This window comes from Vigna radiata, unplaced genomic scaffold, assembly GCF_000741045.1.
Source record: "Vigna radiata var. radiata cultivar VC1973A unplaced genomic scaffold, Vradiata_ver6 scaffold_234, whole genome shotgun sequence".
Classification (NCBI taxonomy): Eukaryota; Viridiplantae; Streptophyta; class Magnoliopsida; order Fabales; family Fabaceae; genus Vigna; species Vigna radiata.
The window spans coordinates 192,506-264,594 of record NW_014543117.1 but is presented as its reverse complement, the minus strand read 5'-3'; the positions used below and the strand labels follow the sequence as shown (position 1 = coordinate 264,594).

At 30.2% G+C, this 72,089-nt stretch overlaps 5 protein-coding genes across 8 annotated transcripts; 2 read left to right on the top strand and 3 right to left on the bottom strand.

Annotated features, from left to right (window-relative positions):
* Positions 1 to 9,097: 9,097 nt before the first annotated feature.
* On the top strand, positions 9,098 to 14,176 carry LOC106753147 (pentatricopeptide repeat-containing protein At3g18970). 2 transcript variants are annotated; one of them, XM_014634948.2, is made up of 3 exons: positions 9,098 to 9,665; positions 11,405 to 13,168; positions 13,260 to 14,176. In XM_014634948.2, exons 2-3 carry the CDS (start codon positions 11,757 to 11,759, stop codon positions 13,264 to 13,266), a joined length of 1,419 nt encoding a protein of 472 aa, XP_014490434.1. In that variant the 5' UTR covers positions 9,098 to 9,665; positions 11,405 to 11,756; the 3' UTR covers positions 13,267 to 14,176. The 2 variants fall into 2 exon arrangements, with proteins under 2 accessions (XP_014490434.1, XP_014490433.1); XM_014634947.2 differs by having other exon boundaries at positions 9,098 to 13,168.
* A 6,980-nt stretch (positions 14,177 to 21,156) lies between these two features.
* On the top strand, positions 21,157 to 23,481 carry LOC106753128 (E3 ubiquitin-protein ligase PUB23). Its single transcript, XM_014634922.2, has one exon. The coding sequence runs from the start codon at positions 22,047 to 22,049 to the stop codon at positions 23,253 to 23,255; it is 1,209 nt and encodes a 402-aa protein (XP_014490408.1). The 5' UTR covers positions 21,157 to 22,046; the 3' UTR covers positions 23,256 to 23,481.
* Positions 23,482 to 27,727: 4,246 nt separating this feature from the next.
* LOC106753106 (E3 ubiquitin-protein ligase PUB23) lies at positions 27,728 to 29,097 on the bottom strand. The gene has a single exon (XM_014634898.2). The coding sequence runs from the start codon at positions 29,089 to 29,091 to the stop codon at positions 27,850 to 27,852; it is 1,242 nt and encodes a 413-aa protein (XP_014490384.1). The 5' UTR covers positions 29,092 to 29,097; the 3' UTR covers positions 27,728 to 27,849.
* A 4,189-nt stretch (positions 29,098 to 33,286) lies between these two features.
* Positions 33,287 to 39,431, bottom strand: LOC106753141 (pentatricopeptide repeat-containing protein At3g18970). The gene is made up of 3 exons (XM_014634936.2): positions 39,042 to 39,431; positions 34,130 to 35,893; positions 33,287 to 34,038 (listed from the first exon to the last, which is right to left on the bottom strand). Exons 2-3 carry the CDS (start codon positions 35,539 to 35,541, stop codon positions 34,032 to 34,034), a joined length of 1,419 nt encoding a protein of 472 aa, XP_014490422.1. The 5' UTR covers positions 35,542 to 35,893; positions 39,042 to 39,431; the 3' UTR covers positions 33,287 to 34,031.
* Positions 39,432 to 43,739: 4,308 nt separating this feature from the next.
* LOC106753136 (BEL1-like homeodomain protein 1) lies at positions 43,740 to 48,593 on the bottom strand. Of its 3 annotated transcripts, none has more exons than XM_014634931.2 (5): positions 48,122 to 48,593; positions 46,929 to 47,816; positions 45,911 to 46,284; positions 45,744 to 45,804; positions 43,740 to 44,959 (listed from the first exon to the last, which is right to left on the bottom strand). In XM_014634931.2, exons 2-5 carry the CDS (start codon positions 47,766 to 47,768, stop codon positions 44,153 to 44,155), a joined length of 2,082 nt encoding a protein of 693 aa, XP_014490417.1. In that variant the 5' UTR covers positions 47,769 to 47,816; positions 48,122 to 48,593; the 3' UTR covers positions 43,740 to 44,152. The 3 variants fall into 3 exon arrangements, with proteins under 3 accessions (XP_014490417.1, XP_022633119.1, XP_014490416.1); XM_022777398.1 differs by having other exon boundaries at positions 48,171 to 48,593; XM_014634930.2 differs by having other exon boundaries at positions 48,359 to 48,593.
* Positions 48,594 to 72,089: the final 23,496 nt, after the last annotated feature.

Sequence of the window (72,089 nt, the reverse complement as noted above, 5' to 3'; positions counted from 1 at the left end):
TACCTACGATATGAACGTAGTAACCTTATTACTTTATTGGAATATGAACCTAATAACCTTATAAACCCTCATTATGTTTGTATGATATACATTTTCATGTTGACTTTTTATCGACAAAATTCATATCTTTAGTTTGATATATGAGTTTTCTTTATTAAAAAATTAGAAATAAATGTTAGACGAAATAAATGAGTTATTTCGTATTTATGGGATTCGTTTGATAGGAATGTTTTGTATTTATGAAATGAGTGAGTTAGACCAAATAAATGTTATTATTTTTTGTGTTATGAAATGTGTTGAATTATCAGCTTAATTTTTTGGTAGGTGGTCTATGTTGTAATCTTAATGTGATATTAAGTGATAAGTGACTTCGTAATGTATGAGAAAAATATTTCCTGTTATATGTTTAGATTTAACTTTTGGCGATTTATGTAAATTTCTATAAAAGGAGTTAATATGTTTAAAATTTGAAATATGTGTGCTTATGTAGGTAATAGAATTATTTTAGGGTGTTACAACCTTATATTATTTATAAAAAAAAAATCATTTTTTATAGTTGATTTATAGTGTTAATTTTCATAATTTTATTAGTTATTTTATATTAATATAATCAATTTTTCTTTAGCTTTTAACTAATTTAGTCTTTATTTTAATCTTGTTTAGTAAGTAGTTAGATATTAATTTATTATTATCTAATTATACCACTAATTCTCATAATCTTTTATCTAATAATTAAAGGTCAAAGCTAGAAATTCTTCATTAAAGCTGGACACCACTAACACAGGACTACGTATTAATTCAGAAATTGGTAGCTAGCGTTAGGTGTAAATTTAAATGAATGCTAGTTAAATAGAGAGTAACATTCTCTTAGTGTTAATATTTTGTTTTATGTTTAATGCTTATTATGATTTAATAATTCATAGCATATTTGATCCATTAGGTATGAAGAAATGTCTTTTGTGATATAGAAGTGGAATAAAATAGCTAATGAAGTTTATCTAATGAAATTTGATTCTTTAGTTGTTTTATACCCTTATTGTGAAAGCTTATTTGTTTGTTAAGTACTCAAACAAATTAAATCTTAAGCTCATTTTATTAAGAAATTAGGATTAAGTAAATTTATGGGTTGACTTTAAGATGAAAATTTAGAGGAATTAAGTAATTATATGGATAAAAATGACATTCAATAAAGTCTACCTCCAAACAACAACTTTCCATATCATTTTTAATTTTTTTTACATTCTAAGTATTTGATTAAAGACTAATTTAGACACTAGTTCCTTAATAGCTAAAATATAAATAAATATGGTTAGAAATCAATTCAGACGATAATTTATAAATCAATTATAATTTTTTATTTATAATAAAAATTATTTTAAATAAAAATAATTAATAATTATAACGATTAATTAATTTTTTTTTCGAAAATGAGTTAACATTTAATAAAAAAAAATAGTGAATATTTACGTTTTAAATATATGAGATTTAATAAATGGGACTAACCCGTCCATTAGACATACTCTACCTTAAATAGCATAACTTTTAGCATGTAATAAATATTTATGTTTTACGATCTTATATAAGTATTTTGAGCAGCATAAATTTTGTGAGTTTGATAATTTTAAATTTATATATTCTTTTAGAAATTTGGGTGATATAACACTAACATACGAACCTCCCAAAATTAGAACAATACAATTTGCTAGCAATTGGAGTTTCTCTAACTCAATCAATACTAACCATTAGAAGAAAAAAAAATCCCAATATATTCAAAATATATTTAGAAACTAAAAGTTTTAAAAATATAAAATTAAAAATTAAAGAGAATAAAAGAGAACTTACTTTGTACAAAGATAAACAAAGGAAGAGGTGATGGTAGCGACAGAAATCAAAGGATAGACATAAGTAGGAATAATATAAATCAAAGGTAAGTACTATGATGACAACATAATCCATGATAAAAGTGCAGAACAACAACATTAGTTCAACGACGACCCATAATAATTAATAATGATGTGACTTATGGATATAGAATAACATGATAGAAAAAAATAAAGAAAATAAAACACACTGTTTTACAACTATATTTTCATGTATAAGATAAATATTCAAACTATCATCGTAAATTTTATCTTGATTTTTTTTTTCTTCTAAAAAACTGTTGTACAATTATCAATGGTGAATTCTATAATCATTGTGATATGATGTGAATTCTAATATTTTTTTTTAACTAAATGTGAATTGGAATTCTAAAATACCATATTTATAGAGTTATATACTTTGTATGATTAGGAGTGTGAAAAGTGAAGGATTAATTTGATTTATTGGACAGAGGTGGATTGGAGTCAAATGATTGATTTGATTAAATTAGCAAAATTTGGTAAGTTATGATTATTCCAATCTCAAGATTAGTCTTAAATGTATTTTCTAAAATATAAATAGTTCAAAATAGGAAAATAAATTATTTTAAAAAGTATTATTATTAATTTCCAATAATATTTATAAAACTTTTAAAAAGAATCCAATAAATATATATTTATATTGAGAAACCAACTACTAAATACAAGAGATAAATTAATATTCTACCAAACAATCCCACAAACCCACAACTTTTTACTCATTTCATTAATTATATTTTTCAAAACTTTCTATACTACATAAATAAGGACTAATAATTTAAAATCGATACCAAAGAAACCATTTTATCTGTGTAACTTGAAATGGATGGATTTGGACTTGACTTGTCAGTTTGTTCATTTTAACATTCTGGGAATTCGAATTTTTGGTTTTCAAGATATTCCTTGTATATAGTTATGAAAATGATCGATTGATTCGAATAGCAATTATTTAGCAACTTAGCTTTCATATTTTTGCAAAAAGCATAATGTATTATTCAATATTCAGCCTCTATAAGGCTGGTGGCGCTAATCAAACGTCCTGATTAATTAATCAGTAACCAATTAGAGGTTTTAATTTAATTAGTTAATTAATTAACACCATATTATTTTACATTAAGATTCCGTCAACCAAAGTGCTATCTTACTTAAGAATAAAGATATTTAGACAATATTTTTTTTGACAACATTTGAACATCATCATACGTGTCATTGTATGATTGGTCCATGGTGGTGTCATTGTGTCATTTAAACCAATCACACAGTGACACGTATGATGATATTCAAATGTTGTCAAAAAATATTGTCTATATATCATTATCCTTTACTTAAACCTCAAAGGTATTGGATTAAAATGAATCGTTGGACTTATGCTTGAAATACAGCTTAATTCACCCTTGGAGTTTTTCAACCTATAAAAGTTGGAAATAGCATATTGTTTGACCTAGACTTGTTTTGAAATGGCTATTCGTTTTGGAAGTATAAAGCTAAAGTATAGTATGTTGCTCTTATGATTTGTTCTATTTTGTTTCTTAACTTTCTTTTTGTTTTAATACTTTTGGATGTACTAGATGTCAATGAAACACTCAATGCAAATTTGTGGTTGTTTTTGTATTATATAACTTATAAAAATTGTTTTTTTTCTTAAGAATAAAGTGTCCTTACAAGATTGTAATGCTTTTCTTTCTTCCTTCCAATTAAATTGTGGAATTTTAATATGACAATAGTATAAGTTGATCTTAACTCATGTCATTTCTTATTTTAAAATGTAATTATTATATATAACCCATAAGTAAAATATATATTTTATATTATTCAATAATTTATATATATTTTAAGTAAGTCAACATGTTTAATAATTAAAAAAATAATAACTATATGGTTTTATATTATGTATTGAAATAAAATATCTAATTTTTAATTGAAATTAACATGAACAACACAGTTGAAAAAATACACCTAAAATTTTTAGTGAGTCCATTAAAAAATGTTTGTAGAATTAAATTTTCCATACTGTAATTTAATCAAGAACTTTGAATAATTAATTAATTATTACAGACATAATGAAAAAGTCAACCTCCTATATTCTTATTCTCATTTTTACTAAGAATATGCATAAGTCTTTAGTGTATTTTATTGTAATACTAGGACGTATTGCATAAGATGCACTGAGGAGTTGCAACAGTATTGAGGCAACGAACCAAGAAGAAAGAGCCACATAATATAAGAGCATGACAACTTTAGCCACAGAGCATGCATTACCTTATAATAAACAATTCCCATAAAAAGAGAGACCAATCGTTTTGGAAAATTGGTAATTGGAGAGCATCGGGTTCTGTCTACACACACAAAAACAGACATATTTAATCTATCTGTTGTAACATTAGTACCTACTTTCGGTGTCTTTAATTATAATTTTTTTTTCTTAATTTCCTTTTTCCTCTTTATTACTATTTTTGCATGATAAGACAATTCTTGTGTATTATTAGTAAGTATATGTGCACACCTCTATAGTAGGATAAGTACCTTTGCACAAAACAATAATCTTTTGTGTTCATATAAACACGATTTATTGGTAAAATAGGTAGTGAAAGGTATCAGAGCCTAATAGATAGGATTGGTCATAACCAGAAAAAGCTTCGACAATGGCCACTTGTCAACATTTTACCTCTTCATATTCACCAATACTTTAAAAAAGAAAAATTAGTGAAGAGGCATGATATCAATTAAATATGAGTTAAATTCATTGAATAGACACAATTTCTAATAATTTCTTTTTTTTAAGACAACACATTTCAAACACATATATTTTTATTGGTTATTTATATTAAAAGAATATTCTACATGAAGAAAACTTTTAATATATAAAAATTCAATTGAACCAGTTATCAAACTTAACTATCAATTTTGATATCACTAAAAATTAATGAATCAGAGTCTTTATCCTTATATAATAGTTAACTTTATCTAATCTCCAACCTCTTGTGTCTAGCCTTCTTGTTTATAGTTGGTGAGCCCTCCACATCTATCTCCAACAACTTTGCATCTCTAACCACCATACATACAATAACTTTAACATTTTCTTGCACTTGACCACCATTTTAGAGAATTTAAACAACAAAATGACATTTCCTTTGGTGATTTTAGTAAATTTTTTCACTTCGAGATGGTATAATGATGACAAACAATTTTTTTTTCAAATTATTAAATTGATTTTTAGTTAACTGATGTAAAATATGTTGAATTTGTTACATCAACTATTGATTTTAAAATTGATAATATATTATAAGCAATCAATGCTTTATATAATTTTTGAAATAGTAATAAATATTATACATTTATACATTTTATACAAAATGTAAATAAAGGTGTTAGATAACTCGAATTAAGCTAGACTTTTGAATTGCTTAAACACTACATATGACTTGTTAAGCCATTTACCATGTAAGAGTGTTGTAAGTGTAATATTGGTTAGCAAAGAAGAAAGTGATCTTTTTACTAGTGCAAAAAAGTCTTTGACGTTTTTGTTTTTTAGATGTCTTAAAAAAAACTGATGCCATATCGGGAGATGTTAAATTGACGCCAAATTAAAAAAATTTGACATTAATTGACGTCATACATAGAGTATTTTGACATCGAACATAGAGCAAATTGACGACGGATGCTCCCTCATGTCCATCGTCAATTAACGTTAATTAACATCGCATTTTGCCATTATTCGACGTTAATAAACTTTTTTGTTTTTTTTTAATTAATTGTGACCCATTTTTACAATTTTACGAGACCTAAAAAGCAGAAAAACAACAAATGCAATCAAGTTTTAGGTATTTTATACAGTATGAACTATGAACTATGATATGACGTGTAGTGTAGTATGAACAACAAATATAAACAACAAAAAAGTTCAACAAGCAAGTTCTTGAAAACGAAAACGAAAACTAACCTTAAAAAAATGGGTTCGTTGGAATAAAGTGTTGTCACCAGTGAGAGAGAAAGCAGAACGAGCCTATTAAAGAAAAGAACACGAAAAAAATCAATCAAAACAAACAAAATCATACATAAAGTAGTTAATCAACATGCATTTGTATCAAATGAAAGATTATATGTCCTGGTCGCGAAACTTCGCTCGAAAAAGGTTTGAGTAGAGAATAGAGTCTTATGCTAAGATAAAGTGAATAAATTTTCAACCTTCCGCTTAAATTTTTATTGAATTCACTAACATATAACGTCTAACTGTAGAGCATTCGATGTCTTATAACCTTTTGACGTTTAATTTTAGGACATTCAACATCATACGTAAATACATTTTCATCTTCGCACCAAACATTTTCGCGAAATTTAGCTAATAGAATGTCAAATTTCTCAGTATCCACTGTCTTATAACTAATTTACGTCAGACAAGTCTATGTTCGACGACATAATTGAACTTTTATTTATAAAAATGTGACATATTATTTTTAACATTGAATGTTGAACGCATGATGTACATTCGTGCTTGTTTGAAAATAAAGTTATAAAGATTACTGCATGTAAATATTATGTGAAAAGGTTATAGCATCCCAGTGCTGTATTTTATATTAATATATAATTTTGACTGATAAAAGAAAAAAAAACGAGATGCAACGTCGTACATTGTTGGAGAATTGGTTTCACATGTTGTGTGACAGTTGTATCTTTCAATACTCACATGTTGATAACAATGTGTTTGCTTAGTTAGAGAGAGAAAGAGAGAATACATAGAGATGTCATTAAAAAGTTTAACATGCAAGGATGCTATACTTCTGTGTACGCTCTTACGTGAGTCTACATCCACTTTGTGGATATCTAGATTCACTAAGTTCACTCACGTTTGGTTATTTTGTTACATATAAATGTTTTTATTCAGAAATGGTGGCCGACATTAAGAATGAGTGCTTCTACCAAACCTATGCTAATATATGGCCTTGTCTTGTACGTGGAAAATAAATGAGAAAAAGAAAACCAAAAATAAAAAATCAAGAAATTTGTGGCTGAAACAGAGTATTATCCATAAATGCAACGTCGGTTTTCCACCGAATAACAACTATAAGACGTACCATATATTCCAATATACTATGGTTTTACCTTCTTACACTCGCTGAAATGGTGGTGGATATGACCAATTGTCCACGGCAAAATCTAACAAAAATCTTGAATCTATTATATGTGTGTCTCTAAAACATTATTCCAAGAAATAATGTGCATGAAATGAGCAATTGACAAGGAACAATATATTTGGTAGCTGACTATGGCTAAACTTATGTATGGTACGAAGAACAACATGAGGATGTGAGCAGATTTCCTTGGATACTTGTCCTCTTAGTTAGGGTTGACTTAATATTTGTCAAAAAATTTTAGTGTCGAAGTAAAATCCGTTGTTGTTTCCAAATTTAATTCATACTAATGGAGTGTACTTATTACTTTAGAAAAATAAGTCATGCAAGAATTATATATAAGCCACACTTATTTTAAAGATAAAATAAGAATCATGAGAGTAATAAATATATATTTTTATAATATTTATTAAAGAGTTTATTTGTCATTAAGACGATTTAACTACATGTTCAAGTTTTAGATGATATTAATAAAAAGTGAAATTTGTGGCTATGTTTCTTTATCATTTCTAGACTGTAATGTTAATAATATAAATTTATTCTGAAAATTTTTAATTTTTATTATTTGGAAAAACATAGAAATATTTTACACGAATCGTTTTATTATCTGCAACACAGTTTTTTTATTTAATATAATTACATATGCATTACTCGAATCAATTTACTATATGTTCTTGGGGGTATCCTTTTTTTGTTACGTGGTTATATTTTTTTCTTCCATAGAATATGTTTACTATTCATAGATTGGATATAGTTAAAATTTATAATATTTATATAAAAAAAACATAACTTTTACGTGTTGTCACATGAAAATTAAACATGAAAGGATTCATATTCATTCGTATTCTCTTCCGATATAATAATACTGGGTTGCTGAGATTAGACATCACTTTTCTTTGTCTGGTGTCTCTCATAATGTATGTCTGTTGCATGTTGGATACACACCTTAATGTTACAAGATCATTTTCTTGGTTATAGCCCAAGACATGATGAGGATGTTGCAAGAATTTTGCCAAAGCTAAACCTCTAGACCATGCACTCAAGAACCAATTTTCTTATTACTATGGTGGTAAAATACTTTTTCATAAAGATTTTCAAAAGAGGAAAATACAATCTAAAGAAATTATATGATTTTTTTACAAATTAATTTTAATTTATAGAAAAAATAGTTTTACTAAAAATGGTTCTGTGAAGAATCTTTATAAACCCTGTCCTGATATATGAAAAAAAAGACAACAAATATTATCCAAAACAGTGAAATTAATTAGTTACTGACAAAAAGTTAACCAGTCTAAACTGGTTTTGGTGTAAGATTTACTGATAATCTTAATCTGAATTAAGTCACAAAATAAATTACAAGTGTTTTGGGTCTCCTAAAAATATGTCAAATTTCATATATGTTTACAAGTTATTAAATGAGAAATAAAAATCATCCATATGATAATAATAATTAATTTTAATCATTTATTTCATTATATAAAATAGAATACTTATATTAAATTTTAATTATATATCAGCTATAAACTTAAATTTATATAATAAATATATTCTATTTTTTTTAATCTCATGTTTTCTCGGATAAAATAAATACTATAGTATCATGTGTTTATCTGAACAAAACAATTTGTCAGCGACAACGCATCTACTTAAAATTTTAAAAAAAATATTTTAATTTTATATTAAAGTTTGGAAACTTTAAATATATTTAACTTTTATTTTACTTATTAGTTTATCGTAAAACTTTATATGTGGTAAATGGTTCAATTGGTCGATTAATATAAATAAATTTATAACAGGAAGAATATTTTAAATATATAATTTTATTGTTGTATTAAAAATCATACTACACCTGTTTCTGGACCTACACCTCACTCCCCATATTCATAATTACAAGGAAAAAAAATTCTCTCAATTTTCTCAAACTGCTTCTTCATTTTAATATATTTTGTTTATCTTTTTCTTTAATTTAATTTCAATAGTCCTTTTTAAAAAATGAATAGTTAAAAATTAATCTAGTGGACAACGTACATAAATCAGACTATTAGTGTTTTGCTTCCTGTACCCCATAATTGCTACTGCACCTCATGGTAAAGGCGAAAAAGGTCAAGTTTTACTCTACCTTCTCCTTGTTGCCGTGTGGGTTTGCATGAAGGAGCTTCATTGCCGCCGTTGGGCCGCAAATCGCCGCTGCATTGCCACTGCTGGACCGCGAAACACTGCTGCCGCCCACCGCTGACCACTGAATCGCCACTTCCCTGCATTGTTCTTGCCCAAAAACAGGCGAGTTCGTATTTCTTTTAAGTTCTGGAATGTACTTTCCGGGAACTTTCCGGATTGATTATTAAGGAAGGACCATTCGGGAACATTTTAGACGTTACGAGGTTCAGTTAGCAATTATGGAGGTGTAGAAAGCAAAAGCGTATTCGCAATGATCAAGCTCTAAAGTTCAGTAGGTTTTTCAGTTACCATCTCATTTCTGCAACCCAAAACCCTTGTTATGTCCCTCCCCTGCATCTCAATTCTCGAACAGGTTGTAGTTCCTCTGCGAGAACGTTTCTTCCGCTGTCGTCTTCTTCATCCATTGCAATTCCTTGCGGCAACTGGCAATTTCTCACTCGATACTTTGTTCCTGACAGAGGTGCTTTTTCTCTTTTTCTCTAATGCTTCTTTGCAATCCGCTGTTATTATTTACCGCCTACATTAATAGTTCATTGATATGTGTGGTCCTGTTGATTTAATTCATCTGCGTTTCATAGTTAGTTAATATGCTTAATTGGATGTGCCACGATTAGGATTTGAAAGCATCGGTTTCCTTAGGTTTTCTTTAGTTCCGTGATGGTAATGAGTCATAGATGATAACATAGCAAAATCGCAATGAGCATTTTGAGTGAGGTGGAATGCAGAGATATGTCTAAATACTGTCATTTGTTCTCATGTGAGGAACGAGTTATTATGTATTTAGCCGCGTGTGTTTCTTGGATGGAAGAACTAATAGAATAGGAAGTTATTGAGGGTAGTTAAAAGTTCCTGGTAGAGTATACCTAGACAAGAGTATACACAAATTTAATGTATATGGACAGAAGTGCAAGGCCCAAAAAGGCTGGGAAAAAGCACTAGCAATGTTCACGGCTTGAGTGATGGAACTTTGTCTCATATTTTATAAAAACGGTTTAAGATGATCCTTTTTGCTTAAGACATTAACAACACTAACAATGTAATTGTCCCTGCCAAAACTGAATTAGTTGTTTATTTCAAAAACATAACCCAAAAAACCTCAAAATGCAAGATGACAAATTCCAAAAACCCTAAAATTGCAAAATCAGAATATAATTGCATACAATCCCAAATCGTGAAATCAGAAAACAAAACCACAATTTGAAAACCCTAACCCCTAAATTGAATTAACAATCTGCCGAGGAGAAACAAGAGACAAGGAATTCCTAAATCAGAACCCTCAACCTCAAACAAAAACCCTAAAATCCCTAAATCATAAGATCACGAAGAACCCCAACTATTGCGCCACCAACCTGCAGAGAAAACAAAACAGAAACACAATCCAAGAAAGGAAACCCAATGTCGCGAGATCAGAATAGAACCTCAATTCGAAGCCCTAATACAAACAAAACTAGAACAAGAAGAAGGAAAGAAGAAAGGTTCCATGCGATGCCAACCTAGAAATAGCAGAGAGGAAGGAGGAGGGTGTCTCCTTGCGCGATGAGGAACTCACGCTGCTGGGTTTGTTCGAGAAAAAGGATGTCCCGAAAATGGAAGTCAAGAGTTTGTAAAACTGTGATTAAGGTAAAGGGCAATTGAACTCAGCATGTCACACAATCAATAACTAGATAGGTCATTCAGTTTTGGCCAAGGGGCAATTATACCGTTAACTTTTTTAACGCCGTAAAAGATAAAAAAAACCAGAAAATTGTGAACATCTAAAAAGGATAGAACCACTTTGAACAAATCTACCAAACCTAAGGACTAAAGTAGGTATTAAACCAATATCTTTTTAACTCTGGCTTGTCCTTTGGATTCATAATTAACTTGTATAGGGTTGGTGTTAGGAATTCAAGTGAGTTGGAAGTCCTACATTGATTAGAGAGTAAGATTAACAATATATGAGTAGAAAGAATGATAAACTTATTGTCTAAAGGTTTGGATTGAAGGTGGTGTAATGAACTCTTTTATGGGTTTATTCATGACCCATTGGTGTCAAACCTTCTTAGTATCCTCTCTCGAAAAACTTCACAGTTGGGGATATTCCACATTTATTCGTGTTAATGGTAAAAAGGAATTTCAATTTGTGCTTTATTGAGTTGTATATGGTACTAACTACTATGATCTGATTCTGGGGGTTTTTATGTTATTACTTGTGATTAGTTTGTTTACAAATGAAGAAATGACTGAGAAGCCTCTCAGCATTCAACTAAATTGAGTTAAGGATATTCTTGGACGAATGAGGATGACTTCCATGTAGAANCTTTTTAANAGAATTGGATAGANGGCCANAGTGCTTGGGTACGGGGATGGTGCTACCATAGCAGATTTTTAGGGTTCTAAATCGTCATCATCATCTTCCTTATTGTGATCTGCACATTAAACTTCTGAAGTTTAATGTTTGGCGTCAAATGAATGTGAAAGGTGATATATGATAAGGCCGAACTCTCTAACATCAAAATTCATCACTTGAGCTGAGATTTTTAATATTCTTTTATGGGCCATAATTTACCTCATGCTGAACTGCCTTCCAAGACTTAGATGTGTTTCTTTCTTACATTCTTTTCCCAAAGTGTCCAAAAATATAAAGCAAATTCATGCCCAGTTAATTACTAATGGCCTGAAATCGCCTGCCTTCTTGGCCAAGTTAATTGAGCATTATTGTGCCTCACCAGACTCACACATTGCTAATGATGCACATTTAGTGTTCCAGTACTTTGACAAGCCAGACATATTTCTCTTTAACACTTTGATAAGATGTGCTAAACCCAATGATTCTATTATAATTTTCCGAGATGAGTTTTCTCGGGGACTCATGTTTTTTGATGATTACACTTACAATTTTGTTCTTGGAGCCTGTGCTCGCTTTCCGTCAGCTTCAACGTTGTGGGTAGGTAGACAACTACATTCCCTGATAGTAAAGCATGGGGTTGGGTCAAATATTTTGGTTTCGACTACCAAAATATACTTTTATTCTAGCAACAAAGATATTATCTCAGCCCGACAAGTGTTTGATGAAATGTCAATGAGAAGCAGTATTACGTGGAATGCTATGATAACAGGTTATTCTTCCCTTAAAGAAGGGAAAAGACAATATGCTTTCAATGCATTGTCATTGTTTAAGGACATGTTGGTTGATGTACGTGGAATTAAACCAACAGATACAACCGTAGTTGCTGTCATTTCAGCAGTTTCTCAGATGGGTTTGCTAGAAACTGGTGCTTGCGTACATGCATTTGCTGAAAAGACATTGTGTACTGAAGATGATGTGTTTATTGGGACTGGTCTTGTTGATATGTACTCAAAATGTGGATGCCTTGATAGTGCCTTGTCTGTCTTCTGGCACATGAACCAGAAGAATATCTTGACTTGGACGGCAATGACTACTGGCCTAGCTATCCATGGGAAAGGAAAACAAGCCTTGGAGGTTTTATACAAGATGGGGGATTACGGTCTGAAGCCTAATGAAGCAACTTTTACTAGCTTTTTATCTGCTTGTTGTCATGGTGGGCTTGTCGAAGAAGGCCTTCAATTGTTCCATGAAATGAAGAGAACATTTAATGTGACACCTCAGATAAAACATTATGGTTGCATTGTTGACCTTCTTGGTCGTGCTGGAAAGTTAAAAGAAGCATATGAATTTATCATACGGATGCCAATTAATCCTGATGATGTAATATGGAGGACTCTGCTAGGTGCATGCAAGATTCATGAGGATGTTGTGATGGGAGAGAAGGTGGGAAAATTTCTCCTTCAGTTGGAAGAATGTAGTCGTCCAGAGTTGACTTCAAAGAGCGAAGACTATGTATCTCTGTCAAATGTTTATGCTTTAGCAGAAAGGTGGGTCGAAGTTGAATCTGTAAGGAAACAAATGAGAGCTAAGAGAATCTCGAATAACGTTGGTTGTAGCGCTGTTCAAATTTTCAGGTACGATACTAGTATAAGTGCTATTATTGACTAATTTCTCAGTTTTATTGCTTTATTAGTTACTGATTTTGCTTCAAAATTCACATGACAGTCTGTAGAACGAAGACCACAGAAAGAGAATTTTGAGGCTGAGCATTTGAGTAAACCAACAGAGATTAACTGTTGAGCGGGATAATAGTACATTTCCTTCCCGTAAGTCTAATCTTTTTGTCCAAGTATTTTCGAAGATGCCCTTGCAAAATGGAAGTGGTTGATCTGTCCAATTAATCAGTTTCAAAAACAGTGCTGTTTGTGGAAATCTTGCGCGTGCTGCGTGATCAGATTTCACAGCAGGCTTCAAAGGCTGCATTGAAGCCGATTGTGGAGAGCTCTTTCCGTGGGGAAGGAACAGGATAAAGGGGTTGAGGGTGGTGCAGTTTCCGTCCTCATTGAACTACTTGTTTGTGCCTCGAAAAGAAGAACTTGTGAACTCATTTTAATAGCTTTGGATCAACTTTATGGATGTGCGGAAGGGCGTGCAGACTTGTTGAATCATGGTGCAGGAGTGGTCATTGTGTCCAAAAAAATTATAAGGGTCTCTCCCGTGACAAGTGATAGAGGGGTTAGAATTTTGGCCTCCATTTGTAGGTATTCCGCCAATGCTAGAACGCTCCATGAAATGTTGAAGGTTGGGGCTGTGTCGAAGTTCTGTTTGGTGCTTCAAGTGAATTGCGGAGGGCCAATGAGATTAGTCAAATTGCACTCCTCAATTTGGAAGAATTCTTCATATATTCTTTACCTTTGTTATCTTCCTTTCTGAGATCTAATTTGATCATAGTTTGTAAACTTTTCATTTTTATTTTTTATTTTTGTGTGATTGCATCTGATGAAAGTGTCTGGTGCCAGAGGTTTTGGGGTTATACAAATGAATCACGCAGTTATGGAAGGGGAAACAAATCCTTGGATAAATTTTTGTTGAACATTGTACTGATCTAAACAATAGTATTAGTTAACTATAATTTTTATTTATTTATTTTTAACGTGGGAATTGAAATTTGGATATAAATGTCCTTTGCACCAAAGAAGTTGACTTGATCTAGTAGTTATTTTTCTTATGTAAAGAGACTTCAAAGGGAAATTTTTATTTCAATTTTAACAAAATATTATTTGTTACCTCAATGTAATGTTAATATAATAATAAACCATAAGTTGCTGTCAATTATAGATTTCATATTTCGTTGGATAAAGGTTGGGTTGGGTAATATATTATATTTTCGTCAATATACATATTTTTTTATTATTGATGAATTATTTTTGCTGAATGAAGCTCCCAGCTGCTATAATTGTTTCAAAACCCCTCTTGGAATAGTACTGTTAACAAAACAAGTCGAGATGTGGTCACGAGACTAACACAACTTAGTCATTGAGTTTACGTATAATGTAAATGTTTAGTGATATTTTTGTAATTAAGTATTCAAAATTTATGTTTAAAAAAAATCTTTTACCCTGTATTTCCTTCATTTTCTTCTTTACATGAACAACATCCTCAACAATAGTAAGTGTTTTACGCGTGCCAGGGCTTCGTTTGGTGACCCAAAGTTGCTTTTTTGGACATTCCTGTTTTGGTGCATTATGAAACTTCTTTCCCCTAATTATTTGTTTGCATGGAGGTTAGTTTCACAATCCTTTCGTTATAGCATAGGCACAGTACATGATCGTTTTTAAGAAAACTTAATCATTATTTTGTATGAATGTTGTGAGTTTTATGATTTTAAGTTGATAATAAATGTTTGATTAATCTTAGATTTATTAGATGTTTTATGTTTACATAATTTTATATTTATTAAATGCTTGTTTAATTATATTAAAGTGTGTTGTTAGTTTATATTAAAATTTATTATAATTTTAGATATACACATTGAATAAGTTTCTGCTTAGATTTAGTATAAATTATTAAACTTTAACATTTATATTAAATTTTAAATTAGTTCTTCAAACATTTGAAAATATATTTTTCATAATTTATTGATATTTGTATATTTTAAGTTTATGTACTGATAAAATTTCAATTCAAATTATTTTGTGTTATTTTTTAAATACATTCTTGAGTATTGAGTGTAGGAATGAATAAACCATTTAATTTAATTTTACTTTTGAATATATATATATATATAGTTTGTTAACGCGCGTACGCTTGTTTTTCAATTGATACATTTTAACAATGTGTACCGGATTATAGTAGACAAAAATATCCTCATATATTATGGATTTTAAGTTTTAAAGTCAAAGATATTTAAATAATTTTCATTCTCAAAACTAACAAAAAAGAAACTCCCAAACTCTTACTCACCTCTCTCATTCCTCTCAATCCTTTCTCTTTCATCTCTCTCACTCCAACCTTTTCTCTGTTACTGTAGCCCCAATTAAAAAAAATCAATCAAAAACACTGGCTGTTAAGCAATTTCTTACAAAAAAATGATTTTATAACGAGTTTTCATTTTATAATTTTTGTCTTAACTAATTTTATCTAATTTTCACAAGGATAATAACATCAGAAGGAATTGGTAATTGGACTGAAGGTTTTTTAAGAGATGACGATTCAACGATGATGAAATTAGAGAGATTAGTGAAGATGATGAAATTGAAGAGATCTTGAATGAGCGAATATGCCAATAACTCAACTCTTTACAAAGGTAAATTGTTTAACGACGAATATTTCTAATTTTTTTTAGTTGGGTCTACCATAGGATGATAGAGAAAAGGTTAGAGTGAGAAAGATGAAAGAAAAAAGATTGAGAGGAATGAGAGAGGTGAGTAAGGGTTTAGAGGTTTCTTTTTTCTTTTTTAGTATGGAGAATGAAAATTATTTAAATATCCTTTACTTTAAAACTTATAATCCATAATATATGAAGGTATTTTGTCTACTATAATTCAGTACACATTTTTAAAATGTACCAACTAAAAAACAGGCATACGTGCATTAACAAACCCATATATATATATATATATATATATATATATATATATATATATATATATATATATATATATATATATATATATATATATATAATCTATGTAACCTTTTTATTAAATTTTAGTTGACAAAAATATTTTATATATATAAAAAATATACTTTAAACACAAAACTATTTTAATAATTTTTATTTTTAAGTTTCAATTGTGGAATTATTCTTTGTCAAACTTGTCATTTTTAAAGTTAAAAATTTTGAATCATACTACTTATTATATATCTATCTATAGAAAAACTTAAGTGTGGTAAGGAAATGGACGTCATCATTCATTTATTGCAAACTTGACCTTAACTCGTAATTTCTAGGCAAAATAAGAGGTTTAAATTATTTGTTGTTTAGTGAAATCGAATCTTTAATTTAATTAAATTAAATTTAGAGTTTATTCTAAAAGGACCTTTTAGAAGAAAAAGAAATATTTTTTACTGTTAATTAAAATTAGTTTATGTATTAGTTAGTTTGTATATACAATCCTTTTAATTTTTGACTCTTAATTTGTACATAAAACAATTTTACCTTTTAAAATTTAATTTTATTATTTTTTAATATTTTCCCTTTGAATTTATATTTGAAAAATTACTTAATTATATCATAATTGAGTTGGATATCAAAATTAATTTGGATTTAATCAAATTTACTATTTTTTTTATTTAGCAATCAAACACAACATATAACGGGTTGATTAAGTTAAAAAAAATCATTTTTTTAAAAAAGACTAAATGAAAAAAAATATTTATAATATGCTTTAGTAATTACAAAGTAAGGGAAATATGACACGGTACATAATTATATGGTAAACTATAAAATTGTTTTTAAAATAAAAAATATCAAATAAGTATTTTTATTATTCATATATTATTTAATCTGAGTTAAAGTTGGATTAATTGTACTCAATGAACATGTTATTTAATCTAATTCTAATTAAATATATAATGAGTAAAGCAAAACTTACCAAAAAAGTATGTTGGATTGAGCTTTAAAATCAGGCGGTATGTAGCTGTTTACATTTCTAAATGAGGCAAGTTTTTTCATCCGAAAAAAAAAAGTGCTATTGAGAAATTTTATTTACACAATATTTGTAGACTTAAAAAAAAAATCTTTTAGCCTAAAATATATTGCATATAATATATTATGTAATACACATCCTCTTTGGAAGATATATGATGTCAATTTGTGGTATTGAATAAAACAAAACAATTGTTTGGAGTGAATTGGCTATTTAAATTCCGATCGATGACCATAGTTACATAGCAAATGAATAAGAAAATATAGAAAAAAATAAATAATTAACTGAAGACCCTTTTTAAAATTTTATTTTCAGCCATAATGTTTGTGGTAAGGGAATATATATATATATATATATATATAAACTGGATATTTAAATTTGGTATATAAGGAATTAATTAATAAACTCAATAGTGGTTGGGAATATTTGATGCAACTGCTACCTCATAGACGAGAGATGAGACTTTGTAAAGTTGAAAAAGAAAAAACAAAGTTTGAGTGTTTTATGAATCTGTCTGCGAAGTTCCAGCCTTGAAGAAAGCATTTGAAAGGATCAATGTTATATCTTTGGCTGTCAAGAAGTAATAAAATGGAAGGTGGAAGTATCATTCATCAAAGATATGAATTTTCAATGTTATATGCTGGAGGTTATAAAATATAAATATGAATTTTTATTCAAATTTTGTAAAATGAAATTGGTTTGAAAGTGTATAAAATTATTTAATTAAAGTTATATTAAGCGGTTATGTATAACAAACAAATATTTAAAGAGTTGAATTTCATGAAGTAAATTAAATGTAAAACTTTAAATAATATAATTTTAACATAACTCAACGTTCACATCATAACCTCGCAAGTCTTAAGTTAAATATTAATGTGAAAACTAATCTTTTAGTTATATTAACACAAAATTTCTATTAAAAAAATGTAAGAAAATGAAACTCTTGCTTAGATTAATTGCGTAAAGAAAAAAACTCAAAAACTGAATTTTAAATAACATACCTCAGTGTTAATTTTGTTTTAAGTTTCTCAATCAAACTCTTAGTTGTACTTTATTAAAAAGAAGTAATAAAAGAGTTTTTCAGCTGACTCTCACACACACACTGAGGCAACATTCTACCATCCTATCCCTTCCCTCGTCATTGACTAAATCCAAAACAATTAATGTATCCAAATGATAATTTTAGCCTTTCATTTAAATCTACAGTGTTCCGGTTATAGGATCGAATTATCTAACTCTTTCACAATTTCCTCCAAAATCCATTAGGTCACTGTTCCAATCTTTTATTTCCTGTCCACCGTCTGGAGGTATTCCTGCTAAAGGTTATTTAATGTCTAAGTCAATGATTATTCGTACATAATATGAGTGTTACACAATAAATGAGAATACCTACATCTTACCTTTGACCTTTTATTACAGACATTAGATTAGCGAAACCTTAATTTAAGCCCAATCACAACCCAACCCCTCATAATTAATGTTTTAACTTAATCACGATTTCACGACTGAAAATTTGCTTACTAATCATGACCGATCAACCTTGATCCCGATTCCTGCCGTCTGAAGATGACCGTTCGAATCCTCTGGTACATAGAGAAACAAAAACAACATTAGTAAAACACTGTTGTCATACTCTTATTTTATTCTTAATATTTATGTTGGATTTTGTAAACATTATATTAGTTTTGAATGCATGTTTTTTAGGGTTCTATTCTACACATCATAGCACCATAATAAGCCCATCCAAAAAGATGGGAGTAAAGATCACATCATAATCCGCTTTTAACAATTTAACAAAACGGTTGATCAGAGTAGGGCAAATTAAAAAATAAAAAGAATGTGAGTTGGCATCCGAGAACCATGAAACAAACAAATAAGATAGCATTATAATTTTTCAATGTATGCATATATATAGTATTAATTATGAGGGTTATGAAGGAATCAAATATCATTTAGAGTTTATATTAAGTTGAAATTATACGTATTAAAAATTAAGTTGCCACAAACCATAGCATTTAAGTCTATTTTTAGATTTAGGCTGCATTCGCATTCAACTAGTTGAAAAACTTTCAAAAAAGAGAATATTTTGGCCACCCTTTTAGGTGTTGGTCTCTTCTACGATGGTACAAAAAAAAAAAATTAAAACAAAAATTGATAAGAATAAAACGTTGAATTAAGTTTAAAACTTATTGTTTTAAACGAAAGTCATCCAAAATTTATTTAAAAAAAAATGATTGTTTATAAGTTTAGTTAGAGTTAAAATAATAAAATTAAAGAAATTCAACGAGTTCTGATAGTGTTAATGCGTGTATTAATTTGTTAGCTTGATATAAAATAATAAAAGAATGAAATTGTGGTGATTACAATCACGAGGCACACAGCTCACAGCATATTCAGCAGCACTGGAATATATAATTCTTGTTACCTCATACACTTAGCTTAACAATAGCTGCTCTCTTTGACCATTCCCTCTGTCAATTTGCTTCAATTTCTGCACATTCATCGTACCTATCAAATAAAACTGTCTCTATTCATTCATTCTTATTATTTGCTGAATCATTTATGTTATATCTTTAAAATGATTATGATAAATGTTATCATAGTTCAGTTTCTTTAAAATAATGTAGTAAACATTATTTATTTTTCTTATTTTGATCGTAAATGTGTGTGAAACTGGTAATCATCTTTGAAATGGCGCGAAGTTTCCAATGCCATGTGAATGAGGATAATCATAATTTAGCAGCACATGGATTTCTAGATCAGATCTTCAATTTTGACTTGTATAATGTCATCATAAACTTAATGCTTATGTTTCTTTAATCCTCACCTTTTTCGAAAAGATGATGGAAAAAGTTTTTCTTGTCGAAATTAATGCAAGAAAAAGTTCATGCAGTTCTGTCGATGCAAACAACAACTTTATATGTTGAACCCTATTAAGGAGTTTTCGTATCTAGAAAATGATAATGTGTGGTTTCTCATGCTTTTATAACAGTGTTTACGTATTCATTTTTTCCCGAAATACCCGTTGTCTGTTTATATGTTCGGTGCATTATCGTTATCTCCTTGAGTTACGAAAATAATTGTCCAAATTCAAATCTTAGTTGTACAATCTTAAATAAAACACATTTTCATGTAACTATTTTCTGTCTTCTATGCTCGTCTTTGACTGTATTTTGAGCCATTCAGTGCCATCCATTTAATAAGACCTGATGACAGCAGTTGGGGCCTGCAAATACCAAAAGGAACACCATGTTTGAAAACTAGTACAAAAAATATTATTTTTCTTTATACATGCGTGTGATTTCAGCAGATCAGTTAACTGATTATTTAATAAACTTTTACTACATAAGATTTTTATATTTTGATCTTAAGATAATGAATTTATTAATTAATATTGTTTTTTATTTTCTCATTTCTATCATCTTAAGAGTGAGTTTATTTTGCTTTGGTATATTCTCTCGTGAAAGCATATATATAACCTTTATTTATACGGTTTCTGTTATTGTGGTTGTGTTGTTATTCTTATCACAAGCCACTCATAAAGACATATATATCCTGCTACTAATAAGGTTTTTTAAGAATTGTAGAAATATAAGAGAGAAATATATATGTTGTATGGAAGAATTTATTTATTTATTTATGTATATTGAGTAGAATGAAACAAAATATCAAATATTTATTATATATCTCAATTTTTATTTTCTAAATTTAAATAAAATAATTAGTTATATTTTTATCTTTCTATAAAAGATATTTTTCAAAACTGAAAGATTTATTAAAAATTGATTTAAATAAAAATATATCAAGTAAATATTCTCAATAAGAAATTACTGAATAATTTAAAATAATTCAAACTAATATGTTGCACAAAGAAAGTTATTAAAAAAATTAAACAAAAAACCCTATCAGACAAACAATCTTATAAGTTTAAACAAATTCCTATAGCCTCTCTCAGATATTACCTTAATAGAGTATGAACAATAACTGTCTTGCCATTTGCAAACAGCAATTTTTTAGACAAATCCTGTAGTGTTAATATCTTACCCAATTATAAGGATTTCTCTAGCTACAAGATCCTTCAAATAGTGATAGTTGAAAGCAAGATGTGAACTAACTCACACTTATTACTATGCATCAAACTAATTGTACAATGAATTTAAGAAATTTATAGGAGATGGATGAAGCAAGAAAAGTAACAATAATAGCCCTTAGGTAAAGCAATTCCCAGAATCCCAGTTTCCAACAGGTTTATTAGGAAACAATGAAGAAAAGCATTAATGGAGGGAACCGAGAAAAGCGTGAGAAAGCATCCAATCATGGGAAAATGCATGAGGCTCATCAGAAGTTGTCGGCAACAACCATGCAAAGATTAAGGTATCCTCAGAGATGTTAACTAATCTACCTAAATAATAATGCTATTTTATTGCATAAGTGGAAGTCAAAAGCCTCCATATCAGGCTTTATTTCCTTAGCATCGCAATTTGCTACACCGACGTTAACTCCCTCAACACCTTAACAATTACTATCCAATACCACAATTCATCATTTATATATCACCCACATTTCGAAGCTAATAGAAGTCTCTACCAATATTATAACACCTTTTCTCCTTCCCAAACATTGGAAAACACCCTTTATTATTAATTCACTCTCAATTTCCGTGTGTTGACTTTATCGTTTACAACAACACCTATTAAAATTCGCATCTTCCTCTACCACAAATTTCATGACACAACTAAATGTGCCACAACCAGAAGCAGCTACTACTTCTTCTCACCATTTCACAAATTTCTAGCTACATAACCAAAACATAAAAAACCCAACTTTTCTTTTTGTTCTTAGTTTAGCAGATTCCGTTTCCATGGATGAAATTGAAATTCCTGCTCATTTTCTTTGCCCCATTTCCCTCCAACTCATGAGGGACCCTGTAACTGTTTGCACAGGAATCACTTATGACAGAGAGAACATAGAGAAGTGGTTGTTTTCATGCAAGAACAACACATGCCCCGTTACCAAGCAGTGCCTATTGGACCATGATCTCACCCCAAACCACACTCTACGCAGGTTGATCCAATCTTGGTGCACCCTCAATGCCTCATTTGGAGTTGAACGCATTCCAACTCCAAAGTCACCAATCGACAGAACTCAGATTGTGAAACTCCTCCTAGAAGCAAAGAAGTTCCCCGAGAAGCAACTCAAATGCCTCACAAGACTTCGATCCATTGCCTTTGAGGGTCAAAGGAACAAGGCCTGCTTAGAGTCTGCAGGAGTTGTTGAATTCTTGGCCTCAACCATGAAGCACAAGGCAGAAGAAAACTCAACTGTTCTCGGTGAAGCAGCTATCGAAGTCTTATTCCACCTTAGCCCTTCTGAGGCTCAGCTTAAAGATCTCTTATATAACGAGGGGTGCCAGTTTATTGAGTCATTGTTCCACGTGTTGAGGCTTGGAAACTACCAATCGAGAGCTTATGCAACCATGCTGCTTAGATCGGCATTGGAGGTGGCTGATCCTATCCAATTGATCAGTGTCAAAACAGTGCTGTTTGTGGAAATCTTGCGCGTGCTGCGTGATCAGATTTCGCAACAGGCTTCAAAGGCTGCATTGAAGCTGATCGTGGAGCTCTTTCCGTGGGGCAGAAACAGGATCAAAGGGGTTGAGGGTGGTGCAGTTTCGGTCCTGATTGAGCTACTTCTTTGTACCTCGGAAAGAAGAACCTGTGAACTTATTTTAATAGCTTTGGATCAACTTTGTGGGTGTGCAGAAGGGCGTGCAGAGTTGTTGAACCATGGTGCAGGAGTGGCCATTGTGTCCAAGAAAATCCTAAGGGTTTCTCTCGTGGCAAGCGATAGAGGGGTTAGAATTTTGGCCTCCATTTGTAGGTATTCAGCAAATGCTAGGGTGCTCCATGAAATGTTGCAGGTTGGTGCTGTGTCAAAGTTGTGTTTGGTGCTTCAAGTGAATTGCAGTTTCAAGACCAAAGAGAGAGCCAAGGAGATACTCAGATTGCACTCCTCAGTTTGGAAGAATTCTCCATGTATTCCTGTTCCTTTGTTATCTTCTTTTCCTTGATCTAATTTCATCATACTTTTTATTTTTTTTTTACATGCATCTGATGAAAGTGTCTGATGCCAGAGGTTTTGGAGTTATTAGAAAAAGAAAATCCTTAGATAATTTTTTTTTTAAACATTGTACTGATCTAAACAGTAGTATTAGTTAACTTTAACTTTTCGTTTAACATGGGTGTGTATTCCTTGATTGAAAGTTAGAGATTAATGTTCTTTGCACCAAAGAAGTTGACTTGATCTAATATATAATAACATGCTGACACATTTTTACATTTATTAGTATAAGAGTAAAATAATTATAAAGAAATAAATTTTTGTATTTAAAAAAAAAGAATAAAAATAATAATATCAAATAAATATATAAAAAAATTATGAATGAGAAAGTATATTTTTCAATATAACATGATAGACAGAGGAAGATTCTATTAAAGCCCAAAACTTGATTAATAGATTGTTGGGCCTTGACGTTGACCCATTCAAGCTAACCGCCGCCCCGTGATATAAAAAAGAACCGTTAGATAAAAGTATTACAAGGATGACTTTCGAATTCTTGTTCTTCATTTTCATTCTTTTTTTTCTTCTGATCTAACAGTGAATGATGTTTTATTCGATAGAATCATTAAATTAAGGAAAAATACGTATAGAAATGTAAATATCTTCAAATAGTTAGATCTAAAAGTAATTCTGATATAAATACTCTTTATTTTCATATATTTTTTTATTAATCTAGCTATCACAAATTAATTATTTTTCTACTTATTGGAAATTTTGGATTAAAATAATCAAAATGAAGACTGATTATTTCAAAATTTTTATTGGAATAAATTTATTCTTGTATTTCATTTTTTAAAAATTAATAGTCATAGCAAGTGATTTATCTTTAAGATTAGATTAAAATAAAATAAAAAGTCATGATATAAAGTAACTCCTTTTTTTTTTTTTTTTACGTTAAAGGATTGACTGAGTTCATCTTAGTTTATAAATATATTTAAACAACAATAATAATAAAGGATATTTATGAAAAGAATAATTATACATTAAATAAAATTTTGGATTGAGAGATGATTTGGAAGAGAGTGAAATGATGGATTTGTAAAAATGAAGAGAGAATTATTACGTTATTTGTTTTAAGAAAAAATGATGAAATTTGAAGAAAAGTTTATAAATGTTTGTGAATAATTTGATGGATGTCATATATTAAAAAATGAATTAATAGATTAAAATATAATATTATTCTTTTGTTTCTATAGTTAAAATAAATAAAAAATGAAATTTATTTAGTCAAAGTTATTTTAAAATTAATAGAAAATGTAATTTTAAATAAACATTGATTAAATTTTTTTGTAATATTATTAATTAATGAATTTTGTTATTATTAAATATAAAGTGAGATGAATGAACCAACTTTACGCAGAGAATTTCAATTTTGCAAACATGGGCAGTTGAAAAAAAAGAAAAGAAACAAGAGCACGTTAAAATAAAGCGAATATGGCATTCATTTAATGGAATTTTAAGATTCGGGATAATCTTAATAATTAGTGAAGTAATTACTTGTGATTTATGTGATAATCTAGTACGTAGTTATTTTTTATTTTGACAAATTTGAGGGAAAAAATGCTGAACTTTTTAGAAAGGGTTTTCAAAATTACAATATTTTTTTTTATATCAAACTTATCATTTTTAAAGATAAAAAATTTGAATCAAACACTATTTATTATATATCTATAGAAAAATTCAAGGGTGGTAGAAAAGAGTGGGAAAATATAATGGATGACTCTAACAAAAAGAAACTCGAATTTAACGATTTCTTAATATGGTTTTGTAAGAACACCAATTCATTAAAGAAAAATAAGATGAAGAGAATGGTGCAACCAAACATTGACTAAGAAGTTTAAAGGTAGAATTTCTTCCATTTTATAGGGACAAAAGAAAAGAAAGGGAAATAATCATTTATTCCAAACTTGACTTTAAGTAGTACTTTCCAGAGAAAATTAGAAGTCTAAAATGATCTAAAAGAATTATTCAGATAAAGAAAAAAATAAAACTATAAATTAGAACAACGTCAACAATTTTAACTTATACAGAAATCAATTTTGTTATTTTCTTATCCCAAAAATACTTACCTTGAGTTGATTATGAGTCGACCAGTTTATCATTTTTTAATAACAATCAAATTAATAAGGTTGAGTAATTTAAAAAATTCATTTATTGGACAAACTACCTTAAACAAATATTTTGTAATAGTTATAAAGCAAAAAATATTACTATACATACACAGTGTTATCTTATAAAATATAAATTATTTTTATATGATAGAAACCTAATCAATAGAATTATTTCGCGTATAGAAAAAAAAATCACAATTCTTAAAATAAACTAAATAAGACATTCATTTAATTTAATGAAATTTTGAGATTCGAGATCATTTCAATAATTAATGAAGTGACTACTTGCTATTTATGTGATAATATAGTTAATAGTTATTGTTGATTTTGACAAATTTAAGGAAATAAAAAATGCTTAACTTTTTTATAAAAATAATTCCAAAGTACTTTATTTTTTTAATCTAACTTTTCATTTTTAAAGATAAAAAATTTGGATCAAACCTAACTTATCTATCTCTATCTATAGAAAAAACTTAAGTGTGTATGAAGGTGACATAATCATTTATTGCAAATTTGACTTTATAACTCATAATTTCTGGTGAAAATTAGAGGTTTAAATTATCTGGCTCAGGTTTAGTCTAATCGAATCTTTAATTTAATTTAAATAAAGTTAGAGTTTATTCTAAGACGACCTTTTAAAACAAAAAATAAAAATAATTTTACGATAAATTATGAATTAGTTAGTTTGTATATACAGTCTTTAATTTCTTGACTTTTAATTTGTACATAAGCCAATTTTATCTTATGAAAAAAAATTAATTTTATTAGTTTTATAATATTTTTTCTTTGAGAAGTTATTTTTGAAAAAATACTTAATTATATCATAATTGAGTTGGATATCAAAATTAAGTTGGATTGAATGAAGTTTATTTAGAAAAGGGATATTTATATTTGGTATATAAGGAATAAATTAATAAATTAAATAGTGGTTCTTAATATGATGCAACTGCTACCTGCAGATGAAGTATGCAGCATAGACGAGAGATAAGACTATGTAATAAAGTCAGCAAAAGTTTGAGTCTGTCTACGAAACACCAGCCTCAGAATTGCAATCGAATAATAAGAGCCATTAAAATTGATTCAAGTTATTTGATGTTTTACTCAATCTTCTTTCAAATATTCTGCTCATACAATTAATCTATTTACATATATGTAACTTTTTTAATTTTATAAAATGGAACCATCCATTTAAATGATTAGATAGTTAGATAAAAAAAAATTGTGTAATCAACGTAGACCACATTTTTCTTTATTTATCTTAATATATTTATGCTCTAATAATAATAATAATTAAGGAATATCTGGATACTTTTTTTTATCAGTAAATATAATATGTATAATGAATGACATGTTTATTTTTTAGATGAATTACAATATTACAATCAAGGATATATTTAGATTGGTTGTGAATAAAAAAAAAGAAACCTTAAAAGAATCGAAAATATCTAGAATAAATCAATTTTTTATTTATGTTAGTTAATTAGGTTAAATAAGATCAAAGTTAGTTTTTTAGAATCGAAAATTTACATATGCATCATTCCATTTTCCTTATGTTGTGATTTTAAGAAAGTACAAAAGTGAAAAGTGATGTTTAAACATATAAGGTTTTATTTTCTCATTTTTATCGATGTGAAACTTAGGAAGGTCCCATAACCACTCCAAAATAAGAGGTTAAATAATTAAAACACATGTAAAAATGCCACGGCATTATTGGTGAATATTAGAGTGACATTTTGGTTCTATCTTCCAAACAATTTATCCAACCTAGTTAACTTTAGCCACCCTTTCTGTCATAGTTGTCGGCATCCCATAAACCGTCCTTAACATAATCAATGAATAGTCCCCTTTAAACAGAAAAGTCACAACCACATAACATAAATTATTGGATAGTGTGAACCATTATGATTCCGACTAAATTATGTCATGTATCATTGTTTTTAGTATATCTTAGTTGAGAAATGAACTAATGTTTGCTACAAGAGCATCGCAGATCCTAAGACATCAGATTCAGATAGCTTACTCTCAACTTTACATGCATCAAAGGACCAACTAAACCATACTTACATATACAACATTCCGTATGAGATCAATCCAAAAGAAATTACACAAAGAGGTTTCAATTCTAATAATAACACGGTTTCCCAGTATATACTAATCAGATAACAACACTTCCATACTAATCTCCAACAACTGTTAAACATTCTTATGTTGCATTCATTAAGGTCACCAGAATTTGATAACCGTTCAAAATTTGTTCCGAAAATGATGTATCATTCTACAATTAAACTGGGTTACCACAAATGATCCATTCAAAATATGTACACTTGACATGATACAAGCTATGTATATAGATTATAAGGGCAGAATAAAGGGTATGAAAACAGCCAGAAATATTTTTGAGAACAAAAAAGGATTTGGAGCTTCAATTATCAATCACCTTTGGAATCTGGTTAACAAATATACTTGAATACAGGGAGAATTGTTCCATGTTTTGGAGTGTAGCCTAAGTACACCTCTTGCCTTTTCTTTCAAATGGGAAGCACAATCTGCTTGCAGCACCATGCAAAGCTTTGACACAGCACCAACCCTCAGCATCTCTTGCACGACTTCATTAGACGCTGAAAACTTTGAAATCAAGGAAAATATATGAAGAGCTCGATCATCGGTGGTTGGAGAAACCCTAAGGATCCTTTTGGAAACCACAGCAATGCCTGCAGCATGCTGCACAAACTGGTCTCTCCCATCAGCACAAGAACACAGATGCGCCAAAAGGATGAATATCAGTTCTGTTAGATTCTTTTCTGGTTTTTCAAGCGCAAGTTCAACGAGATCCTGCACCGCACCTGCTTCAACTATCTTCGTTCTATTTCTCCCCAAAGGACACGTTTCTATGAGCACATGCAGTGCAGATTTAATAGCTTGCTGAGAGAGTTCTCTATTTTTCATCACGTTCACAACCACTCTGAAGAATTCAAGCCCTAGATTTCCTAAAGGGGTTGAATCTTTAGCTTCAATTGTCAATTTCAATAAAGGTAATGCTTCGTTTATTACCTTGAGGTTGTTCTTAGTTTGAAGCTGCAAAACCCACGTCAACGAGTTCAGAAAGTCAAAGTTATGACGTACCAAGCGCTTCATGTGGTTACTGTCCACCACATTGGCACTGCTCCAAAGCAAACGAAGAATCCTCAGAGCCTCCTCAACGCACGACGTCGTTTTTCCCTGCTTGAAACTCTTTGTGATCACGTCCACCATAGCTTCTGCAACACCCGCTGAAGCCATACATCTTCTGTTCCTCTCGTTCTCTACTGCAAGGTTATGCAACTTCTCCATTGCGTTTTGAAAGCGTGGAGGAACTTCGAGATCCTTCACGAGCATCTCAACGTTGGCATTGCTAAGAGGGGCTTTCGGTGTCGGAATCTGATCGACACCGTTTGCTTCATTCGCTGAACACCACGCTTGGATTAACCTCCGAAGCGTGTGGTTTGGGGTTAAGAACTCTGCGTTTCGCGGCAATGGTTGCTTTGTGATTGGACACGTGCAATGTTTGGATTTCAACAACCAGTATTCTATGCTTTCTCTGTCGTAGGTTATGCCCGTAACGGTTGTCACAGGGTCCTTCATGATCTGAAGCGAAATGGGACAAGCAAAAAACTGAGGAATTTCAATTTCTGTCATGGTATATCAGACACACAGCATAAAAAATGTGATATATGTTTCTTTCTCTCTGATATATTGATACTTGTAGAAAGAAAAGGAAGTAGAAGAAGCGAAGGGTTTGTTTTCTTGGGTGAGACAAATCGGCTCTGTTGAATATAAAGTTCAGAATGAATGATTATCTCTAGCTAGACAAATTGGCCAACGCAGCATTAGACACTTTTTGATGACTGTACTTTTTGTGCGGGTGAAACTTGATGACTGTGTTATGTTATATTATATATATTTATATATATAGTTGTATACATATATTTATATAGGTTTGGTATGTGTTTAATTTTCCCTTGCTTTTACTAGTCTAGATGCCAGAACATTTTCAATGGTGGGTTGAGTGGTCAAACCTGGCAGTAATCGTTTGAAAGCCTACACTATGACGGTGTTCGAATTTTAGACGCATGAACATTTTGCCTTTCTCCCCACAAACTATATATTATATAGATTTCTTGAAATAATATGAAGAAATCATAAAAAGACAAATATATATATATATATATATATATATATATATATATATATATATATATATNTATATATATATGTATATGTATATGTATATGTATATATATATGTATATGTATATATACACACACTGTGTGTAATTTATTATTAGGTTTTACAGGTTTTTACTTCCATTGGTTAAACATTACTATGAATATTTCCATTTGTGCATTCTAATTACTTATAAGAAAAACGGTACTTTCATACACATACAATTTTTTATATTCATTTAATGTTATTTTTTTTTTACTTTTATTTTTTAAAAAATATATAAAAATTTACTTTTTTATAACTAATTTACTTTTATACTATATATCAAATGAATTTAAAAGGATATCAACTTATCGTTACTTTATTTACAAATATCAATTAATATATTTTGTTGAGTGATGTCAAATGATGCTACGAATGAAGTTGGAGGCCACTTGTTAACGTTGGCGGCTTGTATGGTTCAGTTTGATGTGTTGATTTTGATAGTGATGTATTTTCAAAGGAGGAAGAGATCTACAGAAAAAGTTTCAAAGTTGGTGCTGCCCACGTAAATGAATAACATTGAATAAAATAATATGCATGAATGATAATATTTATTTATTTATTTTTATTTTGGACCCAACTTGCAGAGTGAGCTAAAAACGCCGGCTTTCAACTAAAATTAGTGCATGGAACTTTCAAAGATGCGAAAGATTGAGTTTGAATTCAAACTCATGGTAGCACGATTCTTTGTCTTAAAGATTCAATATTTTTTTTATTTATTTAATATAAAAGTTTACTATAATATCAGTGTGCTGATTGTTCTTCTTAACTATTCATTCATTTATGTTTTGTTTATTTAAGTTTAATATCAAGTTCTATTATAATTTATCAGTACGATTATTTTTCTTAAATATTCAATCATTTAATTTTTATTTATTTTCTATTCGATATAACATTTTATTCTTATTTATTATTATTATGATATTTGTTCTGGGGTTAGTGCATGAATCTATTTTTTTTTAATATTTTACATTAAGTTAACATAAAATAATGTAGTTTACCTCATTCATAATTAGAATGAGGATAGGGAGAGAAAGAAAAAAAAGTATCAAATTTCATATATATTTAGCAGTCTCAAATAAAAGAATGACATTATTATTCTAATTTATTAAGTACTTTCAAATTTGAATATCTAAGTATATCTGTTACATATTCAAAAAAGAGAGTAATGTTTCTTCCATTGATCACTTTTAGTTCAAAGAGAACACATGTAAATAAAAAAATATAAATTATTTTTTAAAGATAACTTAATTATAAATTTTATTTACAAATATAGGTGTCTTTAATATATATTTACATTGAAGTGGAGTTTGTATGGCATTGGGAAAGAATGGAGTGAAAATGTTAAATAAATCTTATTTAGTTTGAGAAGAGAAATTATGGAGATGGAGTTAGAAGAACATAAGAAATTCCGTGAATTAAGTGGAGAATTTTTTTTTTTACAACTTTTTTTTATAGTAGATAGGTGATTTGTGATTAATTTGTTTTAAATATTATTTTAAAATAAATTTAAATAAACTAATATAATAATAATATATAATTTATTGTTAAAAAGTTATTAAATTTAAAGAAAAGTTTATATGTTACATGCATATAAAGTCACGTAATATCTCATCTTAAACTTATATGGAGTTCATCACTAACCAGATGATAAAGACAAGGATTTTGTGAAAACGTCTACTATTTGGAAACAAGCTGAATTTGCTTCTGATGAACTCTACCAAGAACAAAATGTAGGTCCATCTTAAAAGGAATTTTTTTTTTAACAATTTTTTGACAATGCATACGTGACAGCTTGTGATTGATTCGTTTTAAATATTTTTTAAACACAAATTCAAATAGACTAATAAAATGATGACACGTGTCCCGTTGTAAAAAAAGTTATCAAAAAACATTGTCAAAATATCATTGTCCATCTTAAAATGTTTAGACCAAACATGCTTAGACGTCCCCTTCTCAATATTGAAGGGTTTTGAATGAAATGTTTATGAAATCCAAATTAAGTAGTACCTATTTTCCCTTTAAGAATAATTTTTATAGCTGTATCCTCATCAGAATTTGATTAACATTATTTTTTGGGTTGCTAATTTTAGTTCTCTTGTATATGTTTTACTTTTCTTATACTAATTTAATTCATCATAAATGTAACATACGTAAAGTAATAATTAATATCAATTGACAACATTCACTTAGTATAAAAATAAATGTAATTCAATATAACAGAAAATTAAAATTTATATTTGACCAAAAAAATACATCAAATAAACTATTAAAAAACTTAAATTAGAGTAATTTGTTTCAAAAATACAACTTAAATTTGAAATACATACTCTTTCACAAATTTAAATTTTAGTATTTTTAATTTTAATTACAATAATTAAAATAAACAAGTCTTAACTAAAATAAATTTGTTTTTATTTCTTTTTGTTTTCTTAAATCATTTAACAAATACTATTTTCATCTTATTATAATCTAGAAGATCAAACAATTTTAAGATAAAAAGAATTGAAATATTTATGGCATGAATGATTCATAAATAATCTTCTTTTTTTTCATGATTTTTCTATGTCCTATCCTAAAATTAATGCAAAATCACTCTATAATAATATATCGACATTATACATTTATAAACCCTCTTTTTTGTTTCATGTTTTTTTGTGCATCTCTTATCATGAATCTGTACGAATCTTTCTTAGACAGTAGTTAAAATTTAGTATATTCATGAATAATTTTAACTATTTTAGTAATGAGTATTATTATTCTAATACTTTTTTAATGGGCATACTTTAAAACGTTTAAAGATGGTGCATATCAAAATATTGAACTCAATAGTTGATGGTAAACAATTTTGTTCATTAATTCTTTAGTTTGCTGTTAATTTTTAGTGTTTATAAAATTTAGCTTTACTTTATTCACTTATATGTTTCTAATGAAAAATTAAAAGTTATGTTTGATATAAAAATTTAACAGCATATTTATTTTTTTTCTACCCTGTTTTATGTTAATTATAATTTGTCTAGCTTTAATCTATTTTTCATATAAACTAATGTGTATACAAATTTTAACTTAATTTTTTCCTCTCAAGTCCATAATTTTTCTTAATAGAAACTACTACTAACTTTTCATACAATTTTATATTTTGTTCTGATTATAAAAAAAAAGTAATATAGTCACATTCAAATGTATAAATTACTGTTTTCTATAACTTTACTTTTTTTCATTAAAAAGTCTATCAATATAGCCATGGATTAATAACTTATTAGAATGAAAATAAGTGTTAAGCTATGTGTGCGAAATGTAATGAGAACACGACGCAAACCCGATACATCAAAATCTCTGTCTGTATCCGTATTTCTGCGACTGCCATCCCCAAGAAGAATGGAAGTAGCAGTGATAGTAGTATCTATTTATCCGTCCACCTCCCAATACTGCTACTTAATCACATATCACTTCTCTACTCTTACGTGCGCTCTTCCCTTCGTAATACCATATAGTTGACTACTTAACCTATGATGTATCCCACATTGACGTAAAATGTTTAATGTTTGAAAATGATTAATGTTTGAGATTTAATATGAATCAGATAAGTATAGCATGTAAAAGCATCGAGAAACTATATGTAATATTGAGTATGGAGCTGTGCCGAACATGAATATACAGTATTCGAAGTACAGAAAGGTGGCAACTATATTCACATATCTTCTGATATATTACAATTTGTAAGAACATGAATAACAGTAAAAAAAGGAGAATTCACATAGTTATATGGCAGAGTTGACAGTAAATATTCAATTTTTTACGAGATGGGAAGACATATAAGCCATCTTTAACCTTTCCTTTGAAGCTACATCAACATGTAATATCTAGCCGTTTCCTTGTCGTTCCTGTTCTTGAAACCGACAACTACCATTTTAGAACATGTAAGAATGATCCAAATTACTCAATATTGGATATTCCATTCTGTTTCCTCTCCTATAAAGAAAAGTATATTATGGATAGATAAGGTAGAGGAAATCTGGAAGGATTTGCGATCAATGTTTCAGGGAGATCTTTTGAGGGTTTTTGAATTATAGATCGTAACAAGTGATCTTATTCTGACAGGTTTTCACAAAGTTAAGGACGATTTAGGATCATGTTGAAAATTTTAGACGAGATCCTGCTTGCAAATGTCCTATTAAATGTTGTGTGATGTTGCTTCAGTGATCTGTTTTTGACAGTGATTCATTAGACAGGATCAGCCACTTCCATTTTGCAAGGGCATCTTCAAAAATACTTGGACAAGGAAATGTACTATTGTCCCGCTCAACAGTTAATCTCTGTTGGTTTACTCAAATGCTCTGCCTCAAAATTCTCTTTCTGTGATCTTCGTTCTACAGACTGTCATGTGAATTTTCAAACAAAATCAGTAACTAATAAAGTAATAAAACTGAGAAATAAGTCAATAATAGCACTTATACTAGTATCATACCTGACAATTTGAACAGCGCTACAACCAGTGTTATTCGAGATTCTCTTAGCTCTCATTTGTTTCCTTACAGATTCAACTTCGACCCACCTTTCTGCTAAAGCATAAACATTTGACAGAGATACATAGTCTTCGCTCTTTGAAGTCAACTCTGGACGACTACATTCTTCCAACTGGAGGAGAAATTTTCCCACCTTCTCTCCCATCGCAACATCCTCATGAATCTTGCATGCACCTAGCAGAGTCCTCCATATTACATCATCAGGATTAATTGGCATCCGCATGATAAATTCATATGCTTCTTTTAACTTTCCAGCACGACCAAGAAGGTCAACAATGCAACCATAATGTTTTATCTGAGGTGTCACATTAAATGTTCTCTTCATTTCATGGAACAATTGAAGGCCTTCTTCGACAAGCCCACCATGACAACAAGCAGATAAAAAGCTAGTAAAAGTTGCTTCATTAGGCTTCAGACCGTAATCCCCCATCTTGTATAAAACCTCCAAGGCTTGTTTTCCTTTCCCATGGATAGCTAGGCCTGTAGTCATTGCCGTCCAAGTCAAGATATTCTTCTGGTTCATGTGCCAGAAGACAGACAAGGCACTATCAAGGCATCCACATTTTGAGTACATATCAACAAGACCAGTCCCAATGAACACATCATCTTCAGTACACAATGTCTTTTCAGCAAATGCATGTACGCAAGCACCAGTTTCTAGCAAACCCATCTGAGAAACTGCTGAAATGACAGCAACTATGGTTGTATCTGTTGGTTTAATTCCACGTACATCAACCAACATGTCCTTAAACAATGACAATGCATTGAAAGCATATTGTCTTTTCCCTTCTTTAAGGGAAGAATAACCTGTTATCATAGCATTCCACGTAATACTGCTTCTCATTGACATTTCATCAAACACTTGTCGGGCTGAGATAATATCTTTGTTGGTAGAATAAAAGTATATTTTGGTAGTCGAAACCAAAATATTTGACCCAACCCCATGCTTTACTATCAGGGAATGTAGTTGTCTACCTACCCACAACGTTGAAGCTGACGGAAAGCGAGCACAGGCTCCAAGAACAAAATTGTAAGTGTAATCATCAAAAAACATGAGTCCCCGAGAAAACTCATCTCGAAAAATTATAATAGAATCATTGGGTTTAACACATCTTATCAAAGTGTTAAAGAGAAACAGGTCTGGCTTGTCAAAGTACCCGAACACTAAATGTGCATTATTAGCAATGTGTGAGTCTAGTGAGCCACAATAATGCTCAATTAACTTGGCCAAGAAGGCAGGCGATTTCAGGCCATTAGTAATTACCTGGGCATGGATTTGCTTTATATTTTTGGACACTTTGGGAAAAGAATGTAAGAAAGAAACACATCTAAGTCTTGAAAGGCAGTTCAGCATGAGGTAAATTATGGCCCATAAAAGAATATTAAAAATCTCAGCTCAAGTGATGAATTTTGATGTTAGAGAATTCTGCCTTATCATATATCACCTTTCACCTTCATTTGACGCCAAACATTAAACTTCAGAAGTTTAATGTGCAGATCACAATAAGGAAGATGATGATGACGATTTAGAACCCTAAAAATCTGCTATGGTAGCACCATCCCCGTACCCAAGCACTNTGGCCNTCTATCCAATTCTNTTAAAAAGNTTCTACATGGAAGTCATCCTCATTCGTCCAAGAATATCCTTAACTCAATTTAGTTGAATGCTGAGAGGCTTCTCAGTCATTTCTTCATTTGTAAACAAACTAATCACAAGTAATAACATAAAAACCCCCAGAATCAGATCATAGTAGTTAGTACCATATTCAACTCAATAAAGCACAAATTGAAATTCCTTTTCACCATTAAGATGAATAAATGTAGAATATCCCCAACTGTGAAGTTTTTCGAGAGAGGATACTAGGAAGGTTTGACACCAATGGGTCATGAACAAACCCATAAAAGAGTTTATTACACCACCTTCAATCCAAACCTTTGGACAATAAGTTTATGATTCTTGCCAAGACTCAATGATCAATATAGCAATATAAGGTCACATGTTCTTTTTTTTTAAACCCATTCCTCTTATTACTAAACTTTTTCATTAGGTTGCACAACAAGAACATCAGATAGGAGGAAGCCCTTTCTTTTCCAACACTCAAGCCATGATTAATGTTGTTGTCACTACTCCATGCACTTATTGTTTTCCAGCAAATTTTGATAAAGAAACAATGTTAAAAGAAAAGTCTGCACGCATTGTGAATGAAATGGACATGCAATTGACATGTGTTACGAGAGACATGGTTTCCCGTGTTACGAGAGACATGGGTTTCCTCCATGTTATAAATTTCATAATAGAAAGACAGGTTCTGTCAACCAAGAGGAGATTCAACATGAGTTAAAGCACAATGATTATGCAGTTTTGATCCACTTACTCTCATCCTTAATGCACATTCTTTGAATAAAGATAAATGCTCAAAATAGATTTTAGCTTAGGACCCACAAATCACATATCATCTTCTCTAACAAATTATGTAAAATTCATTTTATTTCTGTCAATCTTCTTAATGCGACGAAAGTTAAAGCAACAAATTATAAGATTTGATAACAATTTATTTATCAATAATTGTTTTGCATATAATCTTATATCTACTTCTAAGTTAATTTGTCATCATAACTGCAAGATGATTTTCACTCAAATACAATAATGGTACAACTGACTTTTTGGGTGGTACAACTGACTTTTTGGGTGGATTGTATGGGCTTAGCATTGATTTGGGTTAGAAAAAAAAAATAACATTGTCTTGATTTTTTTGGAATGTAAACAAAAAAATATTTGGTTTATGCTAACTTTTTACATGCTTCCTTTTCCCAAAACAGAAAAGACTTCCTTTTCCCGAAAGTTTTTCATATGCTTACAATGTTTTTGATCTTATTCACACTTATAGTTGGGAGCTCTACTGTTTCTTTAAATAGGTAGAGGTGTTTTCTTACTAGATGATAAGACTATATTTACTTGAATCTTTCTTTTGAAATCTAAGACTGAGACTCACACAGTAAAAATCCAATTCAGTAAAAGTTGTGAAGTCTGATAATCACATTATGTTTGATATCAAAAGCATTTTTCAAACTGAAGGCATTGTGCATCGAACTATTAGGTAGAAACCCAGAAAAATGGTATTATCCAGAGGACGCATCAACACATTTTAAATGTCAATTGTGCAATACTTTTTCAATCCAAACTTATGCTGCAACTTATGTTGTTTGTCTTGTAAATTGTGTTCCCACTTCTTTTCTTAAAAGTATTACCCTTTTTGAAAAGAAAAATATATCTTTAACAACTTTTTTGATAATTTTTTCACAACTATTTACGTAGCTTGTGATTGGTCCATTTTAAATATACGAACCAATAAAATAGTTACACAATCTATTGTTAAAAAATTATTAAAAAAAATTGTTAAAATATCATAGTCCTTTTGAAAAACTATATAATTATAAACTTTTTTTCGGGTTTTTGGCTCACTATGCTTTTAATCCACTAAAACCACTAACAGTAAAAAGTTAGATGCTCGTGCTGATATTCTTCTTGGTTTCTAATCCAATGTTAAAAAGACTACCTTGTCTCTAGTTTAAAAACTCAAAAGTGTATCTCATAATTATTTTTTTTTATTCAAATATCGGACTCAGCTAATTAAGATTAAAGTGTAAGATTTATTTATTAATTATTTACTATTAAACTAGGTGGGGACAATTAAAATGAATGGAACTAAAAAGAAAAAAAATGAAAATCTAAACTAAAATCTGTTTAAAAGAGTAAAGAAATTGAAATGCAATAAAAGAAAAGAAAATAAAAGTCTAAACTACTTAAAATAGAAATAAAACCTAATTATTATAACTACCTACAACTGATATGGAAACATACATTATACAATATAAACAGAACTCAAATGCTAAATGAATTAATCAAAAAAATATGGAAAGAAAATCTTGAAACAGAAACACAGAATAGAAGCAAAACCTAAGTCTAAAAGAATGCATTAACAGTCAAGAGATATTCCTAAGGTAAGCGTCAAATCTGAATTAGAATGTAAAACATAAAACCTAGAATGAATCATCAAATCCTAATCTAAACAGAAGTGATCAAGAACAATCATGCCAATACTCTCAACTAAAACTAAAATCAAATTAGCAGAGCCTAAACTAATGAGTAGAAACATATTGGTTGATTAGAACCATGAATCAGAATCAAAAGTGCCAAAGTTAGTGTAGAAAAGTAATCATTTACAACTCAGTAAGACATCTTGTGCAGTCATACCCACTGTGTGGTATTTAAGTTCCAAATCAGAACTTAGATTGTGTAAATGTCTACTTACTATACCAAATCACAATAAATTCAACTCCTAATTCATGTTTCTAATCATCACCAGACGCAAAACCTAATCTAAATGCAATTGAAACATCTCGATAAGTAATAATCACTGGAGTCATGTAATTTCCTACAACTGTACGGAGTCACAGAGTCCAAATCAAATTTTTTACAAAACAAAACTAAAAACGACTCTCACAAGAACCCAGAAATAATGAGAAAAATCAAGATAACAGAATTATCAAACGCTGAACACATATGGAAACATCAAGAAAGGAAGTACTACTAACAAGAAACAAAGTTACATGAAAATGTACCGAACAAAACGCAAGAAAGAACACAAGAAACACTAATCTACCGAATGCGCGATAAAACCTTAAGCTCTAGCGTCCTCTCTATCTACCCTAAAGACTAAAAATGTAAAATGAAAAATGTCTAAGTGTCTCGTTTCTGTTCAAGTCTCTTATTTACATGGAAGAAACCTGTTTTATAGGGTTGAAAATGAAAGTAGAAAAAAAAGGGAAAAAGGGAAAAAGGGAAAGGGGAACCTTGCTCGAGAAGCTTCGCGCTTTATAATCGACGACCAACCTTCATCTTCTTTCCATCCGTTTAATCTATCCACGTGGCAGCTCCGGTCATCTTCAACTTTCCCGCCGGTCAGCTCCGGTCAGGTTGGCATCAATGGAGCTTCCCTCTCTTCTCACTTCGCTTTCTCACGCGCAAGCCCTAACTCTCGAAGGAGTGCTTTTCTCTCAAGTGAATTGCTCCCTTTCTCCCAAATGAATGCGTAAGGTGAAGCCCTGACGAAGCGACGTCGTCCTACTAAATCAGCTCAATGTCCTGTCCAATCACTTTTCAATTAATTTCCATGGGAGCGTTACTCCTGTACCTCCCCCTCCCCACTTCTTCCCTACACCTTCTCTTTTCATTTTGATGTGTTTTATTTTTTTTATTTCAATTTTATCCTTTAGTAAAAGTTTATATTTAGGAATAAAATTTAATGAATTTGTTTACTCGCCCTTACATAATTTATTTATTCTTTTTTTATTTTCATGCTTTCATCTCTATTTTTTCTTCCTATAAATTTTTTCTCCTATTTTTCTTTATTGTTGTGGTGATTGAGTTATCGAGATTGTTTGAAAAAATTTGTTGTTCAATTATTATATTTCTGCATGGTGTGATGCTCTATCAAACCTTTAACCAGGGAAGCTGTTAAAAAGTGTTAAAAAGCAGCGAGGCGAGGTACGTAACTCCTTCGTGAAACCGCTTAAACGGATATGGGTATCCGTCGACAGATATCGACATCCGTTTCAGGGCCTGTCAACACACACAACACAGAGAACAAAAACCTCAACAAAGCAACATACACATACTGACATAGACCGACCAAAAATCAACAGCGGGACAGAAATCAACCCAGTCCTAAACATTATATTACATATATTTAAAAAAAAAAATCAAAGGAAGAAACGAAAAGAAACTAACCTCTCGAAACGAACCAAGCAACAACCACTACGCCGCACCATCGCACACACCCGTTGCACCACCACTCGCTGCACCGCCGCACACACCGGCCGCAACGCAGCACACACCGTCACACCGCTTAACACAGCCACAACCAAAAACCAAACGAACCAACAACCACCTCGCCGCACTGCCGCATAGACCCGCCGTACTGCCACTCGCTGCATCGCCACCTGCCGCTTTGCCGCACTCACGAAAAGCCAAAAGCACTACGAGAAAGAGAGGACTGCGAGGACGTATGGGAGAGTTGGAAAGTTTTTGAAAATGAAAGTTAACGTGGGGGAGGGTAAGAATCCAAAGGGAAGGAGGTGGGGTTGCTATGCAATCTGCGAAAATGTCTGACTGAAGTGATGAAGTGTGTAAGTAGGGAGTAAAAAGTTAGGTTAGGATAACTTAGATAAACATGGTTAAAATAGTAAAAACAAAAAATAAAAAAAGTTATTTTCGTATTTAAAGAAAAGTTCAAAAAAATTGGGGAAGTGAAAGATGGAATTGGGGAGATACAAAGAGTAATACCCAGTCAAGAATAACTTGTTTACCCTAGACCCATTTCTTCCTGCACTCCGTGACTATTAAATGCACCCATAAACTACAATTAAAAAGACTAAAATTCTCTTTCACACTACACTAGGTCATTGAAAGCAAGAAGAAAAAAAGAGAAAAATAAAATAGTGAATTTGGTTGGAAGTTTGTTTTAAAAAATATCATATAAAAGTCTGTCCTAGAAATCCTGTTTGAAAAAATTGTTTTAGAAAGTTTATTTTAGAGGGCTTGTTCTATAAATTGTGACATGAAAAGCTAGTTCGGAATGTATTTCATGTTATAGATAAAGTTATACGATACGATAAGTAAATTGACTAACTTAAATATATTTATTCTTTCAATATATTTTACATATTTATTACAATACCATAAAAATAATTAAACTAAACTGACTGATTTTCTTTATAGGACTAATCATTATTATAAAAATGTTAATTGAAAAAATGAAGTATTAACTTACAATTTTATAAACAAACATTCAAATTATTCAAATATCATTATACAATATCAATATCTATTATTTACGAATATCAAATTATTAATATATATATATATATATATAATTATAAATTTAATAAAAAAATATAAAAAAATAGTTAAAAAATAATAAAAGATTATTGACGATAAATTACAGTTTAACTTATTTTTATTTCAATTCAAATTTCTTTGAATAGTGGGTTAAGTAAGATAGATTAAGTTTATTTCATATGTAAAAATATTGAGCTTTTTTCAAACTGTTAACCAAATTGTCTCATCAGTTTGAATCTATTTTAACATCTTTAATTTCTAACTTATGGGAGTGCAGTTCGGAATTATGGATTTACGGAAAGAAAACGCCCAGAAAACAACTATAAACCTCATGAACAAAGGACTAAACTTGTGTTGTGATCGGTCCAGCACCTACGAACCTACACACCCAATTTTTTACAATGATTTTGTGTTTCGTGTTTTTATTCGAGTTCATTTCTTTTTACCCATTTTATGATGTAATCCTTTTTAATTCTTATATATAAATTTTGAGAAATATTATTACCTGCAAAAAAATTATTCAATAATTTGTACATGAGAAAAGAGAAGAGAAAAAAAATTTGAATTGTAACAAATAATGCAATAGAAAAAGAAATAGATATTGAGGTTTTAAAAAAAAAATATGCTTTAGTTATAATAATTATAAGGCCAAAAATAGTTTAATTGAAATTATTATTTTTTTTTCATATTTGAATCTCTTTCATAATTACACATCTCTAATTTTAATCAAACAATAAAGAAAATAAAATATAATCTATAATTTTCGATAGAAAAATATATATGAAGAACATTTTTGTATGTATATTTTGTAGCAATAGAAAATTTTATATTGACCACCAAGACGTAGTTAATAAAACTAGAATAAAATAAATATATTCGTACAGAATAATGTAAACCAAATATATGTTTAATATTTTCAAGTTGAGCCTGTCAATACACATTTGTATTTATCAACTTGCTCTTTAATAAACTTTTTCTGACTTAGTGAAAATTAAAATTGATATGAAAAATAAGTTTTAAAAATTAGACAATTTGTTTAATTTTATATTTATTTTTTGAAAACAAGTTACAAAAAATAATGGAAATATTTATATTATATTACAAATCAGAATATATACATAACTTAATTAGATATTGAGTTTATTCTATCTATTCGTTTCAGTTATAACAGAGAAATGTTGTCATACATTGAAGTTAGGTTTGAGTATCAGATCCACACTTTTTTCTTTTCTCCCCACTATATTACTTTGCCAACAAGGCAGGTGCTTTCTTATGCCCCACACAAAAATTATTACATAGTTGGAGAATGCATACGTAATCTTGAACAATTTTTCTCAAACATAATATTAATTTTTTGTATAAAATAAAATTATAATTTTGTCTTGATTTTATATAAAATGACATGTTTTAGGTATGCCTTAAATATGAGATTCTAGAGTCTTTGCAACAATTCAGATTATTAACACTAAACTTAACAACATAAACGACCTTGGCTTCTATATATCTTAGGATGGAGTTTTAAAGTTTGCACCTAATTTTGTTTGTGTATACAATATATATGTAGAGTAGGTTTCCAAAACACTATAACAAAAGAACTTCTAACTCAACATACAATATCAAATTTCTCTACTAAAATTTTCTGAACAAAAGACTTTCACTTAAACTTCACCCTTACAATCACACGAGAAAGCTTCTCTACCCGAAATTTCGCCTTCTCAAGAAGACCTAATCTAAGCAAGAAGAACAGTGCTCAACATTGATAAGCTCTCAGATAAACTTCTTCAACGACGATTCTTTATTCTTTTACTTACCGAATGTGATCAAATTTTGAAAATTAGGGTTGAAAGGTATAAAAGAGAAAAGGAAAATGTTTTACCACACCCATGGTTATCAAACTCTCAAGTTAACTCGTACAAGTTTACGTTTCCAAACATAATTTCCGAGTTAACTCAGAAGTAAAACTTGTTTTCTGCGTAAACTCAGCAGAATTGACTGTGAAATGGGTAGGATTGTGTAGAATTGCGAGTTTGAAGCGATTTTACAAGCTTGAAAGTTATATATTTAATGAAATGCATCGAAATTAATAACAATAATCCAAGTATTTATGTTTTACAATATTTATTTTTATAAACAATATAATTATAAATTTTAATTATTAAAAGTTATATAATTTTTTAAACTTATTCGAATTAAGATTTATGAATTTACGAGTTGAGTTTCACGAGTTTATATAAATTTTCGAATTTGATAAGCTTGATAATCACACCGAATAAATCATTTCTTTCTTTCAGTGATCACTGTTATACACATTGTATCACGGGCCAAAAGGTTTCAAAAATATTACCTCACGTTAAGCTCTAACGAAGAGATGTTCAGAAAGGAATAAGAAAGATTATTATAATTACCTTCAGAAGAGAAACCACGCATTAACTTGGTATAACGATAAATGAAAGCGAGAAGAAATATAGAAAAAAAAAATTATCAAATATATATACCAAAGTCGTTTACTCGAATTCTCATACTCTATTGAGTCAAAATATTACGCATATCCTTATACTCCCTCCCATTCATGGCTGCCTCTGTTATTCCATCCTTCAATTATATTTTTGTACACAATGGAATCCAAATAACCACACGCACATACATGCATGTATATTTAATATCGATATCAATCATGAAATCAAAAGAAATCATCAATCCTTCTGCTGCATCAATACCATATACAATATATATATATATATTTATACTCCCTCCCCAACTATATGGATCCTATAATTAAGCTAATTTAAATTTCTGAAAGTATAATCCTATACTACTATCAATCTTTACAGGGAGCAAGCATGCCCTCCCATGCAAGGAATTTAAGTATACCAGAATCAAGGTACATTTCACAGTTAGTGACTGCATGTGTCTGTGAAAACAACATATATATACCTCCATTTCTTTTCTTGAGCAGCAAGCTAAATGTTCTGCCAAGTTAATAAGTGTTTAGAGAAATTAAACCCCTCAGAACTGGGATTTTTCTCATAAAATTTCCAGTATTCTACGAAGCCATCATCAGTTCTTAGGCCACGAAATCAGGTAATAACTGAGCAACAAACCTCTTTCTGTTTTGAATGTCGATGCTCTCATAAGTTGTTCCTGAGTGAGACGAAGGAGGAGTGTTGATGGCACAAAACTCATTCCCACTTGTTCCCATCTCAAGTCTCCTTCCCAAATGAATATTCTGTGAGAGAAATCCATGCGGAGTTCCTGACATTGAAAGGTTTTCGTTGTGGGGAAGGCCTAGTGTGAGAGAAACACCATTTCCATGGAACCTTGAAGCCAGTTGCTCAGTACTCACGTTGAATCTGTTTCCAATGTCTTCCATGGTGAACGCTCCAAAACCCCCACTCATCAAAGGGTATCCATCTTTGTCGTGCCTTTCAATGCCAAACTTTGTGTTGGCTTCTCTGGTATTTGCATGTTCACCATTATGCTTCATTTCCATGTCCACTGAGAGGATACTACTCGGAGAGTTTTGCATTTCCGTACTTCTTGGTTTGTTCGGACTCGTTTGCACCTCAGATGATCCTGCAAGATGGAAACCAGAGTGGGATTGAAGGGACCCTCCGATAGGAGACATTGAAGAATTTGCTGAGAATTCATTTGGAGAAGTGTTTTGGTTGTTGAAGTTATCTTGCTTTGGTTGAAAATTATCTAGTTTAATGCCTCCTGATTCTGCTGCAACATTTACTTCTTTGCTCAATTCTTTTGATCTGGTGTTTTCTGAGCCGTTAGCTTGTTCATGATCTTTCATTTCTTCCATGTACATTTCTTCCACCATCGGCTTCCACAGCCGAACCCGGGCGTTGATAAACCAGTTTGACACCTGCATTAAACTTATCTAGTATCAGAAACCTTTGATTTTGAATTGTTTAAAAACCAAAAAGAGTAAAAAAATCACGTCAAAAATAAAAATAGCAGTATATGATAAAGAATATAGTTTTAGTTTTTATTTTGTAAGTTATAATTTGGGGAGGAAATACGGATGTGTGTTTGGATTGTTGTCATGGGAAAATAATAATTTACACCCTATATAAGAGTGAAAGAAGAAATTGTCAGGAAGAAGAAAAACAAATTAGAGAAAGAAAGTAAAAAGAAGATAAATAAATAAAATAAGGTATTTTACCAAATATAGAATTACTTGACTGCCTATTATTATAAGGTATTTATTATATGGTTACTAAAAAACAAATTTTTGTAATTAAAAGAAATTCATATTTATGTTTGTAATGACCCCATTTATTCTTTAACCTTTGAACTGATTCTAAAACACCACCATTTAGTTCTCAACAAGAATTTCATCATGTATGGCATGACTTACAAATTGCAGTAAAACTGCATTCTTGGTTTATATTATTTATGATCAAAATGATCCACCAACACTTAATTGTTACCCGACACCTAGAAAGAGAAAGAATAATGTTTCCAAAAACAATATAAATATAATAGATATTATTATTTAATAAGAAAGAGTAATGGATAAATGCTAAAAAAGCAGTTGGTATATAAAACAAGTATTTAAAAAGGGTAAGAAAAAAATATGGGCGCTTTGAAGAAAAAGTAACTGTTTTTTAAACTGATGGTGTTTGATAATCTTTGATGTAACATACCTGGCTTCTAGCCAGTCCAGTTTGTTTAGCAAGCATGACTTTATCTGAGTCCTTTGGATAGCTGCAGGTAAAAATTAGAAGCAGTGATAAGTTGATGCAATAGCTAGAATTAAAGTAGATGAAGAAAAGGAAAGGGTAATAAATAGTTGCAGAAAGATGTAACATACGGGTGAAGAAAATGCTCAAAAAGCCAAGCGCGAAGAATGGAAACGGCTCGTTCTGGCAAGCCTCTTTGTGGCCTCCATGCATTGGGCTGAATCATTCCTAGCTGCTGCAGTGCCCTTTGTTGCCTGAGATGGTGGTCAACATACCTAAGCCTCGACCCTTCTACTTTCACTCCCAAGCAATCATCTTCACCCAATGTCTTGCTCGTGGCTTTGATTTGCGCAGAGATTGCATCTTTAAGGCACCGGAATTGCTTTGAGATAGTCTTTAGGGCAAGGGCAGTGTAAGATTTTGCAGCCCCATAACCTGCAGCTCGCTCAAATGATGATACCACAATTTGCATTTGCTGGTGATATTGCCTGTACCTTTGTTCCACCTGCAGTTTTTTAAATAAATAAAAAATTAGTCAGAATCATATGTGATCATGCAGATAATATACGTAATTAAAGTTTGTCTGATGAAACATGAAAGGGGAGAAGGTGAGTAGTAGGATGATTGGACCCTCTATAAAGTTTGTAACTTTGAAGTTTGTATGAGTAGCTGCTCAATCTGAATGAATAAAGGGATCTGGCATGGTGCGGATTGTCATGGATAAATGCTGAAACTGACCCAACTGGGTCCGAACTAAAATTATTCTCTGACGGTACTCATCAGACCAAATTACTTTTCCTGCCAGTTTAGTTTCCTCTCTACGCATAATTTCAGGGCACACGAGAAAGAACTGAAAACGAGAGACAGCATTACTGTCAATTTCACTGACCCTCTGCCAGTGTCACATTCTTGATTATTGCCTCTTCCAAAAGCTGAATATCGTACTACGACATAATTTTCCAATTACTGAATCACCAACACAGACCGAATAACTGACAAAACCAAACCAAACCGCACCACTCTTGACCGATTTCTTAATTATAGTACTTTCACAAGATCAAACACTCGCACAGACATATATAAATATATAAGCGCACTATTGCATGTCAAATAGAAAATCACTATGCGTAATAGTAACCAAATTATTACCTCATCGAGCATGTTCACAAGCTTGGACTTCTTCATCTGAAGTTCTTGCCTTTGAGCGGTGCTGAGTTCGACCACTTGTTTTCCTGCACTGTTTTCTCCTCCACCACTCGAACCATCGCCACCACCAGCACCAGAATTAGTAGATTCTCTATTCGCTTTCACCTTCTCTGAAAACTTTTCCTCTTTGTAGATTCCTTTTCCTACGTTAACAACTTCATCCAGAAGCTCCTGCGCCGCCTTCAGATACTTCGAGCCCAGAATCAGGCCGGAAACTCCTGTCGACGCAGCCGACGTCGGCGAGTTACCAGTTCCGGCGACGTGGCCCTGTCCGCCAATATCAAGCTCCCCAGAAACTGACCTGAAATTCGTTTGCTGTGAAGAAAGGCTGAGAGACAACCCCTGCTGACTGGGCCGCCGGAAACCGCCACCGCCGGAGCTGCTAGAAGGCGTTCCAGGTTGATCAACCCCCGAGCCCCAGAGGTTATAGTGAACGCGAGGGGCGGCGGAGGATGCCCCGCCGGAGAAGCCGTGGAAGGCGGCGATGTTTTCCCCGAACAACGACGGTCGGGTGTGAGCGTGCTCATCGGAATTTCCGGATCCGAGGATGTTTGTCATGCCGTGAATAACGTGCTGCTGGTGGTTGGGGGAAGGCGACACCGGCGGCGCGTGGGTGAGAGTCGCGAGGTTGAGCGCGTTGGTAGCGTTGGGATTGACGAGAAGTGTTGGGTGGTGCGGCGCGTCAGCATAAGGTACGTAAGATGGGTTCATAAGGTAAAGCGTTTGCAAGCCATCTGCAGAAGATTGAATCTCTGAAGTGCTTCCATGAAAGTACGTCGCCATGTTACGCTTTTCGTTCTTGTATTCTACTTTCTCTCTCCCTCAGTCACACTGTCACAACACAGCAACAACAACAACTTTCTATAATTAGCCTTTCATTTCAATTCATCATATCCTGTTCCAGGATCTCTATATATAGACACACATATTCTTTTCACTTCGATCTTGATTAGCCCATTATGCATGTATATTGCAAAGCTATTTTGGATTAACACACAAGCTTCCTCCACCAATGTTGGGGCTTTAATTAAATTAAATTAAATTAAGCTTCTTGCTTGTTTCTTACAGATCCTGAAAAACAAAAGATAAACAGACAGCCTCGGAAGCTGTGCTAGTGAATCCTAGTAACTGAGTACCTTAAATTTCGCAAATCAATCTGGACAAGTAAACAACAATTTAACATACGTGTGATGGAGGAGATGAAAAGGAAGTTTTATCCTTCGATGATTGTTGATGGAAAGTGAAAAGTGATGATGAAATGAATAAAAAAAGATATACAAGTAGAGAAATGGAAACAGATCCCGTGGGAGAGGAATCACATGAATATAGGTGAGAAGAAATTAACGAAGGCGTTGGGTGTGTTGTGTTCGTACCATTTGGTGAATTAATAAATGGATTGAGGAAGAAAAGAGAAGAGAAGAAGGTAGAAAGGTGCTATCTAGATAGAGAAAGTGTCCCTCATGGCGGGGTAGAGGATGCAGATAAAAGGGTTGTTCGATGGATCCGTTTTGGTTTCAGTTCTCAGAGCTTCAGCTTCTTCGTTCATGGCTTCTTGCTTGCTCCTGTCATCAGTGTTCTCTGCAACTCTCTGTCTCTCTTCTCCAAACGGATAATATATATATATATATATATATATATATATATATATATATATATATATATATATATATATATATATATTATATATTATATATACATATCTGTGTGTGTGTAAAAAATTTAATATTTAAAATAAGCAGATGAGTGATTAGTGGTGACTGCTGAGATGGTGGTCCTATTCATTTCAGTAATAATGTTAATTAAATAGGCTTAACATAAATATCCCTCTAATTGCTTTTATTTATCAACAATAATTGACAGTTCAAAAGTATTTTTCTTGTTGTGTTGTACACGCTCAGATCTAGCGTTTCTGCTATATGCGTCTTATCCTCCATACTTTTTTCAGCCTTTGGTAGGTATAACAGGTGATATTTTATGGTTTAATTTTAAATTTACAAAAATTATATTTTTAAAATACTATACACTCTAAATGTTGTTTTCACTAACACATTTCGTTAGCAGTTGGCAAGTTAAGAAAACAAAACTTTATGGTAAAACTAGAAACTTCTTAGAATATAAGAGTGTAGATTTTATGAAAATTATAAATGTTAGAAAAATATCTTAATAATCTTTTAAAACAAACATAAATTAAAAATAAATAAACACTTATATATCACAAACATGTATTTGTCACCTATTTTTTTCTTTTTCTTTTGAAATCGCATCACAATTCTCTTTCTTCTCTCCTTTTCTATGAAGCCTCAACAAAGAACTTTGTGTGTATACATATTTATCCGTTACATAGTGCACTTTGTTTGATTAAAAAAACCAAACACCCCCATCATATCCAAAACTCACACTTAAAGAAAAGAAAAAGTGAATTTAATTAAGATGTCACGATTACGTACGCCTTGTTACAACTTTATAAACAGATCGATAAAGAAATTTAAGTAAATAAAAAGAGTAGGGTAGAGTAGGAGATGAATGGCTTAAAGAAAAGGAAAGATAAAACCATAAGGGTTACTCTTGAATCTTCACGAAAACATAGGCATTGATATGTCCCAATTTCATCATATCTAGAGCTATAATTTGACCTACTTTCATTTAATCACACACTCATTTATTCTTCCTAGATGAAAGTAATCTAACAATAAATTAAATTTATGTCTACATATAGTAAAAAAAAAAACTAGCAAGGTGGTGAAATAGATCACTTCGTTAGATCGGTAGACCAAGTTGTTTGGAATTATTATATGCTTTTACAAATACATACAAATAATAATAACAACTTAAACTAGTTCGAAGTGCTCACTATCAATTATGAAATGATATATTATTATCGAAAGTTTGTGGGTGTAAGTTGTATTACATATTTCAGATTATTTTACAAACGTCACAAAACATGTGTCACATATGTGGAAAATAATAACATAATGAATATAAAATGGTATGAACTACAGAAAATCGTCCCTACAAATGTTGCACCAATGAATTCTTATCTTTGATTGGAAAGGTAAGAGAAAAAGTTGATTTCAATTAATTGCGCTGTCAGTCCCTTAAATATCCTGCTTCTAGTTATTTTTTTCGCATTCATATCCATTCCTTAACAGAGAAAATGATAAAAAGAAGAATGATTTAAGAAATGAAAAAAATAGACTCAAACTAATTTCATATTAATTTTAATTAAGAAAAATAAATAGCCAATCCTGTGATAAAAAAAATAAATATTTTTTTCACACATTTAATTTTTTTTATCACTGAAATGATATATAATTCATGGGACTCTTTGGCTCTTCAGTCTCCACACTTTTCAAAGTTCACATATCTATATGACACAATTTAACCGTAGAGAGAACATGAATTGTATGACACAATATAACAAAGAAAAATTATATTTTGACACCATTTTGACACTGCACACGTGTTAAAATATGGTTGGACGATTTTAAATTAAAAAAAAACTTTGGTTTTTCTCTTCCAAATATGCCCCTACCTCAGCTTTTTTTAATTTGAAACCGTCCAACCACATTTTGACACGCGTGTAGTGTCAAAATGATGTCAAAAATTGGTGTCAAAATATCATTTTCCTATAACAAATGCCTCGCCCATTCCACGATTAATATGTATTTCATCGTTAATTTAGGAAATATAAAAAATATAATTAACAAAAGCAACTTATGGCCAAAAAAATGATAATGAAATTTCATGATTTCGATGAAGGTAATTCAACAACTTTGTTTTAACCAAAAATTAAGGAAAGTTGTTAACCGTGTAATGACACGTCATTTTTTTTCTGACACTAGTCATTCTCCTCCATTCGAAACCCATGGACCACCACCAAGTCGTCATCTGCACATGGTTGTTGTTTCTCCGATTGCAGGTGGCTTTTCACGGTGGCGATTTAGGACATTTGGAGGTCGTGATTTTGGGTGTACTTTTTGCGTTTCAGGTTGCAAAGATGGTGTTGTTGGTCATCGGAGATACTCATTAATGAAGACCGTGAGTGAAGGTGACGCTGCTTCACGATGGTGCTTAATGGCAGAGGCATGGCGGCGCTACTCAATCTCAACGAAGAAGTCGAAATTGGGGTTGAAGCGAACCCGGTTTGAGTTTTGTTGCAGGTGATGGTGGCGCATGGACCTCTTTTATTGAGTTGCGATTTGCGACTACTGTTTTGAAATCTCTGTGCAAAGAAGATGGAGGTTGAGGTTGACGAACCCTTTGTGCTCTGGTGACAGCGGTTCATGATGAGGATACGATTCTAGGTTCCCTTTAATTCTGGGATTTTGTGTTTTCTTTGGCAGATGCGAGATTGATGGTGACGCGAAGGCGACAAGCTTCCTGGTGGCTGCCATAGAGGAAATTGAATCTTGCGATCTGGCAGAGAGAAACACAATATTGGTTGCGCTCTGTGACGACGGCTTGGTGGTGGTCTGGTGAAGAGTTTTTTGTTTGGAGGATTTGGTGAAGATGATAGTGGGAGTGGAAGATGGAAGGAAGGAGGCGGAGGGAGAGAGAGGGAGAAAAGATGGGAAAGATTGACTAGTGTCAGAAAAAAAAATGACGTGCCATTACAATGTTAGCCATCAGCTGTTTTTTAACGGTGTTAATTTTGAAGGACTAAAATTAAGGAGGACTAAAATGTACCTTACTTTAAAAGAGGGACTAAAACCAAAACCGTTTGATAGTATAGGGACTAAAAGCATATTTAACCCTAAAAAGAAATAAGTTACCTAGAAATTATAGATTAAACGCATAAAAAATGAAGATAAAAATTATTACTTTTAAATCACTCGTGAAATAGTTTAATTCCATTTAAAAAAGTGTATTAAGTTAAATTTTTAACAAGATTAACTCTGACATATAGAAATCACAATTGTTCTTGATAAATAAAATTTTATTAAAGAAAATGAATATAAAGAGAATTGTGTTTCATATAAAAAAAATAATCCACAACCATATCATACAGAAAAATTTGCAAATCATGATTAAAGTTTGCCTCTTATGAAATATAAATATAAACATTAATGCTTTAATTACATTTTATAAAAAAAATATTTCAGTGTAACATCCTAAAATATAGCATTATACTATATAATAGTTATCATATATTCGGTATAATAGACCAGTCAACAAACGAAGTTATAAAGTTATTACAGTATCTATTAGCCGAACATACTAAGAAATCGAATGCTAATACAAGACCGAGTACTACCAAGACCGATCACTGAAATAACGGAACATTTTTTACAAACTGAAAATATTTATCATATTGAAAATTTAAACTATATTGAATACCTTATCTAGGATGACTGCTAAGTGGAAATGTAAAATTATTCTTAAGCCGAACGTTATATTCTATTATACATAATACAAGAGCGATCGGTCTTCAACTGAAGTTCTACTAAAAAAACTCAGTTAAGACCAGACACTCATAACAGAAACTGAACGGTCACGAATGACACTCGACAACAAGTAATAATTTTGCAGAATACTGCAGACTTACAATCAAACCCTATTCCTACCCAGTTCACGCCATTTATCAATCATCAACACCTTCGGACGAACATGCAATAACACCAATATTTCATATCCATCAAATAACCAAACAAAACATCATTCAAACATACAACCATTCAAATTAGAGAATCATAATTAAATTATACAAGCTTCCCTTACCTCTTTGACAGTCAGTTGCTAACTCAATCAACATAATACCTTTCCTCAAACACCAACCCTTTTTCTAGAACACCTATAACCCATCGAACAAGAAGAAACACCGGAACATGATCAAAATTTTGAGAAGATGAAGTTAACAAATGCATGCAACCAGAACTTTGACTTGCATGTACTCGTACGGATTTCTCACGAAGAAAAAAAACTTACCAACAAGGAATAAAGATTCGATCGGTGCAAATGAAAGTCTTTGGCACCAGGAGAGCTCAGGAGTGATCTATTTGGTGATCGGGAGTAAAGAGGATGAGAGTTTTTTAGAGAGAAAACTAAGGAATTTAGAGAGAAGCTAGAGAGGAGGAGAAAACGAGAATTTCATAAATTTAGCGAAGAAAGTTGCATGTAGGAAAGTGACACCAGATTTTAAATCCTATATACTGCCGTCAAACTGAACGGTCCACTCCTCTGCAACCACTTGTCTTCCACTTTCTGACATTTTCATTTTCTTCACTACACTTGGCTTCCACTACGAGCTGAATTTAAGGGGCTCGACAATATTACTATTTATTTTGTACACTATTTTAAAAAATAGTTTAAATATTTTTTATTTACTATTTAAATATTTGATTAATACTGCATTGATATAAAATAAGGAAAAAAATAATGAACTGAATGGAAAAAATTATTAAAATATATAAAAGTTTTTGTTTTGTTAGTATACATTTCCAATTTATATTATTTGATAGTCTATCATATTATACTTATCTTGTTTTTAAGCAATTACCTATCTTTGATAGTGTTCTACCTTTTCTTTTATTTTATACTTCTTATGATTTTATAATAATAAGGTACACATAAGCATGATTCCGTTGTATATGAAGTCTCGTTCTTTGATAAAGATAAAACTGCTCTAATTTAATGAATGGTATTAGTTGGAATGTAGACTTATAACTATATCAAATATTCGTTTTTAAAAATATTATTTAAACGTAAATAAAAATAAAAACACAAGTGTTTTGATTGAGCAAGCAGGAAGAGAAATAAATGTAAATGACGAAATGCTACGGTAATGTGTTTGAAATGGTGTATTTGATGATGGGATTAATTAAGAGATTTAGTAATTTAATAAGATAGAAAATAATGGTGAATTTAATGTGGGGATTGAAATAAGAAGTGAGATTTGGTTTTAATTATATTTAAGAACTTGGTTAACATAACTTTTTAGTGATAAATATCTGAGAAGAAGATAATTAAAAGAAGGAATCTATATTAGTTACCCTTGTTGAAAAAGTGCATGAGAAGAGATGACTGAAAACACCATAGACTTCCCATTATTTAATATTAGAACTTTCATTTTGGATACCCATGATGGGCACAACCTACCTTTGTCATTTTTCTTTAATATTATTTACGTATCACTCACTCAGATGCTAATTTTGCACCAACCAACATATTTATTTATTATATCTTTTACTCCTTTTTATCATTAAATCGTGACATCTTCACTAGAAACAACCATGAACAAAGAAAGAAAGAAATTGTTTATGAACATTAACTTTACTAATTAGTTTGAAAAAAGACAGTAAGTATGTATTTGGAATGGTAAGTTGCAATGAAGAAAGATAGAAAGAGAGACAGAGTACTAAATTGTTGGTTTGAGGAAAAGTTTAGTATTTATAGGGATACATAGTTGCCTTGTTAGGCTTTAAGCACTATATATGATTTGATACACTTGATTAGTAATAGCTCCATTTAAATGAGTGCTCCTTCAACCAACCTATAGTGACTTTTGCATGGTGGCCTAAACAATCATTGTGTTATAGGTCCACAAAAAGTCACTAGTCAATTAAAAAGAAAGAAAAACATCTGGAAAAGTTATTTTATCTACCTCATCCTTTGCTTTCCACAAATCTATAATATGTCACTTTTATTATTACTATTTCCCCCACCCATCACACTCACACTATTACTTACATATATACCACACTCTCAATCTTGTTAACAATTCAAATATATACAGTTTGATTTCTAAAAAAAATAATAAATACAACCTTCTTAATTAAATTGAGTTATTGTTTTTTTTTTATGTATTAAACAAAGTTTCAAAATTGTTTATCATTATAGATGCATTAAAAACTTAAATGTATTAATCTAAATTATCGTTTAATACATAAATAAAATTTAATTTTAATGAATTAAAAAATTATATCTACTTATTTTTAAAGTTTAAAAATTAAAATGTAGTAAAGTTTATAATATAGACCAATTTCAATTCTACACTAGATATATAACCCTTTTGTTATTAATTTAAAGTATAAATGGGAAATAGGGTAGGTGATGAGTGATATATATTAGAATATGGATTTTAAGTCTAATTCATTTTTACAAAATCAACTTGCAAAATGTGAGAGTAGAAGTTAACGGATGGTTCGGTAGCGGTCCAACAATAGGTGAAACAAAATATTCACATGAAACTCTGAATTAGATACTATATTAGAAAGTGGATTTTAAGTCTAATTCATGTCCATAAAATCAACTTGTAAGATGAGAAATTGTTAGGTGATGTTACAGCATAGTAAAGATTTTTTTTTATATTTTTTCTTTGAAGCTTACACCAATGAATATAAGATGAGAGCAAGATGAGAATTAAATGGCATTTGCTCCTCCGACAGTACCTCAAAAGGAGCAGTTGTGGGCATGGACCACACAGGGTAGTTCTTGGCATGGCTCATTCAATAGCCACAAATTGTGGGCCTATATATGTGGGTGCGTCAATATCACACGCCATAATCACAATGCCAAGAGCCTCCAAACACGCAACTATGTATATTGTTTCGTCTGCTTCTCCCCCAATACACCCACCAACACTATTAAAGCCTTCGTGCCTGTCATCACCATCCAAATACAACTATTCCAAACCCTTTTCTCAATAAATAATATAAACTGAGGTCTTTTTCCTGTAGCAAAAACTTTGAATTCGATCGATCTGAACAGTGAATTAACCAATGACTGTAGTGATCACCCTTTTAACCCTTTTTTATACGATATCAGTTTCACACCTAGCTTGTCTTGAAATGATTGTATATTATTGAACCACGCCAGCAGAATCAATTCAGTTTTGTCCCTTCCTTCACCAAATGGGGTTTCTCATACCGAGTAACGCGGCTGCGGTCGTAGGTAGCGGGCCATATTTAACCCCTTCATTATTGAGTTCCAAATAATGCACACAAAACTCTTTTTTTTTTTTTTTTTAACTTTAATTCTGAAAGAGGTTACAAAGTAACACAGTAATGTTATTCCGTAATTGAGGAAGCATCTGAAGATAACACAAAGAGAAAGGTCAGAAAAGATACGTGATATAGTAAAGATATGTTAAAACATGATCTGCATATAGAAAGTGGTCTAAAGAATAAGAAATTATGGAGAAAATGACTCTCTTGCATTGCATCTTAGAGTCTTCTTCAATAGTTATCGGATGGAACACGAATAATTCTGAAGAAAAAGTTCGTGATAGAAAGAATAAAAGAATCTATACTTATAACTAGTCCGCGAATTGACCTTGCTAAAACCAAGTGCATGGGACAGGGAAAGGTGTCCCTCTTACTGTCCTTGCTTGTTATGCATTATATATTATATAACTATATTACATATAAATAAGAAAATACTGTTGTAATGGAAGAAATATGTAGAAAAGTAAATTATAATATTGCAAAAGTATTGTTTTTGGTTGTTGAAGTTGTACATGTAGCTTTTGAAGTACCCAATGGAAGAATCGAAGTCAAATTGTAAAAAGAGGGAAAAAGGTACAAGAATATCTGTAAGGTAAAATGGTACCTTTTGAAGGAAGTCACAGAAGTGTACTATATATGGTTCCTGATCAGTAGTGAAATGAGAGGAACGAATCAGAATTCGTTCCACCATGCTTTCTTCCAAGTCAAATTGTCTTTTCAGTAAGTGTTAGTTATAATTAAGTATAAAGTTTGAAAGCCATATATTATATATAATTTATTAATGTTCTGATGTTGAAATATGGCAGATGATGCTAACTGATCGGAGTACCCTTCTTTTGCTTTCAAGTTTCAACAATGGAAACTCGTTTTGTAGCTAGTGTTCATGTCCCACACGAGTTCAATACAATTTTATGGCCACAGTACTTCATCAAGTGGAACTATAAATAAGCCTTGTATCTTCAAATCTTGGCAACTAAACAAACTAATTAAGAAACAGGCTTTATTCTTACACCTTTCATGACATTTTGATGGGGTCGACGGAAAAGTTCAGGTTCGAAGTCTCACGTCGACTAGAGATAAGGTTAATTTATAATATATAAGTGAGGTACAAACCTCACCTTACAAACCGGTTTCGTGGGGTTGAGTTAGACTTAAAACCCACTTCTAATATGGTATCAGAACCATGATTAGAGTTTATAATAGCGAGTTCTAAGTGGACATTTTTGTTTCTATATACTTCGGCGTGAAAGGTGTGTGTTGGAAATTCTCACCTTACAAGTTGATTTTGTGGGGTTGAGTTAGGCCTAAAACTCAATTTTAATAGGATTTTTAAAATCTTACATTTGTATACATCAATATGACACAAACAATTGCAGAGATCTAATGTAAACAAACCATAGGTTTCTCATCCTACGTGTACAAAGAAAATTCAAGCCTTCAATAACCAGGAGAAAGTTTAAAACGTACTTTAACACTTAAATTTCTAAAAGTACTCTTCTATTCCAAACTAATGGGACACACTAATTAAAAAAAAAAAATACTCCAAGTAATACATATTTTAGTCGCATTAATTATATTGATTAGTCGTTATTGTATATAGATATATTATCGAAACATAGCAACATTCGAGAAGGGTTGACTCTCCCACTCTATATAGTTTTTCACAATTAGAGTTTACATAACACCAATTTTTTTTTGTTTACATTCAAGAAACCCTTTTTGACAACTCATCCCAAGATGATTTCCCTAAATCACTCCAATTGTCCTTTATATATCACAACCCTACAAAATAAGAGGAGCCACTCAATTTCAAACGCTAGGAAAAAAAAAATCTCGTAGTGTTAAAGATATTACATCGACTAATAAAAGTAGATTGTAAATTTAAGTTAATTTTATGAAATTGACCCATAAGAAATTGATACATATTTATATACTATAAATTTATTTTATTTAAATGTAAAATTTCAAACAAACAAATTAAAGCTAACAATCAAAGACTAAACATTTAGAGACACATAACCTTAATCAAAGAGAACTCAATACACTAGACGCAACTAAAATCGATTTCATTTATGCTTATTTTAGGGTTTAAAAAAATGACTTTCTTCTCTAACAAAATTATTTGTTGGGACGCTTCAAAATATCATCGAGTCTCCCAATAAGAATAAACTAATGTTAATGATTGAGCTTAATTTTGAATTTGTATTTAGGATTTGGGGTTATACTGTTTTAATTTGGTTAAACAATGAGTAGAAAAATAACATGATTTATCTATGTTCATCTTCCAATTTAAAATGATGTCATTGGTTACTTCTCTTATGGACCAATCCGGGCATCAAGCACGAATGACATTACTAAAACATATATGGTGAGGTCAATCCAAAATCACATCAATAAAGACATAAAAAAATGGAATATCTTGCATCACTTTACACAACAATTCATATAAATTAAGAACCACCAATAACACATAGGAAAAACAAGATTTCTTTCATATCTCTTTTTTCAACTGAAATGAATTAAATCAAGAAGCCTTTTCTGAAGTGGAATTTACTGCGTATTAAGCAAACCTTGTGGCTCACTCCTTTTGGTGAACTGGTGACGCGCGTCATGGCTTTCGAAGATTTTGAGGTCGTTGCTACTTAGGCAGTGTCATGTTTTCTGACAAGATAGCGAGACTTTGTCATCTAATAATTCAAAACCTAAGTAAGGCGAATTTTATCTTATCATTTATGCCCCAAAAAGATGGTGATGTACCAAGAATTTTAAATCACAGCTATAGAAAAACCTACTTCTGTTTCTTCAAAATTGTTAAGATTAAAACTTTTCCAACAATTACTAGGGGGGTACAGTTACTTACCCTAAATAATACAAACAATTCACGTTCCTGTCAATCATTACGACTTCATAAATTCCAATGTCTGCTCTCTATATAGCTTTCTATTACATCTCAACGAGCTTAAAAAAAATATTATAAAATATAACTTATGAATCGAATACGCGAGGCTTTTCGAGATTAAGCTTAATATGCAAACACATATATACTATATGCTTAAGACGTATGAATTATATAAATTTTTTACATTTCTCAAAATAATAGCAAAAAGAATGATTTAGAGATGTATTGAAAAAATAATATTTGAGTAGTAAGGAATTGGGTGAAAAAGGTTAAAAGGTGATGAGAAGAGAGTACAGAGGTGGTACCTTGAAATAATATTCCTTAGCGAAACAGAAAGAGCGGTTTAGATGTAGCCACGCTTTAAAACGCACTAATGAAAGAGGTTAGGCAAGTGAAGCGGGTCCCACGCTATCCCCACGTGCCAGCTACCGTGACTTTTCGAAAGTTGTTGGACTTTAGAGAAAGCGGTGGGTCCCGCAGCTTAAAGACATCGACACGTGTCGTTACAACAACGCCTGCTCTATTCGCGGGCCCCGGAGTCGATAATCACTTCTTAAACACGCGTCCATTTGCGACCCGTTCGCCTGAGTGCGGGCCCACCGTAAGATTCGTGCAACTCGCGCGTGCGGGTCCCAGGGATCATCAATCAGAGACGGAGAAGGGGAAGGGCGTGTTTGGATGCACAGTGTGTGAATCCTCGAAATTGGTTGGGACCACGCCGCTGTCTCATAGGTCAATGTTGCAGCCAATGAAAGAAAAAAAGAAAAAAACAATTGTTTTTTCTGTTCCTTGTTTGTTTTTGGAAGAAAATTATAATTTTTAAAGAATATGTGGGATTATCATCATATCTCATTTAAGATTTTCGTGGTGCTAAATTATGTAATATAAATGTCAGTTAATTTAATTTATATTATTAGGGTGCATATTAGAAATTTATTTCTTTTTCATTGTTATTAATATTAGTAAACTTTAAGTTTTACCAGAAAATATTATTGATATTATATTTAAAACATGTGTGACACACAAATGTTTGCTCACATGCGTGATATTATGTGTATTGAATTGCGTTGTGAAACATATAGTTTAAGAAGGAACATTTTTTTTAATAATGATACTTAGACAATATTTTTTTTGACAATATTTGAAATCATCTATGTGTGATTGGTCCAAAATTACTTCACAATCAATAATAATAATCATAAATACCACCATGAACCAATAACAGAATGACACATATATGATGTTCAAATGTTGTCAAAAAAATGTTATCTAAGTATCATTATTTTTTTTTACTAGAAAAAAAAAGGAAATTGTAAGGTGTTCTTTTTCTTCCTAAAAGGAAGTGTATTTTGACTATTATGTCGATAATATTACTTTATAATTATAATTTTTTGTCCAATTCACTAATAAATTTGTGTAATAGAAGATAACATTTCGAAGATATTAATCAAAATAGATAGATAACATGAATAACGTTATTTTCTCAATGAAATGACTTATAATATATTTACGAAACAACAATAATGATGAGTAATCTATGATATATATGATATAGAAGAATGGAACATTAACGCTAATATATTTAATTTCTGAAATTAGGAATATTGATAGAAGTGATATTGTAAAGAATAAGTTGTGACATTTGTATCAAAGCTAAATAAACTAGATTAGTATTCCTTTCTAGTGATAATAAAATTATGGAAAGTTTTTTGTTAATTCAGAGTGATTTATTTAGAATTTTAAATTTTCATAAATTAATTTCTAAAAATTATTTACTCAAATTTATTATTGCTGTTATTTGTGGTTAATTAATGTATTCAACTTCTAAAGTCTAGCCATGGATGGTGTGCGGTGTGCCACCTTCTTTCATTCCTACGAAATATCATTTTATCATTTGATTCTGAATTCATTTCCAAAATTAAGAAATAAAAAGAGACAAAAACATATTAAGGAAATATTAAGCTAATGAGCTTAAATGATGAGTTCTTAACAAAATTTTATGAAATTGATGAAAATGACTACACTTTTATACATATAGTCAAAGATTAAAGACCAAAACAAAACCCCAAAAATCGTTGGCAGACCAATTCAAAATAAAAGTATAAAGTTAAATTACAACACTAACTTTACCCCCAAAAGACTACAAAGTGTTAATAAATATTTGATTATGATAGATGAAGATGAAAAATGTTTTTTTTTTCGTTGGCATACGTTATTTATGTTGCAAGTTTCACAACTAAATTGACTTGTATTTTTGAATTCCGTAAATAACTTTTTTTTTTCTGTTTTAACAACGTTTTCTTTGGAAAAAGAAGACTTATTTATACGGTTTACACACATACACGTTGATAATCAATTTATATTTACATTAAGTTAGAATATAATAATATTTATAACGAAAATTTCGCATATTTTGATGTAGGCTTCACAAAAATAATAAATTTATTCAAATAAAAATAGTTTTTATATTTTAATTTTAAATAAGTAATTCAATTGCTTGATTTTTAAGAAGAAGCAAATTTGATTCCGCCATATAATTTAATCTCAATTCTTTTCAAAATTGATTAAATAATGTTTAAAATTCACCAGTCAAAATATACATTAAGTTCCATTCAAAATACATAACAAAATCACTATATTTATTTCTTGGAAAATGATATTTTGACACCAATTTTTTGACACCATTTTGACACTGCACACGTGTCAAAATGTGGTTGGACGATTTCAAATTAAAAAAGAACTTTGATTTTTTTCTTCTAAATATGTCCTTGTCTCAGCTTTTTTTAATTTAAAATTGTCCAACCACGTTTTGACATGTGTGCAGTGTTAAAATAGTGTCAAAAATTAGTGTCAAAATATCATTTTCCTTATTTCTTCGGCATCTTTCAGTTCAGTTTTGAATCATTAGTTGACTCATCGTAAAAAAAAAAAAAGTTTTTCTAACAACACTTTTTTAACAACTTTTTGACAATGCATATGTGATAGCTTGTGATTGATTCATTTCAAATATTCTTTTAAACATAAATTCAAATAAACTAATAAAATGATAATACGTGTCTTGTTATCGAGATGTTGTTAAAAAAAGTTGTCAAAATATCATATAAGAAAAAATTGTCAACAGGAAACAACACCTTGTGTTGTTATCGGCTAGGGTTTCCAAGGTTCTCATTAAAGCATTTCTGTAATTAAACGTTTTTTTTTTTTAAAATAAGAAATTAACTTGTCCTATTTAAAATTGACCCAGAACAAGAGTTGGTGAATGTGTTCAACTAAAGGTGCTTTTAATTGAATTTTAGGTTACTTAAGACACGTAGGAGCTTGAAATCTGGTATATAGTTGAAATAAAAAATATATATAAATTCAGAAAGGTAGACCCTGAAGGTTGTGTTGAATTGTATAAACACACAAAATTTATTAATTGACGTTTGAATTTGTTATATTTTTAATACTTTTCTGATAAGATTCTCATGTTGGAAATATCGTATTAATTAGATACAAAACTAATTTACATATAGTTATAAATTTCATATTATAATTTAATTTTATAAAATTAAATTAATTTTAAAATTTACATTTTAATACAGTATCATAATCAGAATAGATGATTAATTTCTAAAGCATGTATTATCTAAGTTTAACTGTGAATTCAAGAACATTGTTTCTTGGATCAGTTTATTTACTTTTTAATCCAATTACAACTATTCTTTAATATAATATGGTTTAATTAAACTTTAAGTTTCTTATCAAGTTTGGTGGACAAGAGAAAGTAGAGAATTATGTATCATTGCCGTCACAAGACCGTGATCTATAATATGCTTTGGACATGTTGGAACCATATCTACTCTCTTCCCTCATTTAAAAACAATATTCTTTTAAGTTTTTCAAGCTCACTTTTTTTTTTTTTTTTAACAATGTTATTATATATATGGTAGATAAAAAGCATGCGTTAGAATATATATTCTATTCACAACCAAAATTACATTCCCATTTATGTTGAGAATAATATATAGAAGGATACTTAATTTGTTATTGGAAATAATGAAGGTGATGAATATAATAATAAGTATGTAATCTTTTAAATATAGAAGATTTTATTTTTCTTTTATTTCTTTTTTGATAAAATGAAAAGAAGAAAGTGGAATAATAAGTTTTGTCTTTACAAACGGGACCATAGTCTTTTTACCTAACTTTTTTAAGTTATTTCATAATTATAATATTTCTATTTTGATTCATCATCAAATTAAAAATTAAAAACATTGTTTATGGTATTTACAAAGCTAGTTTTTCACTATATATATATTTTGTTAGATTTTATGAGTTCAAAATTTGTCATTATATTATATGCATCGAGTGTATTAAAAAAATCTCATCTATTAATTACATTCACACATAGAACTAAAATAGTTTTAATTGCTTCAATGTAACTAAACTTGTCAACGATCATTGATGGTGACACAATCAAATGTCATCGACTCATCATGAAATGTGTAGTATGAAAATTTCATAAAAGTGATTTGTACACATATTTTCAACTGGTGATACTTTATCTCGATGAGATCAATTTAATAACTTTAATATACAAAAGTGTAATATCTAAATAATAAAACATATATGCATATAACCAAATATGTTCAAAAGTCAATGTATGCATACACAAAATCAAACATGAAACATAAATCACATAAAAGTGACTAACTCCCACTAAACGAAAAATTCCTCAAACGGTGAAATATCCATGTGAGCAACTTGCTCATAAAAGGCCTTGGTTGGAAGTCCCTTAATAAAATGATATGCTATCATGGAGTTTGTCTATGAGTTTATGAAAATATGTTCACTTTCTACCTTTCCTTAACAATTAGAAACTTGATGTTAATGTGTTTCGACTTGGTTGAATTCTTATTATTGTTAAAATACAATATAGTTGATTTGTTGTCATGATATAACTTAGTTGTCTTTCAATTCCTTTCACAATTTGCAACCTTGTGAAAATTTTTCTCAACAATATTCCATGATTTGATGTCTCCTAGCATGTTACAAATTCTATAGTCATAGTGAATCAAGTAAGAAGGGTTTGCTTGGCACTATGCTAAGAAATCGCACCACCAGTTATCATGAGAATGTAACCTGAAGTAGATCTCCAACTATCTCTTCAAATAACTCATAACTCTTTTGGCTGCTTTCCAATGACTCTTTCCTGGATTTCTTAAATATTTGCATAATACGTCAACTATGTATGTTATATCTAGATGTGTACATACTTAGACATACATCAAACTCTCTACTATTAATGCATAAGAAATCTTCTGCATTTCCTAAATTTTCAGATTTCCTTTTAAGTACTGTTAGAGATTGAACATGTCTCCCTTAACAACAAAAGAGTATTCCCACATGCCAAACTTTTTAAGTACCTTTTCAATATAGTTCCTTTGTGACAATCTTAGAATACCTCACGATCAATCTTAGTGCATCTGAATTCCTAATACAAAGGATGCGTCACAAATAGGAATGACAATGGGTCTGGTCGCGCACGGATAGTGCCTACCCGCAACCCGACTCGCCGGTACATGCTACCCAACTTGCTACCTGCTCGGATACCCGTTTAGAAAATACCCGCAAATATTTTAAAACCCGCAGATACCCACAACAAATAAAAAAAAACACATTTTATACATTTTATAAATTAAATTAAAAATTAATTTTAATTAAATTTAACCTAATAAAATATAATTTCATTTTATTTTTAATTCAATTTAATTAAAAAAACATAAATTATTTTTATTTTTATTTTTTACGGGTAACGGATACCTGCGGGTCGGGTAGTATGCTACTCGTACCTGACCCATTTAAAAGCGGGTATTAAAATATCTGTTACCCATTACCCGCGGGTAGTAAATATCCGCTGGTAGTAATTACCCGTCGTAAATTTTACTCGCGGATACCCGTGCCCACGAATTTGTTTGTCATCCCTAGTCACCAAAGTCTTTCATTTAAAAGTTTCTTGATATAAATATATTGGTTTTGTGCAATATGTCTATATTATTCGTGGCAAGTAGTATGCCATCAACATATAAGACCAAAATATGTACTTACTCCCACTAAATTTATGATACACACAATCATGAACAACGTTCATTTTGACACCAAATTAGATAATCACTTGACGAAACTTGTGGTACCATTGACAAGATGCTTGTTTTAGCTAGTAAATAATTTTATCAAATTGCAAACCATATTCTTTGGGTCTCCTAACACAAAGTTTTGTAGTTGCACAATATAAAGCATCTTGTCAATGTCGCCACTGAGAAACGTCGTCTTGACATCCATTTGATAAAACTTCAAATCATGATGTGCAACAAGAGTCATGATCGCCTTAAAAGAGTCTTTCGATGAGACTTGAGAGAAAGTATTTTTATAGTCAATCATTTCATTTTGGGTATAGCCCTTGGCCACAAGACGAGCCTCATATCTCTCCAAGTTACCTTTGAAATCTTGTTTGGTCTTACATACCCATTTACAACTAATGAGTTTCACACCTTCTGGTAATGGGAGAAGTTCCAAAGCCTTGTTGTCTTGCATGAACTTATATTCATTATTCATTGGTTCAATCCATTTTTTTTTTAAATTTGGAATCTTGCATCACTTGATGGAAGTTGACTAGGTTATCTTTCATCATACCATTATTTTACTCAATTTTTTTTGAAGAAATATCACATAATCATTTAGTATAGAACTGTTCTTTTCTCTCATGGATCTCCACAAAGGTATTAAGATATATTAAGTTTCTTAATTTTAAAAAAGTCCAAACCTATTTAATATACTTAAGTCATAACTAATTTTAATAATTTGATATTATAATAATAATTATTATTATTTTATTATTAACTATTTTGTTATTAGACATGAAATAAGTATTATTCTAATAAAAAAACTTAGTCATATTAATATTATAAATATAACTAATATTTTTTCTAAAAAATATTCAATCAATAATCATGTATACTATTTATATTCATTTATGTTTTAATTTCATTTTAATCAAATAAATTTATATAAATAAAAAGACGTAGGTTAGCATGAACATGACAAGGTTCCGTGAAAGAAAGATTAATACGCAAGATCATATTCGTTTCGAAATCTTTCTAGTTGGTCTTGTGACATTTCTGATAATGTGCATAAATTCCAAATATAATATTATAAACGAATCCCTTTGTCAAAGTAAATGTGGGCCATGAAAGTTGTGTTGGTACTCTAATTTTGTGGCATTATCCTCTATTTATGGCATCCTATCATTTTCGTTTCTATGTTTGAATTATATGTACATTGATAATGAAAGTTGAAGCGACTGCAACCTGAAACTTTCAATGTTAAGAATTTTGTAACTTCAAATAACTACTCACTTTGAACTATCTCTATACGTATTTGATTTTGACACCCTAATTTGTAAAAACTTTTATATCTGGAAATTGGACTCAGAAAAAATACACCCACGTATCTATTCAGTTCGAAGAGAGTGTATTGTAAGTTTCACATCGACTAAAAATAAGATTAAATTATAATATATAATTGAGATACAAATCTCATTTTACAAACCGATTTTATAAGTTTAATTAAATTTAAAGTTCACTTCATACATAGTATCAGAGTTTATAATGTATTACAAATCTCACCTTACAAATAAAAAAGATTATTATTGAAAGAAAAGAATTGATTTCAATGTTATCGATGCAACTTAGTCATTCTTTGGAATGCAGGTTGAGGAAAAAAGTTTCTTAATTATCTATAAAAGTCACATAATTAAGAGGATTTGCAACTTTTATCATGGTAAATATTGCATTAGAAAGTTAGTGATTTTATCTTCGTAAAAGCTATATAAAAGAATCTTTAATTTTATCCATATAAAAATTACATGAGAAATTGAAAAATTACATATTAAATAATTAAATATTGTCGTTAAGTATTTATATATGTATAACTTAAAGTATTAAACTACTTCAAATTTTATTATGTTTTCTTATTTGTAGGTTTGCTTCGTATATATATATATATATATATATATATATATATATATATATATATATATATATATATATATTAACATGAATTATGAAGAGAGGCAAATAGGTTTTTTAAATATATTTAGGAAAGTATTTTTATTATTATGAAAATTTAAATTTGGACCTTTAAATGAAAAAGTACTTTATTTTTCTTTTAAAAAGACAATAGAAGCAATAAAAGGAACATTTTTAGTTATTTATAATATCATAGGTTAGTCTGGTACATGTTTGTTTTATAAATTAATATGAAAAATATGATGCTGTCCTATTCAATATTTATGTTTGGAATTCTGTGCGTGATGCCAAAGTTGATAGTTTTGTTGAGTTAGCGTATTTAGAGATGGTGAATTGAAAATGATATTTTAACAAGTTTATTGTCGCTTTGATCACATAATTTCAGATATACTTCATGTAATTTTTCACAAACATATCAAAATCAAAATTATATTACGTTCTAACCCAAATTCAAATTCAATTAGTGTCGTGATGTAACAAACAAAAATAAGGAACAAGTCAAACAACCGTTAGGCAACTTCATTTAATAATTTGTTAATGTATAGTTATTTTTTATGTTATTTAATTCTGAATAGAAATTAAGAGATAAATTGTTGCCATACATATAATAAATACATATTTTATAAGTAAAAAGTTTATTATTAAAGCAGAATTGGTAAACTAATTTTTGAACAATTTTAAATATATAATAAAAAAATGAATGTATAATTTGATGTTGTTTCTAAATTAACAACGAATAAGTTATAACTTAAGACATTGTGTAAACTTACCAAAATTTATTTGATTATAATGAGTTGTATAAATGTGTATTAAATTTGTATATTTTAAAATAGATTATTAAAAATATATTTTACTTTCAAATTGGATGGTATACTCATGACATTGGCAAATATAGTTTAGTTACTTACTGATCGAGCTTAATTTTTCGTTTTTTAGATGGAGCTTTATAAAATAAAATTTTTCAGAATTTCAAGGTTTGAGAGAAAATAATGTACGTCACCAATTTTTTTTTTTAAGATCGAAATTTATCTCTTGATTAAGAAATACTCTTATATTTTTTAAGAGTTAAAATACAATTTAATTTTTATTGTCTATTCAAATTTTGTTATTAAGATAGGTTCTAATTATGATTTTAATATTAAATTAAGGAGTGAATTTTAAATTTAATTTAATTTTATAAAATCGAATTATAAAATAAAATATATATTTTATTTATATATTATAAATTAATTTTATCTCTCGATTTTTATACATGAAAATAACGTCGGTGAGTGAAAGTTAATAATGGAGTGTGATAATTGCATATATGAAGTTTTAAAACAGGTTTTATGTTGTTTTATACTGTTTTTGTATGACTTCAACTGCATTGACAGTAAGATGTATGAGCATTGAATGGCACGAGACATAAAGCAAGAGATAGTTGTGTGATTAGGAGCACTTAAAGTTTTTGGATAAGCATCCAAGACAACTAACAAATAGAAAAGCGATTCTTTTTTATATAATTTATCTTTTCCTTTTTTGCTTTTTCTCATTACCATAATTAATAATCACCAATATTCATGCAAGTAAAAAATGAATGGACTCGATGCTTAAATTATAAAGTAAAAGGCTCACTTGCTTTCGGATTTTCTTTCTTAACTTTCAATTACAAATATGGCAATCTTGTTTTCTCTTCTTTTCTATTTTTCCTATTGAAAATCTCTGAAAATAGGATCAAAACAATATTTTTATAATTAAGTTTTAAACCCAAAAAAAAAAGTATTTTTTTGCATTAGAAAAACAGGGAAATTAAAAAATGTGTATAATAATAATAGAGGTGTCTGTTGAATGGTTATTGCTAGCTTTATTCAGTGGTGTGTAGAGCAGCAATATTGATGAATGATGTTGGTGCGTGAACCTATAAAGTTGTATTTATTTAAACTTGGAGGAGGAAAAGGCTCACAACTTTCTCTTTTCATTTGAAAGAAACTTGACTTGTATTGTTTTCCACGCGTAATGCGTTCTGTCAAAATCTTCATTTCTGTATATATTTAGTATTCTCAGTAGAAATGCTTAGCTAGCTATCAACATTACGTAGGCTGGAATCATTTCAACATCATCATCTCAAACATCATATACACAAATTCTTACCAAAGACAACTTAAGTTTTTACCATCTCTGCAACTGCCTATTTGGACCAGACCTAGCTGTATGGTTCTTCCTGAGGATCAGATAAACATCAACTTTGACACATCAAATTCTTTAAGGATGTCATTTTCAACCAATTGTTGCTCCACATATATATATATTACACTGAATCGCCTCAACTTTTAGAACTTTGTCATTTAGAGAGTTTTTTCCACAGACCTCTGGTTAGGTCTAGTCAGAAATATGAAATTTCAGTGACCACTGACATTATTTTAGTAACATTTTATGGATATTGAAACGTTTTATATAGGTAGATGCTGGAGATTCGGTCGTGTATATAAAATGTTTTATAGGGTTGAATGATTCGTATATATGATTTGGTAATTACGTGAATGGATTATGATAAAGAAATAGGAAATGGTAGTGGGGTTTGTTTGGTGTATATTAATTTGTGCAAAAAGAAAAGGATGTGACTAGAGTGATAACATAAAAGTTGTGATATAAAATTTATGATGATGAATTGTATGACTTGTGTGTTGGAATTCCCTAATCTGACACGCACCACATCAAGTGCGTATCTTGTCACGTGTTGGCACATTATAATAGGTTTTGCTTGACAAAGTGTAGACAAATGATGGATCATAGATGCCTTCGACAAATGTGTATCAGCCACTCACAACATCATAGTTTTTGGTCTGCTAATCACAACATATCTTTACATTTAAATCAAACGAAAAAGTGTTTACAATTTCTTATGTAATTCTTCGTGATTGATCTGTTTTAAATATACAAATTAATAAAATTAATAAAACAGTGACATATAATATATCGTTAAAAAATTGTTAACTGTCATGAATCAAAATGTGGTGTGTGTAACATTATTCTTGTTATTCAACATATATTGCAGTGTCAGTATTAATTCGGCTGAGTTAGCTCAATCTTTTCAGCCCATCTTGTTATCTAACCCAGATTTTTTACTCTTTTTATTCCTTCAGACCTTTACTTTCTGCACCCCTATCCTTTCTTTCTGCATTACCACAGCAGAAAAGATGGGTTTGAATGGAAGACACGAGAGACAAGACATTTTATAATGGACTTATCTTTGCAGTATATTTCATATTACACAATCTAGAATATAATATTTTTTAATATATATTTTAAATATTTGAGTTCTTGAGCATTTGATATAATATCAATTTGCAATCAATTTATATGTATGTTTATGTTTTTATAACTATTGAATTTTTCACGTTTTCTGAAAAAATAGAGGACGGATGAACTTTCAAGTGTTATGATTTCTAGAAAAAAAAAAAACTGATATAGAAATAAATAAACAAGTTAAGTTTTGTGGAAAACACACTATTTATAGAAAGAAAAAATTGATGAATTGTTGATAGGAATTATCTTCCTAAATATATTTAATATTAATCTTTTTATACTAGAGGTTTTTACCATGTAAAATAGATTTTGAACCGTTTGAAATGCATAAAGATATTTTTTATATTTTTTGTTAAACGTTAATAAATAACTTTTGAAAAATAGTTACTTAGCCCAACCCAACCAGTATGTGTCACTTATATAGTTGGGTAATGAAAGTTCAGCAAATATTTCTTTCACCTCCATATTTTCCTTAATATCCTTTATAAATATAAAACTTCTAACTTTTTCTTTTTCTTTTTTTCAATTATATAATCTAAAAGCTAAAATGGTTGAACAATTTAAAATTTAAAAGAATTTTTAAATTATGTAATTCTGAAATAAAAGTTAACTTTTGAATTATATAATCTGAACATTAAAAATAATTTTTGGTATAATTTTGAAACCAACAATAATTTTTGGTTTATGAAATTGGAAAACTAAAAATAACTTCATAATTATGCAATTTAAAAGTAAAAAATAACTTTAAACAAATTTTAAATCATGTAATCCAAATATAAAATTCAAACTCCAATGGTTGAAAATTTACAAAACAAGAATTTGAAGGAAAATAAAATAAAAATTGTCAATGAAAGTAGGGATGAGAAAAAAAAATATGGAATCGACCACATTTGAGATAACCAAAAGAAAAAAAAAGATGTTGGATTAGTTTTGTACGAATTTGGATAACATTAAATAAATAAAAGTGATTAAAACGGACAATCAAATATAAGGATTTAATAAAACAATTCAAAATTACTTGATTTGATATTGATACTTTAAGTATTATAATTTTTAAAAGTAGTAAAAATATTTAATTTTGTATAAGAAACCTTACTAGCCACTTCCATTTTTCTCATATGTGTTCCATTTTTCATATGGTGAGTAAAGAATATAGAACCAACGATAATCAAGAAAACAAAATGAAAAAAATAGATGGTGAGTCACTTTTGTACAAATTATGATAACGACTCTTCCATTCTTAATAGGAGTGGTTGGTTATTGTATTATGTCTAGACATGGTTGTATTGCTTGAGTTGTTTAATAATGTAATGATTTGTCGATTCAGTTGTCGTTGGGAGGCAAGTGTATTTGTTATTGCATTAGTTTGGTTATCATTAGAAGACGTGATAATGTGTTGGCTTGTCAGTCCAATTGGTATTAGGAAACGAGTTTTGGTTTTATGTCTTCTTTCTGTAGTTTGTAAAGTCGAGTTTTATTTATTTTTGCTTGAGGGTTTGGTAAGCTAGGGAAAAGGAAAGTTGTTTTGCTCGTAAGACTTTGGGCTTAAGCAAAGTTGATACTTATAAGGCTTATGGAAGTTGGGGAAACGGATCATGACTATATGGCTTTAGGCTTAGGAAAAGTATACTTGTAAGGTTTATGAAAGTATAAAAAGGGAGGTTTGAATGTAAGGCTTCAGACTTAAGCATAATATTACTCGTAAACCTTTGGAATTAAGCATAGTATTACTCATAAGGCTTATGGATGTAGGTAGGATGAGTTAGACATAATTGTTTTAGTAAGCAGGGGTGCGATGGTAGGTTACGAGAGGATGGAATATTGTTTTATATCTCTTGGAGGTTATGTGGTTTGATATCACTTGGTGGTGATGTGGTTTTATGTGATGTTGTTTAGTATCCCTTGGTGG

Bases quoted from the DNA above. Each gene is read 5' to 3' on its own strand.
- LOC106753141 (XM_014634936.2), bottom strand. From the start codon at position 35,541: ATGCTGAACTGCCTTTCAAGACTTAGATGTGTTTCTTTCTTACATTCT.
- LOC106753128 (XM_014634922.2), top strand. From the start codon at position 22,047: ATGGATGAAATTGAAATTCCTGCTCATTTTCTTTGCCCCATTTCCCTC.
- LOC106753147 (XM_014634948.2), top strand. From the start codon at position 11,757: ATGCTGAACTGCCTTCCAAGACTTAGATGTGTTTCTTTCTTACATTCT.
- LOC106753136 (XM_014634931.2), bottom strand. From the start codon at position 47,768: ATGGCGACGTACTTTCATGGAAGCACTTCAGAGATTCAATCTTCTGCA. The intron at 46,285-46,928 runs GTAATAATTTGG...AAAAAACTGCAG, and splicing joins TTGTGAACATGCTCGATGAG to GTGGAACAAAGGTACAGGCA. The intron at 45,805-45,910 runs GTATGTTACATC...TTTTACCTGCAG, and splicing joins TTTGAGCATTTTCTTCACCC to CTATCCAAAGGACTCAGATA.
- LOC106753106 (XM_014634898.2), bottom strand. From the start codon at position 29,091: ATGACAGAAATTGAAATTCCTCAGTTTTTTGCTTGTCCCATTTCGCTT.